Source organism: Saimiri boliviensis, chromosome 9, assembly GCF_048565385.1.
Source record: "Saimiri boliviensis isolate mSaiBol1 chromosome 9, mSaiBol1.pri, whole genome shotgun sequence".
In the NCBI taxonomy this organism is placed as follows: Eukaryota; Metazoa; Chordata; class Mammalia; order Primates; family Cebidae; genus Saimiri; species Saimiri boliviensis.
Window position 1 is genome coordinate 121,799,910 of NC_133457.1, and position 71,433 is coordinate 121,871,342.

The 71,433-nt window shown below is 48.5% G+C and overlaps 1 protein-coding gene across 1 annotated transcript; it reads right to left on the reverse strand.

Annotated features, from left to right (window-relative positions):
- Positions 1–1,123: 1,123 nt before the first annotated feature.
- APCDD1L (APC down-regulated 1 like) lies at positions 1,124–56,761 on the reverse strand. The gene is made up of 4 exons (XM_010343149.3): positions 56,406–56,761; positions 13,505–13,643; positions 9,877–10,429; positions 1,124–4,217 (listed from the first exon to the last, which is right to left on the reverse strand). Exons 1-4 carry the CDS (start codon positions 56,440–56,442, stop codon positions 3,471–3,473), a joined length of 1,476 nt encoding a protein of 491 aa, XP_010341451.2. The 5' UTR covers positions 56,443–56,761; the 3' UTR covers positions 1,124–3,470.
- Between the last annotated feature and the right edge of the window lie 14,672 nt (positions 56,762–71,433).

Sequence of the window (71,433 nt, forward strand, 5' to 3'; positions counted from 1 at the left end):
GCTGCCCGCTGCTGTTAAGTCCCCCCTGGAAGTGGGAACAGCTCCTCCCTGCTTGGCTTTGGTTTGCGACACCAATGGCTATGAATCAGCCCTGGCCGGCCCTGATGCAGAGCTGCATTCTGCGTCAGAAAGCTCCAGCCCCTTGTGCCTGAGTCACCTGTGCCCCAGGAGAGGACGCACAGACTAGGGCCAAGTGCTGGCAGGCCCGCGTCACCAAGCCACGTGCTGCTGCTCAGCCTGGTAGCACTGCTGGGAAATTAAAAACACACGCTTAGAGAAAGGCAAAGAAAGAAGTTCTGATAACCAGCATCTGTTAGTTAATGGACCTCTGAGGGCTGTATACAATTTCAACTTTTTATTTAGGGGAGAAAAAGCCTCATTTGCTCTCCTGGGAGTTTTGTTATGAAATTATCAACTGCACGGGCTTCCCACCCACCCCTCACTTTAAACGTGACTGAACATGCAATGGAGAACATGAATTTTATCTTGCACTAGGCCTCTGGGCTTCCCTCCCCTCTGTGGATGAGAGCGCCCTCACAATTTACATGAAGGGCGGAGACTTAAGGGGCAGGAGCAAAGGGCCGGAGGAAGGCTTGGTACCCGTGGCCTCCGGCCCTGTCCCCAGAGAGTCTCCTCAGCCCCTCAGCCTCTGAAATGACCCCTTCCTTTATCAGCCCAGAGTCTTGGAAGCCCTGAGCTTCTGCCCAGGAGAAAAGGGATGGTTGCCCTTCCCTCAGCCTTCAGAGCTCCTAGTAGCATCACCTGCCCCTAAACTAACAAGCCCCAGCGAGCAGACAGCAACTAAGTCCAATCGAGGGGATTCAGGAAGCGGCTGTCCTGCCCAATACACTCCTCAGTAGGGAGGCTCATGCCACGTCCCTGCAGGCAACGCTAAATTGCCTTCCGCAACTAAAACAAGGAATTCCATTCCCTCCAGGAGTCAGGAGGACACCCCAAGCCCGCAAGCTGTGAAATAGAGGCCCAGATCTCAGGCTCTGGAGCCTACCTCTTCTCCTCTTTGTGCCTTAGTGTCCTCGAGCGTAAGATGCAGAGACTCACACCCCTCTCGCTGACCTGGTGGATGGAGGTGGCCCATTCACGGGTTTCCGTGTGAGGCTTAACAGGGATCACCAGCATTTGCGGAGTCAGCCATATTTATTGAAGGTCTTTCTACTAGGCACGCCGGACCCTTGACCGCAGTAAGTTAGAACCAAGTCGTTTTCCCTGGAGCTTACATTCTAGGCAAATAAGGTCACTTCCGACAATGATCTGTTTTCATGACAAAGACTGTACAACTGTGATGCAGTGGAATGACAGAGGGACCAGGGAAAAGGGGCTGCTCTTTGGGATGGTAATGGTGACATTTTCAGGAGGTGACATCTGGTCTGAGACTTGATTGAAAAGAAAGAGGTAAGCTTCTGAAGGTCTGGGGAAGAGATGTTAAGCAAAAGGCAGAGCTTATACAAAGGCCCTGAGGCACCAACAGCTCCTGTGATCAAGAAACAGAAAAGACCCAGTGCTGCCAGGTGTGGGGAGGCGTGGGGGGTGTGGCTGAATCTTGCCGGCAACAGGAGCAGGAAGTTGGGCTTTATTCTGAGTGCAGTGGAAGCCCCTGGGGGGGTTTCAGAGGGGCAGGCAGTGGCAAACGAACAGACCGGAGAGAGCTGGGTTTACCTCCATTGGTTTTATTCTCTTTCACACATTCTCTGGAAGACACTCCACTTCCTTTCTTTAGAACCATAATCCCCTTGGTTGACTTTAATAACCAGCAAGAATATTTTTCAGGCTGTTTAATTTTATTAAAAGATTCAAATTTGATGATAAATGGTGGCATGGTTGCTTCAAGCCTTGGATACAAGACCTGCTCAGCCGTGGACACATCATCTACACCCACTGCTGTCTCCCCCAGAAGCTCCCCCACCCTGATGTAGTCTAAGACCGTAAATAATGTAATTATTTCTTGTACCTTGGTAAATATGCCAGCAAGACTCGTAGCTGGCTGAGACCTACAGAGAATATTAACTTGGTAGGCTTTTTTTTTTTTTTTTTTTTTTTTTTTTTTTTTTTTTTAAAAGAAGAATGGGTAATAAGTGGGAGCAGTTTCAGCGGACTGATTGAACCCCATACAGTCTCAGGGAAGACAAGGGCTTCCCTCTGAAAGCATCATTAACCTCACAGACAATTGTTCAAAATCAGTGATAACAGCTAGAGATAGGGATCAGGAGGAGGAAGGAGGGGTGAGTCATCAACCCCAGTCCTGAAAACTCTTGGGCCCACTCGGATGCCAGTTAATTTCACAGTGTACAGATGAGGCCCTGGGAACATGGGCAGAGTCCCTGGAGGGGCACAGCCTGTCCCCACTATGATGACAGTCCCCTCTGTGCAGGACACCAATATATTAGGACCATGGCAAGGAGGCTGGGCAAGGTGGAGCTGCCCAGATGTTGCCATGTGGCCTGACGAGCCCGACCTCTCCCCTTGGGTGGCCCTAAAGATACACATCCCCTGGTTCTCTTCCTTTGTCAGGCAAGCACAGGAAGTCTTGGCAACCGAGGACAGCTGGGCAGGGCGAAATGCAGAGCCTGTTAGTGTTACTGCTGTGATTACTATTCATTACTCTCAGAAGGCTGGAAACGCCCCTTCCCTTCAAAGACCTGCCCCCAGCAGCCAGCCTGGCGCATGCTGGTGTTCTCATGGGCCAGGGAGGCTCAGAAGCCGCAGCCTGCTCTGGGGAGACCACACTTCCCAGCTCAGATGGGAGTCCTCTTCACTCTCGTGCTGGCCCGGGAGAACTGGATTTATCCACACGCAGTGCTGGCAGCTTGAGGTCTAACTCGCAGAAGCACAGGCAGATGTAGGCGAATGCCAGCAGTGAGGACTGAGGAAAGCTGAGCTGCCCCCAAAGACACGAGCCCTTCGCTAGGAAGCTGAGAAGCACTGAGAGCCCGAAGTGGCATCTTTAATTCATGGCACGACTTAGAGATTGTACTGCTAAATTGAAATTAATCATCTTTCAACAACAGCCTACAAACTTGGCGGCACAGTCGGCCCCATCGCCAGGCAGAACCTCAGGTCTCCCCTTGCTCCCGTCTTCGAATCCCAAGGGTCAGGTCCGGACGGGAAGAACCGTGGGGAGCGTGGGATGGGGGCGTTCTGTGTGGCCCCCTACCTGCACCTGTCGGCACCTGCCAAGGATGAGGAGGGTAGAAAATTGGGAGTGATCTTTAGAAACTCACGTAGCAATGAAGCTCCCTGCTGCGTCCAAGCACGAGGCTGGGGACCCGGGCCGCGGGATGTGATATAGCCTTTGCAGGTGTGGAGCTCATGGCCTGAACCACGTGGGGCGCGGGGGTGCTGGGCATTGTCCATGACGGAGCAGAGGAGAATGGGTCCTTCCCTACAGCTGCCAGGAGGGAGCCTGAAGGGTCAGACGGGTGTCCAGAGCCACCATCCTGATGTCAAGTCCACTGTCATGGCCAGTGGAGGCAGGCCAGCCCCAGAACTAGGGGCAGAAGCGGGAGGGGGGCTACACGAAGGCCCCCTGTGCTGGAGTGCTTTTGCAGCAATGGGCTGTGGCGCGGGGACTCCCCACCGCAGAGCACCAGGGGTGCTTGGTAGGAGGTGGGGCGTTTCTCTGGGGTATCGGGACTTGACCCATCGGTGGGCCTTTGTCCAATGAAGAGCAGGCTTCGCCCAAGGGGGTCTTGCTCCATCTTGAAGAGCTCATACTCCACGTGTGGGAGCCGGATGCCCAGTGGCAGGCACCCGTTGGTGGCTGTGACATCCCGCTCAGAGCCCACAGACCAGACCCCCGGGCCTCCACAGCTGCTTGGCTCTGAGAAGTTGAGCATGGCCGTGGTGACCTGGTCCATGGGGGTCACATGGGCCCGTGTGACCTCAAACACCAGCTCGGTGCCACCACGGACCCTGGTGGATGGCGTGCCCCTGGTGTAGCGGCCAGCGGCATACATGGTGAAGGTGGGCTGCCGGCAGGCAGGGTCTGAGTAGTGGTGGTAATACCCTTCCCAGGAGCGACTGCGCGCATGGAAAGCAAAGAGCCGGGTGAGGAACAGAACTGCTGGGTGCGCCTCACACCCCGAGCTGACCCATCGGCCACCCAGGCGCAGGGGCAGGGCCAGCAGGGGCGGCAGCACTGGCGGGTGGTGCACATCGGAGCGGGCAATGAGGCCACAGGCCGGGCACGGTTGCACGTGGTGCTGGCAAAAGACAAACAGAAAAACAGTGGTTGTCTCACATGGCGAAGTTGGGGTGCAGCCTGGAAAGGAACCCCAGCTCTGTAGGGGGTGTCAAGGCAGGCTGAGGCGCAGCCTAGACCTCCCTCCTTTCTCTCCCCATTCTCTGTCTTCAGCCAGGAGGGCTTCTTTGCTATCCCTTGATGGAAGTCAGCCTCGGCCTCTCCAGGCCGTGGCTCTCCTGCTGTCCCTTCCACCTGCCAGCTCCTTCTCAACCCTTAGGTCTCAGCCGGGCACCAGAGGGAGCTTTCCCAGATGCCCCCATGAAAGGTGGGCCTCAGGGCTGTCCCATCACCCTCATCTTCCTCATTCCACCCCCTGAGACTCTCTTCTTTCTACTCCTCACTCCTCATCAGACTGTAATGCATTATGCCTTACGGTTCTGAAAAGCCCTAGAAAGCCAGGACCGTCTCTCTGTGCTCCCCACCCCCACCGCACAGGGCTTGGCTCACAGCAAGCACGTATTGATTGTATGAATAAATGAAAAATGAAGGTGGGCCTTCATCTTGGACCTGAGAGAATTTGTCCTTGCTCGTGCCCGGTCTGTTTGGTCCTGAAATTTGACAGTTAAAGTTGATCTTTTTCCCATCTCACCCTTCTAGATGTTTCCGAAGTGCCGGAAGCCATGCTAAGCACTTTCTGGGCAACTGGTACATGTTATAGCTGAGGTAACTAAGACTCAGAGGGCCTGCTGGGCTGCCCGGGTTGTCCAGCCTGGAAGTGGCAGAGACCAGCTGAAATGCAGCCTGGCTTATGCCTGGCTGTCTGAGCCCCGACTCTTCTCTGCCAAAAGGCTCCTAGCAGGTTACATCTTCCCTATATTTTTGCTTTAGAAATCTCACAGTGGAAAGTGAGCATCATTTGCTCTACCTACCCCATGGAAAGTGAATATGGTAACAAGGATCAAAGCCATCAAAATATTTCTGGGCTGGGCGCGGTGGCGCACACCTGTAATCCCAGCACTTTGGGAGGCCAAAGTGGATGGATCACTTGAGGCCAGGACTTTAAGACCAGCCTGACCAATGTGGTGAAATCCCATCTCTACTAAAAATACAAAAAGTAGCCAGGTGTGATGGCGCACACCTGTAATCCCAGCTACTTGGGAGACAGGCAGAATTGCTTGAACCTGAGAGGTGGAGGTTGCAGTGAGCCGAGATTATACCCTTGCACTCCAGCCTGGGGGACAAAGCAAGACACCTTCTCAAAAACAAAAACGAAACAAAAAACCAATTATGTCTTTAGAAGCCCATTGCTTAAGCCTGTGGGAAGGAGATAGTTGAAAACTCGTAAAGAGCTGTGGCTCAAAGATGTTCATTCTCATGTTATTTGTTGTGGGGAAAACCAGCCGCACCCGCACTTGTCCCAGGCTGTGAGTTGGTTTTCCTCTATCTTTGCCCTTATTTACAGTTGTTTCTGCCTTACAAACGCTAATGAGCTGGGTTTACAGTAAAACACGTCAACAGGAAACAGATGCTAAACCAAATTGCGTGGGAGTAGTCTGCATTTTGGAGTGAAAAAGCTCAGTAGATGCCAAAAAGGAGCCAGATACAGACTTCTTCCTTCTTTTTCCTTCTCTTTCTTCTTCTCTTTCTCCTCCTCTTCATCGTCCTCCTCCTCCTCCTCCTCCTTCTTTCTCTTCTTCCCCTTCTTCTTCTTCTTACTTTATTTCTAAAAAGAAGCTGCTGCCCAGACTTTAGTCCAGAGTACCGTTCTGGAAGGTAAATGGCCTTGGAACTTGTCAAAGCTGATGTGGGGACAAGCAAACATCTCCTGCTGTTGCCGTTCCAGAAGGAAACTTGGAGTTGGGGTCTAGGCAGGACAGGCACAGGAAGGGGGCATTTTGAGAAATCAGCTCCAATAGATTTTTTTTTCTCGGAAAAAAACACAAAAGATTTCCACAGAGCACTGCTGAGGAAGTTTCATGCCAAACAAGTGGCCTTTAGAAGTTCTGGGTTAGAAAAAAAATACTGAATGACTGAGAACAGTTTTTTTTTTTTGGGGGGGGTGGTTTATCACATTTTATAAGCTCTTATTATTTCTATAATGAACCTGATGTTTCCTTGATTTATATAATATGGGAGAGCATATTGGCTTTGGTATAGGGATTTGGGCTCAGAGGGTTTGACAGTTCTCTGAAATGCTAGCAAATGGCTGCAAAAATGTCTGTGACAGGAGCAAGCAAGCTTGCTGGAGTTCGCTGGAGTATTGGTGGCTGGGATGCTGCCTGACAAGAGTCTGATTTTGGCATTTTAACCCACATTCCCACTGCTGTCACACTCATGTATATTGAGCGGACATAATGCATTACAGCAAAATAATCCCAGAGCTATCCTTCCTCACCACAAAAGACAAACAAACAAAAAGATATTCTCTGCAGATAGGACATTAGGGGATGCTAGTTGTAACTTGTGGCAAGTGGTTTTCTGCAGAGCAGAAACAAATTGAGAACCAGCAAACTTTTAAGGTGAAAGAGGGGTGAGAAAAAGCATTTCCTTCTCTGGTGCTTTTGAAGGTGAGGAAACGTTGGCATCTCCATCGGAAATCTTCTGGGCGTCTTTCTGCAGAGGTCTGGAGTCTCACATGTTAATGAACAAGGGCCCCAGCTGGCAGAATTCACGCTTGTGCAGAAACCAAACTCTTACTGGTTTAAGCCTGTTATATAAAGTTATTTCTCAAACAGCACATAACAGTTTCTAATTAACCCCCAGAGGTGACACCAGGCTCAGATGATTTTGGTCGAGTGGTGGCTGATTGATTGGGATTCTATATCCAGGCAATGAATTTGGGGATCAAATTGGTTTTAAATTAGCTTCTAAAAATCTTCATGTTTACTGTCTAGTTGGGCCGTGGGCAAGGCGTGGGCCCAGAGAGCTTAAGGCAACAACTGATTCGTGACTTGGGCTTTACTCTGCAGCAGTTCCTTCTTTGAAATTATCTGTCTTTTCTTTCTTTGTCTTTTTTTTTCCAAGGAGAGGGGCCATTGGTGAGTGGACCTTTAATTTAATGTCTGTACATCTGGCACTATGCATCTCTGCATTATTTCTGTGTGTTTTACTTCTCAATCACATTTCAGGCTGGACTGGCCACCGAGCTTGGCCAGGCAGCAGGGAGGGCAGGAACAGTCATGACCCCAGAGTCCAGCCTGGGGATGAATGAAATTGTCAGCCCCTGCAGCCCCTGGGCTCTGTCCTCTCCACATTCAGAGCAGCTTTCCCTCCTAATGAGGTAGTAGGGGGTTGCTAATCGACTCACCACTAGCACCTTCTCTGAACTAAGTAGGATTAACGCCAGACCAGCCTAGAACACTGGTTGCCAAAAAGGGAATAATTTGAGGGCATAAAAAGAATTCTGAGGCTGATTTTCTGATTATGAGAACTTCGAGTCATGCTCTTCCTCTGCTGCCCAGATCCTGTGTTTGGAGGAGGGGGTGGGGGAAGGGGAGGAAGGCAGACAGGCTTCGGGTCTGTCTGATCCATAGTGCTCCTGCGTTGGGACAGTGACAAGTGGCTGCTCCCAGGGGAGAGAAGTTGCCTCATCTGGTTTAGTTCCTTGAGTGTGTTTAGTACACAGTAGGCAACAAATACATGCTGAATAACATGAAGATGGCCTGAGACCTCCAAGAGGACTGCCTGGGGATGCTGAACTCATCCATCCATCCATCCATCCCCATTCATCCATCCTCCCTCCCATCTGCTCAAGAAGTATGCATTAGGGGCCTTGTACAGAAGGTTTTTTTTTTTTTTTTTTTTTTTTTTGAGACAGTTTTGCTCTGTCACCCAGGCTGAAGTGCAGTGGTGTGGTCTTGGCTCACTGCCTCCTGAGTTCAGGTGATTCTCCTGCCTCAGCCTTATGAGTAGCTGGGACTGCAGATGCTCCCCACCATGCCCAGCTAATTTTTGTATTTTTAGTAGAGACAGGGTTTCACCAGGTTGGCCAGGATGGTCTCCATCTCTTGACTTCACGACCCGCCCATGTTGGCCTCCCAAAGTGCTGGGATTACAGGTGTGAGCCACGGTGCCTGGCCCCGAAGTTTTTAATTTGGAATGTAAACCTCAACTTCATGTTCACCATCCTTTAACGAATAAAAGTTCGCATTTCTTCTCATTGTAAATATAGGCAGCGAGCCCCAGTAGCATCAGCAGAACCCTTGACTTTGTCACTAGTATCTCGCCAACAGCATTGTGGGCACTGGGATGCTAGCTGTGACTTGCGGCAAATGGTTTTCTGCAGAGCAGAAACAAATCGAGAACCAGCAAACTTTTAAGGTGACAGAGGGGTGAGAAAAGACATTTCTTCTCTGGTGCTTTTGAAGGTGACGAAACAAGGTTTAAAACATGGTTTGCTGTCATCCCTGCTTTGGAATGAGGGCAAATAAAGAATTCATAGTTGTCATTTTTCTATATCACAAATTAATGTTTTAAGACTTGGGCAGCTATTTTAATAGAACTGGTTTTCATTTCAATCCCATGTATTTTCCCCTTTGCTTTTAAAAACAGATTTTCTGAGGAGGGGTCCCAGCCACTGGAGGGGTCTTGGACACTGGGAAGGTCCTAAGTCCCCACCCTTTAAAGCCAGGCTCTAAGCTATGTGCCAGAGCCATTACACAGATAAAGTCACGTTTCTGTTTCCTCATCAGGAGGAAAAATAAATAAATAAATAAATAATAAATAAATAAAGTGTGTGTGTGCAGAGGGTGGGGAGGCTACTAGATTCTCCCCAAATTAGGATGGTATGTGTGCAGTGGCTTCATCTAAAATCTAGGTTAATCAGCTTAAATGAAATTCATGTCGGAGTCTCGGGGGACATGTCAAAGAGAGGTGGTTCCCTTTAGAGTGCAGCCTCCCCATACCCTGGCCAGCTGCTGGTAATGCAGAACCCTGGGCTCCACTCAGGCCTGCTAGGTCCCTCTCGGCCCTCTCACAAGAAACCCAGGCCGTGACCTCACCATCTAGTATGGGAGTGGGCAGGGGACGGTGCTCCAGTGGCTCTGCTGCTAGGTCAGCGTGAGGCTCACACGGAGATTTTGAGGGGGTGGCATCTGGGCTGGTGTGCGCGGCCCCAGCAGAGCCCTGGAGGAAAGCTGCCCTCTCCCTAATTCACCCACTACATTTGTTGGTCCTGATCGTAGGCCTGACGAGTGCTCGGTGCCCCCTGTGGCCTGCCCCTTGTGAAGGACCTAGCTAGCGCCAAAGGCAGAAGCAATAAACAAGTCACCAACAGAGCCTCAGAGCAGGCAGAGAGCTGGCAAGGTCACTCGTGGGAAACAGGGAACGGCAGAATGGGGACTGGAACGGAAATTTCAGCTGAGAACCAAGGGAGGGACACCTGCCCGAGCCTCTACGCCCAGCAGGGGCAGAAATGAGATCCTGCAGTGCCCATGAGGCCAGGGGCTGGGAGGACTAGCGTGGGAAGGCCTACCAGAGGCCCGCCGGCCTTGTCCAGGCTGAGACAAGATGTCTCCAGCAGCGTGAACAGGGTGCGCCAGTGTCCTGAGGCACGCGGACCAGAGTGGGAAGGGGCGGTGATGAGAGCGGGGCAGCCGGAGCCCTGGCCGGGCCCAGATCGTGCAGAGCTGCGGGGCTGGGCTCCGAGCTCGCCCCCGCCCCCGAGGCCCCCCACTCACCAGTGCGCTCTGCAGCGGGTGCTGGTAGCCGGTGGGCCGGTAGTGCCGCCTCTGGGCCGGGTCGGTGTGGATGTCCCCCAGGTACAGCTCCTCCACCAGCCGGGGTGCCGCCCGGGGCTGCGGCTGCCGACGGCGCTGCACGCGGACCAGGCTGAGCTCGTGCATGGTGAGGCCCAGCGCCTCCAGGCAGTCCCCCGGGGCCCGGGCGCTCCGCAGCCCGTACAGCGCCCCCAGATGCCAGGCCCGGGCCGGGGGCAGCCGCCGCACGCAGTCCCGGCCGGCGCGGGTCTGATTGAGACGCCCGGTGACGTCGAGCAGGGCCCGGCGGCTGTGGAAGACGATGCCCACCTTGTGCAGGTGGTAGTCGGCCTCGGTGGCGCCCCGGGTGACCCAGGAGGCCCGGCGCAGGCGGACTTTGCCCTTGACGAGCAGCGAGTGGGCAGGCTCCCGGCAGAAGGGGTCCTCGTAGTAGAACTGGTGGGCTCGGAAGAGCCGGCTGGGGTAGAAGGTGTAGGCGCGGGTCAGGAACTCTGGGCCTGGGCGCACCTCGCAGCTGCAGGGGTGGGAGGAGACGCGCTGAGTGCGGAGGGAACAGCGCGCGAGCCCCTCTCCGCTCTGGGTGGCTCTCTGTCCCCCCTCCCCATACCCAGCCTCCCCCAACTTAGGCCCGGGACCCTCCAGCCTCAGTGCCCCTCACTGCCCTGAGTCAGCCACCCGTGGGGCTGGGGGCCTTGCACTGGATGCCTCGTGGCCTGAACACAAGCCTTCTGGTTCGTTCTTTCATTCAATCCGAATCGCCCTGCTGGAGGCCCTTTTGCAGCCATCTGGAGACCCACTGGCCCGGCAGCTCCGGGAGGCCCTGCCTGCGTCCTCCCGCAGTGGACTCCGGGCACCTGGCCTGTCCTTGCTGAGTGAACGGAGGGAGGGGTGAGCGGTGCTGAGGAGTGACGGTGGCCCGTCCTGTCTCCGCTGTCCCCCGCTTCTCTAGGTTCACTCCTCTGACCTGGTCTCATCCTTGCCTGTGACAGGGCTTGTAGATATAAACCAGGAGTTGGCAAACTTTTTCTGTAAAGGGCCAGATAATAAATATTTCTGTTTCTGTGGACTGGATGGTTTCTGCTGCAACCACTCAAAGTTGCCATCATAGAGCTAATGCAGCTATAGATGATATGTACATGAAAGGGCATGGTTGTGTGCCAATAAAGCTTTATTTACAAAATGGGAAGTGGGCTGGACTTGGGCCAGACTCTATTTGCTGGTGATGCAGACTGATCCAGGGGAAGAGGTTGGAGGGAGAAGAAAGCGAAATGACTCCTAGACCCACTGTCAGCTCTGGGATGGGGCAGAGGGGGCCTCTGGGACTTCCCACTGAGGGTGCAGGTGGGGTGAGTGGTGGGTGAATTCAGGGGAGGCACCCTCCTCATGATTTTACTCTAAACAGGTACTCCCTTGTACTGCTATTTTCCCTTCCTCTCTCCCTCGCTCCTTTCTCTCTCTCTCTCTTTCTTTTCTTTCTTTCTCTTTCTTTCTCTCTTTCTTTTTCTTTCTTTCTCTTTCTTTCTCTCTCTTTCTTTCCTTCTTTCTTTTCTCTCTCTCTTTCTTCTTTCTTTCTCTTTCTTTTTCTTTTTCTTGACAGACTCTCACTTTGTCACCCAGGCTGGAGTGCAGTGGTGTAATCTTGGCTCACTGCAACTTCTGCTTCTTGGATTCAAGTGATTCTCCTGCCTCAGTCTCCTGAGTAGCTGGGATTACAGGCGTGCACCACCATGCCCAGCTAATTTTTTTGTATTTTTAGTAGAGATGGGGTTTTGCCATGTTGGCCAGGCTGGTCTCAATCTCTTGACCTCAAGCAATCTGCCTGCCTCAGCCTCCTATAGTGCTGGAATTACGGGTGTGAGCCACCGCACCTGGCCTATTTTCTTGATATTTTTTGTACCAGCGCCGTTGGAGCAGAGGAAATGTGTTACCACCCCGAAAGGAAATAATTCCCTTTTCTTTTCTTCCATCTTTGTGATAACGTTAAGGGGAAATTTTCTGGTCAGAGCTACTGTGTCTTCAATGCCAACCTCCCTTTTCTCCCAGAGAGAGTGGCTCAGAGCCTCGGGTCGGTGACAGATCTAGAGAGGATTTATATTGTTTTGTTTTTAATTTTACAGTTACCTTTAATTTATGACAAGTGGCTCTGGTCCCCATATCTGGGATAATATTACATTTTCTTTAAAAATAATCACATTACACTGTCAATGTATGCCAATTATACCTCAATAAAGCTGTAAAAATAAATGAATACATTTTAGTAAATAAAAGCAAGTTGGTTTACAGAGAATAAGTAAATACTAGTATACGTACTTAAAAATGGGGAGGGCTGAGCCACAGCCTTGAGGGTCTCAGACAAGGCCTCTTGCCTAAGGGGACAATGCAGGTCACACTGACCTCTCTGTGGATCCCAGGCTCTGGGCCCTTTCCCACTCCCAGGAAGCAGCAAGGTCAGTCTGGAGAGCATGACAGGGAACTTTCTAGGAGGAAAGTTCTAGAAGAAATTTCTTAGAACTGTTGCAGAATGTCAAAATCTTGGGGTAAGAGCAGCCTGCAACCAACGTCTCCCCTTCTTGCACCCCAGTTGTGACTCAGGGTGACCCTGGTCAGTGGGTTCCTGGATCCCCCCTGGACTGCGCCATGGGCGAGGGGGCTGCGTGCAGCCTGGCCAAGCCTGGAAACGTGTTCAAAGTGGCCTTGCAGAACTCACGTCCCCTTCCTCCACCCAAAGCTCTGGCAGATGTTTGGCAGTCGAGTTTCTGCCTGACCTCAGGAGGTACAGGAAGGACACAGAGACGCCAGTCCTTGACCCCAGAGTGGGACTGGCCTGGAGGGGACGATGAGGGAGGGAGGAATGTGCCAGGAGTGGAGCGGTCATAGCCTCCCTTTTCTGGATCCCTGCCCCAGGAGTGGGGACCCGGCTGGCTGCTATAAAGTTTGTGCACCACAGAGTGTGGAGAATGCAAAGTCCATTGGCCGCAAAGCAGCGACTGGGCCTCTGAAATGTCGAGTGAGCCTGTCAGGTTAGACAGAATGAGATGGGCGCAGCCAGGCTCTCCCGGGCCTGCCGCTTCCTGCCCCAGGGCCTTTGTACCAGCTGCCCCCTGCCTGGCTCTTTCCTGGCTCTCTAGATGGCTGATTCCTCTCCTTTTAGCTCTCAGCTGATGTCACCACCTCCAAGAAGCCTCCCCGATCACTCTCTAAAGAACTCTGCGGGTCTTGCGGTCACATCCTTGGTTTCATTTCATTCACTGCAGAGCTTAGTGTGAGCTCAAGCTGATATTATTCCTTCGTGTGTTCACATGTTCAGTGCACGTCCCAATGCAGACCCTGGGTGCTCAGCTCATTGTAGGTTTGAATAACAGGAGCTCAAGGTATTGAATGGATTTTGTCCGTGGACGTGATGCCCAACACAGACCCTGCCTCTGTTGCACTCTGGGAGGAGAGGCAAGAGTCGCCACTAGCCTGGCAGGCAGCAGGCCTCTGAATAACCAACTGAATTATGCCCATTTCAAAGATTGGTCACTGAGTCTCAGAGAGGTAGAAGTCTCCCAGCCCAGGGGCCCATGGTTAGGATGACCTGAGGTCTTACCCTGTGGAGATCCAGATCCCACTGAGGCGTGGGGGCAAGATCGCAGTGCTGGCTGCTCTATCTGGCAAGGCCGGCTGGCAGCGGGGTTCCCAGTGCAGGCGGCCGTCCCCAGCTTCCCCAGCTGCCTGTATGACGTGAGCTGCAAAGCAGACAGACCTGGGTAAGACCCCAGCATGCCCCAGGAACACCCCAACCCCACTGTGGCCACAGAGAGCCAGGCAGGGAGTCCCCAGTTCTGGAGACAGTGATGGGCTCCCCATATTGAGACTCCTAGAGTCAGCCTCCCCAACGCATCTCTTCCTGGGTTCTCAGATGTGATCACCCTGGAATCCAAGCCTCCTAGGTGGAGACCATCCTGGATTCTGGGGCTGGGAGGCTCTGAGAATTCCACTGCGTGGAGCAGACTCCTGGAAGCCCAGACCTTCCATGGGCTCGACAGCCGTGGATGGGTCCCACAGGCTGGTGGCTGAAGGACCCACACTCCAGGACAAAGGACACTCTGGACTCATGACCCAGGGTGCTGGGGACAGTGGGACCCCAGCCCATCCCCAGAGCAGACCACTCCCCTCCACCAAGGAGCTCCAGGACTGCTGGCTTCTCCCAGCACAGACTAGGCCCCTTGAGGTCACTCGCTTCAGGCCTCACTGGTGCTGGGCACCTGCTATCTACTTGGTGCTCAGTGGGCGTGTGGCAAGTGAAAGATTACGTGGCCGCTGCAGGCCTGGGTCGAGGCCTGGGGCCAAATAATGCAGGCCCTGCCCTTCTCCAGGGCCTGTCCCTAAGCCAGGACCCCAGGGAAGGAATTAGCCTTAGGGCAGAAGGTGCCCGGAAGATGGACACGGGAAGATGGACAGGGGAAGATGGGCAGGGGAAGATGGACAGGGGAAGATGGACACAGGAAGATGGGCAGGGGAAGATGGGCAGGGGAAGATGGGCACAGGAAGATGGACAGGGGAAGCAGGTACCACAGCGCAGGCCCCAGGTCCTCTGGAGTGACCCCCAGATGTGCTTGGCTGGTTCTGGAGACAAGTCAAGCCCCAGTGTGGGGCTGCTCACGATCTCTTCTAGGGCTGATTAGAGGTGAGGGTGCCAAGACCTTCAGCTGCTAGAGAGTAGCAGCTCTCCCAGAAACCGTCACCGCTACTCAGGGCTGTCGGGCTTGAGACGGCCCAGATGGTGGTGAGCTGTGTCCAAATACCACAGCCACGGGCTGTGCTTGTGCTTGGGGGGCACCGGCCCGACCTGGGAGGTCCAGCTCCTGCAGAGAGGCTTCCAAGCACGGCTCCTCCCACTGAGCCTGTGGCTGGAGTGGGTCAGCAGAGGCTGAGTCTTAGGACTCCAGGCCAGGGGATGGGGGGCCCTGGCAGAAACTTCAGGAGGCCCTGGGAGGAGTTGGGAGCCGAATTTCGAAGGGATCAGATGGCATGATCTGCCCTTTCCCGGCCTCGCAGGCAGACCTTCCAGCAGGGGTTCAGGGAAGCTGAGGGCTCCCCACTGTCTCCTTGGAGCTGCCTGGCCCCAAACTCTCTGTGCCCCAGGGGTACTTAGGAAAAGGAGGCAGAGCAGATTCCTCAGTTCCCTTGAGGTTGGGGGTTGCATCTGGAGACTTTGGGGTCCCCAGTGATCAGCTGAGAAGGCAGGAGTGATGCTGATGATGACGAGGGGATGACAGCAGCAGGTCCTGGGAACTGGGTGTGCAACCCTTGCACTTTTATACATTGTTCCCGTCTGACCTTTGCAATAACCCTGGAGATGGTGTTAGCGTTATCTTCCTCTCATGGGCAGAGAAACCGGCTCAGCTCAGAGATGGGCTCAGCTTCCACGGGGCGCGTGCCACCCAGATGTGGCAAAGCCAGGATGTGAGCCCAGATTGTTGGACAGCCTCACAGGTGCTTGTCCTGCATCCCCGGCGAGCACATAAGGGGCTGACTGGGAGATGGGCTAAAACCCAGGGCAGCCACGAAACGCTCGCCGACCGAATAGACGAAGGCGTGAGAACAAATGCTGGTGTAGCCCTAGGTCCCTGTTGTAATCGGGGTTCATCCTGCTTTAATCAGCCAAATAGGAGAAATGAAAACAAATAGCCAGCCAGCCCAGGCCAAGGTGTCCCCGCGCTACCCACTGGCCCTCGGGGCCGCTATGCGGAGTCAGTGAAGTGCCAGTGAGGCCTTGAAAGAGAGGCTGTGGTGGTTCTGTGTTCACCTGGCACGTCTAATTGGCAGGAACTTGTGGCAGGATGTGGTAGTGCGTGGATAGGCACCAACGTTGGGCCAGGTGCCCATACAACCCGCCAGGATCCCTAGCTCGTGGGCGCATGTCAGAGTCGACACCTCGTGCATTTGGGGGCTTCTGCAATTCCCTTCTTAGAAAGACATTGGGTTCGCTGGATTCAATTCTGCAGGTTAATTTGAACATCTCCAGTGTCAGTGAAACCTGTCCAAAAGTGTTGATTTGGGGGAATGGATGAAAGCAGAGCGGGGAAAAGGATCAAAAGACATCAGCAGTATTTGCCTGGTAGGAAAATCAAGCTCACGTTTCAGAGTAAAGTAGAGAATGGGCCCTGCAAATGATCTTGTCACTGTTTCCACAAAACTCAGGCTCTTGAGGAAATGCTTTTCTGTTCAGAAGAAAACAAGGCTTTGCTTTTCTTTTCCTCCCCCTGCACGCTCCTTGAAGGCACCGAGACTAGATGGCCCTTGACGTGGTGTTTTGTCATGAATCCTCAGATCCTGTGTTTCTGCTGAGTGCATTTTAGTTGATCTTGTTTTTCTGTGAGGAATTGGGATTTAATTATGTCAGGAGACTGAGATACAACGAAGTGTTGCTGCATTCGGAACACATACACACAAACACGAAGGAACGCCGGGCACCTCTCGAGGAACACCCCGGAGCAGAGCGTCATGTCCCCTCTTGGCCATGCGTGAAGCCTCAACTTCAAGGTTGCAAAAACAAAATGAACCAACTGGAAATGATTCCATGACATTTTCTCCAGCCAGCTCTTGGAGTAGATGTTGGATTTTCTTTGCTTCCTCCTCCTCTTTCTCTTCCTCTAAAAAAGTCCTAACTAAGAAATAATAGCTGAAAGCAGATGGTGTGGTGGGTTGGGTTACACGACTTTTCGCGGGGACCTGATAGACGGGGTTAAATGCATGGACCAAATGGGTTTTTATCAACCATGGATTTTTAATTAACAGTGGTGTCCACTTACTGTCATTCATTATTTGCTGTTTACCCACTAATTAAAAATTATGCTGCTTTTGCACTCGTAAGAGCAGGGACATTTGAAATTAGATAGCAGAATTAAATGTAGAGTTCCCAATTGCTCAGACCAGCTTACGAGAGCTTAAAGTCTGACATGCTTGAGACTGATGTGTTATCCTGAATGAGAATACCAGGAACAGGCCTCGTGAACAAAAGCCATATGGACCTGTCTGGGGCCTTCCAAGGAAAGGACACTCGCTGAGCACCCCCATAAGTGTGGGCACTTGGCTAAGATTGTCTTGAGATCATCAAATGGTGCCCAGCATCTCCTGAGTGCACATTCTGGGAGGCCCAAGGTCAGGTGCTTCATCTGCACGAGACCTTCAGACCTCCCAGTGGCAGCGCGTCAGTACCTTGGCAGAGCCCCAAGGATTGGCAGGTATAATGGGCACAACCACCCACGACATGGGTTCCGTCAAAGCACCCATTTTGCTGATGAGGATACTGAGGATTCAGAGGGACAGAGGGACTTGGCCATTATCACTCCTCCACAGACAGATGCTTCTTAGCCAAATAAAACAACAATACCCTAGTAAAATACACCTAACATAAAAGGGATCATTTTGGTTGGGCACAGTGGCTCACGCCTGTAATCCCAGAGCTTTGGGAGGCTGAGGCAGATGGATCACCTGAGGTCAGGAGACTGTGACCAACCTGGCCAACATGGTAAAACCCTGTTTCTACTAAAAGCACAAAAATTAGCCGGGCGTGGTGGTGTGCACCTGTAATCCCAGTTACTCGGGAGGCTGAGGCAGGAGAATTGCTTGAACCCAGGAGGCGGAGGTTGCAGTGCGCTGAGATCACACCATTGCACTCCAGCCTGGGCAACAAGAGTGAGGCTCCATCTCAAAAAAAGAAAAAGAAAAAAGAAAAGAAAAGGCACCATTTTAACCATTTTAAAGTGAACAGTTCGGTGGTATTCGTACATTGACAATATTGGGCAACCGCCATCACGATCTCATTCCAGAACGTTGTCCTCAACTCGGAGGGAGACCCTGTGCTCATCGGCAGTCACTCTCGCTCCCCTCTCCTCCTAGATCTCGGCAACAGTGACTCCGCTTTCTGCCTCTGTGGATTTGCCTCTTCTGGATCTCTCATAAAGATGGAATCCCTCACCCTGTGCCCTTCTCTCACCTCCCTTCCCCAGCAATTCTCCCAGGTGGATGTGGTTATTCCATTTTGCAGACGAACAGTGGAGGCTTAGAGGGGTTTCACTTCTGGGGCCTCAATGCATGTTTTCTTCAAAGATCACGAAAAGTGCAGATGTGGATCAAAGAGAGAAGAGGGTAGAGAAAAGATGTGGGCTTTGTGGCCAGAGCAGATGGAGAAATATCAGCTTTTCAGGTACTTTTCTTTTGGGAGTAAAAAGCAAAAAAAAAGTACGTTTTCCTCTTGTAATCTACTTGTTCTGAGGTTCTTGAAGCAAGGCACGAACGAATGCAGGGTGGAGTGTGAGGTGATTTTAGGTGCGACACAAGCCCTCCATTTTCCAACAGTCATGCGTTGATGTTCGAGGGTGTTAAAAGCGTCAGTAGTTATCATAGCAAACTTGTACTCGCACAGCCCGTTTTGCTGAGGACTGAGTTTTAAAAGGGGGTTGACCTGAACTCGATTTTAAAATATGAGGTATTTTATTTTAATTATTTTATTTTAATATTGTAATGAAATTGTATTTATTAAGAAGATGTACAAGGGTCTCTGGACATGGTAAATAGCCTGAGGGTGGTGCACAGAAGATGGAGGGAGGAGCAGCTCAAGGTGAACTCATCACCTCACCCAAGGCAGACAAAGGGAGAGCACCTGGGCATCCCAGGGTTGCCACGACAAAGACCACACATTGCGTGGCTGAAGCAACAGGAGTTGATCCTCTCCCAATCTGGAGTCTGCAAGTCTGAAGTTCGAAGCAAGGTGTGGGGAGGGCCTCTCCCAGCACCTGGTGACTCAAGGTGTCCCTTGGCTTGTGGCTGCGTCATGCCAGTCTCTGCCCCCATCTTTCCGTAGCCTTCTTCCCTATTTGTGTGTTTCCTCCATCTACACCTGTGTCCAAATCTCCCTCTCCTTTCTTTTATAAAGGCATCAATTCCTGGATTCAGGGCCACCCTAATCCTAATCCAGTATGACCTCATCCTAACTTGATTACATCTGCAAAGACCCGAGATCCAAATAAGACCCTATTCCCAGGTACTGGAGGTTACGACTCAAACACATCTTTTTGTGAGGGTTACATTTAACCCACAGCAGATAACAAGGGCCATCCAAAACTGAGGTCCCCAGGCGACCCAACCATCATTCATTCATTTATTCTTCCCCACACAAACACCTCCTGAATGCCTGTTGTATGCCTGGAGCTGAGATGGGCTCTGAGTCTATATGGCTGCACATGATGGTCAGAATTCCTCTTTCTCCTGGAGAGACTGGCATTAATCAAATAGACTCACATTGGAGTATAACTTCAAACCATCCCAAGTGTCTTGATGGAAATTTATATGTGGCCGGAAACTTGAATGAGTGCACTTGGTTCAACATCCAAGCTTTCTGATGTAGCCTCTGAGGCCCTTTAAAAACAGCTGATTTTTACCACTAGAGCATCTGCCACATTCTACCATGCTTTCCCACTGTGAGTCCCTCATGCTGAAAGGACAAATCTTTGGGTGCCTTAAAGCTATTGCCTATGCTGTTCCTTCCTCTGCTTTGTGCCAGGCTCTCTGTCTTCACTGAGGTCTCAGCATAAATGGCATTTCTTGGCAGCACATCCTTTCCAGGCACTCCTCTTCTGTTCCCTTCATTCTCTTCTCTCTTGTGCAGCACTCATCACATCAGGCCTTTATTATCTGCTTTCTCGCTTTGGTTTACTTTTATTTTTTGACTTTTCATTCCAAAATAATTTCAGACTTAGAGAAATGTTGCAAAAGTGGTAGAAAGAGTTCTAGTGTACCCTTTGTTCAGTTTCTCTGTAGGTTAACATCTTATGCAGATATTTTGCAATGATCAGAATCAGGACATTAACACTGATACAGTGTTCTTAATGAGTCTACAGACTTACTCAAGTTTCACCCATTGTCCCATTAATGTCTCCTTGCTGGTCCAGTGTCCAATGCAGAATCCAACATTGTATTGAGCTGTCATGTCTCTTCAATCTGAGACATTTCTTTTCTTTTTGTCTTCTATGACTTTAACATGTTTGAAGAGTAGTGGCCATTATTTCGTAGTGTCCTTAGTGTGGGAGGGTCTTAGGTTTCCTCATGAATAAATTCTGTTCACATATTTCTGGTAAGAACATGTGGAAGTGATAGTGTATCCTTCCCAGTGCATTGTCTTAGGAGGCACATGATGGCAATCATCCCATTCCTGGTGATCTTGACTGTGATCACTTGCTTAAGGAGGCATCTACCATGTTTCTCCAGTATTAAATTATTACTTTTCTCTCTGTCATTAATAATTACCTTATGCCGATATACTCAGAGATAATGAAAACATCCTGCCTGTACTTGATTATACATCCCCCCACTAATTTTAGCATCTATTGATAATTGTCAATGATTCTTGCCTACAATTATTATTGGTGTTATTTTCCAAATGGTCATTCTCTAGTTCCGTGACTCTTTCTGAGTTTATCTTTATTTTTATTTTTAGAGACATGGCCTCACTATGTTGCCCAGGCTGGTCTCCAGCTCCTGAGCCCAAGAGATCTGCCTGTCTCAGCCTCCCAAAGTGCTGAAATTCCAGGCATGAGCCACTATGCCTGGCTCTTTCTGAGCTTATTAACTGGAATTGTGCTGTAAGGATGTACTGTCCCTTCTCTCTCATTTATCGTTTTATTCAATTATTTATATTACTATGAACTCATGAATATTTATTTTACTTTATTGGTTATAACACATTACTGTCATTATTTATTTTGTTGCTCAAATTGTCCCTGACATGGCCATTGGGATCTCCTCCAGTTAATCTCCTGTGTCCTTTCTATATATCTTTGTAATTTTCAGGGGAGTACCTCCTCATTTCCTGGTGCCAGAGGATCTTCTAGGCTCATTTTATATTTTTTCAGTCTCACTCCTGAAACTGGTCATTTCTCCAAGGAGCTCTGGTTCCTTTTATTGGAAATGGTGTTTAGAAACCAAGATCTGGGTGCCAGGTGTGCTCAAAGCTAGTGGGCAGTCACTTTAGGCATTTTAACTTTTTCTTTTCTCTCTCCTTCCTTCCCTCCTTCCTTCCTTCCTCCCTCCCTCCCTCCTTCCCTCCTTCCTTCCCTTCCCTTCCCTTTCTTTTGTTTTTCTTTCCTTTCTTCCTTCCTTCCTCTCACTGTGCTTCCACGACTCTGCCAGCGCCATGAGGGCTGGGTCTTCATCTCTTTTGCTCGCTGCTGATTCTCTAGCACCTGGCATAGTGCCTGATAGATGCCCAACATATATAGCTAGTGCTCGACTTACGACTATGGTCAGGACCGCGGAACGGTCATAAAACGATTTGGTTGTAAGTTGAATAGGCTATATGTACAGTTGAAATGTTGCACGTGGAGATGGTAGTGCTGCCGGAAGCTGGTCCACACTATCGTACACCCAGCTGGGCAATGTTTGCGCTGCCAGACGCAGAGCAGTCGTGGCTAGCGATTGTGGTCATAAAGTCGAATGGTTGTAAGTTGCATAGGTCATAAGTCGATCAATACCTGTATTTGTTGTGTTAAGTCATGGAAAGTGTTTAGGACAATGCCTTCATATACTAAGTGCTTCATAAATGTTAGTTATAATGACCACTTTTCATTGAATGAAATAATGCCTTGTGCTCCATAGCAGCACATGTGTGAGTTCCTTGTTGACCTTTCTCCTACCCTCAGGATGTGGCCATTAGGGTCAGCTTGAAACACAGGGAGCAGGGGGAGCGGGGAAGAAAGAGAAGGTTTACAGCTGTTGGGATTGCTAAGAATCTGGCTGAGGGTGAAAGCGCGATCAGGGAGTTCCCAGCAGGCTGGGGGACCAGGCTGATCCAAGAGAGGAAAGAGAAGTAGGTGAAGGGAGATTGGTGTGTGAGCATCAGATCATGTCACAGGCTTAAATGGGCTGGATTTAACCTAAGACCCTAAAGCCAGGTGCTTTGCTTTAAAGCCTCTTTTCACCCTTGGAACCTGCCCTAGCTAAACCAGGATCCTGACATGGTCCTGCAACCCCCCAGGAAGGCTTCATTAGCTCCACAGGTACCTAATGCAAGCCATTCATGTCAGCCATGCACGTGATTTTACCGCTGTGGGTTTTCTAGCAGTCATGTTAAAAAAGCTAAAAAGAGCCAGGCATGGTGGCTCAAGCCTGTAATCCCAGCACTTTGGGAGGCCGAGGTGGGTGGTCAAGAGATCGACACCATCCTGGTCAACATGGTGAAACCCCGTCTCTACTAAAAATACAAAATATTAGCTGGGCATGGTGGCGCGTGCCTGGAATCCCAGCTACTCAGGAGGCTGAGGCAGGAGAATTGCCTGAACCCAGGAGGCGGATTGCGGTGAGCTGAGATCGTGCCATTGCACTCCAGCCTGGGTAACAAGAGTGAAACTCCGTCTCAAAAAAAAAAAAAAAAAAGGTAAAAAGAGACAGGTAAAATAAATTTGAGTGATATATTTCATTCAAGTATTCAAGCATTATATTTCAACATATAACAAATACAATGATTAATGAGATACTTTATGTGCGTTTTTTCCCCATACCAAGTTCTCAAAACTTGGTGTATATTTCACACATACAGCACAGCTCAATTCAGACAGGCCACATTTCATGTTCCCCATGGCCACATGTGGCTGGCAGCTGCCAGATTAGACAGCAGAGCTCTAGCCCAAGAATGGAGCATGCATGCCGCATTTTGCTGTGTCCGAGGTTTTCAAGTTGGCTTCTGAAAATCCCTGGGGTTATTTTTGAAACAGGCAGGGCAACCCAGTGAGTAGGATGTAGTCTTCTACCTAACTTTATCCCAAACAGTCCCTACCTGTTGCTCTGCTTTATGTACTGAGGTTTGGATTAAGATTTGCTTTTTTTTTTTTTTTTAAGTGCTTTCTTTTTTTTTTAAAAAAAAAAGTCTGAAACCCTCTAGTTTATTTCAAAATTACACCAAGGCTTGACGTAATTCACCTAGTATGTTTGGACTTGGAAGCTTACACATACTTTAAATAAAAATTTCAACAATGGCTCCCCACCCAAAAAAATAACCTCTCTTGATTAGAAGAGGCAGCCTTTTACAAATGGAGATATGCCGGCTGTGATGGTGGTCCTGGCTCGTGGCCAGTAAGCATCCGAGGCCGGCTGTGGAGATGAAGCCATCATGGCATTGTTGCAGCCAAGGATTTGCTTTCCAGTGAAGTCATGGCACAAAAGGCATGCGGGGCTTCCATCGGGACTCCCCTGAGAAGGCTGCAGATTGATGCTATGATTGGATGCTGCGTTCTACGGAGCCCACCCCAACCTCTGGAGTGAATGGCTGGTCCTCGGGTACCTCACAGGTCTCTCATTTGGCTATAATTGAATCTCCTCATCCACCTAATCCGAGAGTCTGTGTTCAGGGCTGGGAGGCAAGTTGGGGAGTGGGTTGGACATCGCTGTCTTGGGAAGCACAGAAATGGTACGCTCTAAAAAAAGCACGTTCCATTCCCCAGAGCCTTCAGCATCCCAGCCCTTTGGAATGTGCCCTTCTCTGCTCAGTGAACTCAGAGAGTTGAAGGCTGCCCTGAGAAAGTCAAGAGGAATGGCATACCTGGCAGAGCAGGCCTGAGGATGTGAGAAGGGCCTTTGGATTAACAAGCCACAGGTTGAAAGGCGATCAAAGGGACAGGATTTGGTTCGCTACTGGCCCCCCAGTTCTCCATGAAGAGCCTCAGGTCAGGCTGGACCACAGGATAGAGAACAAAGGTGGACCCTGCCTGGAGAAGGTCACTGCTTTATATTCGTGTGCAATGTGCTTAAGCCACAATGGGAAATGCTGCAGATGAGGAAGTGGCTGGCCACTGAGGATACCTCCCTGAGGCCTCTGCTTAGCCTCTCCTGCTGAGGGAAAGGAAGCACACAGTTCACAGAATGGGAAAGGAATAGGGGCCTGGGGAGATGAGTTCTGGCCCACCAAGCCTGGCTCATAAGCTAGGTTTTTCTGTTTGTTTAGGAATGTTCCAGAACGAAATCTGTGTACATGAAAACTCCCTCAGCCCCATGATAATGCTAATTACTTTCATTCTGGCTGGGGCTCCTACCCAGTTGGAAACTGGAACATTCCAGCCACAGACCAGCTGTTTTTAAAGAGCCAAGGCAGCAGGGTGATTGATGGAAGTGTTTCCCTTTCATCCAGATGTTCCAGCGTCTTGGATACAAGGACTCGTTAGCACAACGTTAGCACCTGTGCTCCCAGCTTGCACATTGGTCTATAGAGATTCATAATTTATAGCAAATTTGGCCAATGGTGTCCACTGAGGCCAACATCCCACCTGGTGCTTGGAGGAGCCAGCGAGGGGACGGCGATAGCTCATAGCATCACTGTGTAGCAGGTTCCGAATGTGCCCAGGTCTCACCAAATGTCCTGGTGCCTGCCTTAAGGCAGTGTAGTTAGGAGTCAGGGTTTGCCAAACAGAACGTGTATCTGGGAGTCTCCCATTGGCCTGAACTCTTATTAGCTCTCTTGGCAGAAGGCTGAAGCTTTCATTGTTCTATAGAACAGAACTTTGGCAAGATGATCACAGGGTTTTGACACATTCAATAAGAAAGAAGATGTTCGTATACATCATGGTGAAGACCCTTCAGAATCCAGAAAGGGTGCCTGAGAAGGACTCTTGGGATGCCAGCTTGAGGAGCTGAACTCTTCCTGGGGCCTTGAGAACTGGTTCTCCAACAGATCTTCCCCAGTGGGGCCAAGAACCTTGCAGGATGGCAGAAATATTTAGGTTTTGAGGAGAGAGGGATGGAGGATGGTGGTTTCTATTGAGTATCCTTGGATCTGAGACCCATCCAAAGATGTCGGGGGTGACGGGGAGGAACCCCAGTGTGGGGGGAAATGCACCACTCACCAAGCTGTTCTTGGGAGCTTCCACAAGGGGGCCCTCTTGAGCTTTGGTTGGGGCGATTGGGAGCCTGTGGCGAACCGTGACACCGCCGGCCCCAGCCTCTGTCTCCAGCCCAGGGCCACCCAGCCTCCCTCATTCCACCCAAAGCTTGAGGAAGAAGGAGCCCACCAAAGGCCGGCTCTGGAGCCCAGGCTCTCTTCCACGTGGGAGATATTCCTTTCCTTTCCGCACAGAGAACGTATTTAGAGCCTGACGGCAGGAGTGAAGGGTCACATACATAACCTTGCCTCTTTCGGAGAAGTTTGCCATAACAGAACAAAAGCTCCAGTTGGAACCACAAAAAAATGGCACGTGGGAAGCTTCATAAACAACGAAGCAAGACACATCTCGGCTCCTTGGGCCTCTCCCCAAAGACACATATTGGGGGGCCTTTGGGTCAGCTGGGACAGGGAGCACTGAGATTTTAAATGCAAGAAAATTATTGTAATTTAACATCAATTTTTCTTACATTGTGTTGAGATTAAGTTCGTGGTCTCTTTCATACATTCAAAATAAGAAATTTCCCTAGAGTGCAATTTTGTGGGAAAACGTACATCATGTTTCGAAAAACCCATTTTGTTAGGAGTTACCAGATTTTAAGATAAATGGTAATATTTAATTATTGCATTATTTTACCGTCTAGAAAATTAATGTGCTTTCGGAGTTTCAGGAGAAAGGCTGGCTGTAAGTCTGGACCCTATTTTTAAATTACCATACAAATAGAATCCCAAAGACGCAAATATTGGCTTAAGTGTTGTGGACAAGGTACAGGCTTCCTAAATGTTAAAGAAACAGGCTTGTAATTCTCACCTTCCATCATGACCCTGGCCCAGCTGTGCTCTTACCCTCAGAAGAGCAAGTGTAGCTGAAGAAGGATACAAAGCACTGCTAATTGGATGACCGCAGTGGGTGAGTCATCAGAGTATCATGGTTATCATCACAATAACCAGACGCACATTTCTGGTAAAGCTCTGGATTCTTTGAAGCCCACATTCATGGATCTGCTTGACCCTCGTCACAAACCTTCCAGATGGGGGTGGTGACTGCCCCCCATCTTACAGGCCCTAAAACGGAGGCTCAGAAGAGAAAACCTGACAATATCTTGCTTCTGTCACACAACCCTCAGGTGGAGAGGCCCACTTTCAACACCGGGTCCAGTAACTGTAAACCCCTAGCATCTTTCCACCTGCAATTACAGCCCCTGGTCTTGGCTCAACATTTATTGAGCATCTGCTGTGTGCTTGGCCACAGGGTTTCAGAGACGCATCTACCAGGGCTCAGGGGCTGACATTTCAAGCCACTTATTCTGGCCAATACTGGTCCAGTTTGCCGAAGGGAGCTCAAAGAGAAGAGGGGCCTCTGGAGGGGCCCCACTGCCTATGTGCACCTTGAGGTCTTATAAGACGAGAAGCTGCTTGACAGATGTAGCGAGCTGTAATGGGCACTCCGGGCAGGAGCTGTGAAGGTAGCAGGGAGGTGTGAACCAGCAGAGAGAGATGGAGGAGGATGTAATTAGTCCGTGTGATGGTGGCGCTGTGCGGAGGGTTGTCACGGGGAGAGCTGAAGAAGCACAGAGCTACAGGTGTGGAAGGGAGGCCTCGCCCCTTGCTTCATGGGGCTGGAGTGTTCTCCAGGAGGCGTGGAGGGGGGTTGTGGGTGAGATCAGGTGTGTGCTTTGAAAAGCAGTGTCTTCCACACTGGCTGCACCTCCTGAGTGGCACTGCCCACCATTCCAGGGGTCCATGGTGGACATTTTACGTTGGATTAATTTCATGTCCATTTTGACTCAATTCAATAACTGACATGTCAAGCCTGGGTTGCTGTTTGGTTGAGGCTAAGGCACACAGGGATAGTTGTTTTTTGTTTTGTTTTGTTTTGTTTTTTTTTTTTTTGAGGCAGAGTCTTGCTCTTTCACCAGGCTGGAGTGCGGTGGTGCAATCTCAGCTCACTGCAATCTCTGCCTCCTGGGTTCAAGCGATTCTTGTTAAGTGAGAGTGAGCTAGTTGATATGGAGAGAAATGTTGACTTAATTACAGAGTGGTAACAATCAGATGTGGCCAAATGGCAGGAATGGCACCTGGTGACAGGTGGTTGGAGGCCCAGGCTCTAAGACCCCTGCTGGCTTGTGTTAAGGATGATGTTGTGCATATCTGAGGGCTGGGGAGGGAGGGGCTTGAGAGAGCCTGTGGGTACCAATTCAATTCCTGGGTGAGGAGGTGAGGCTGGGGCCAAAGATGGGGAGGCCACCTTGTGAGGTGAACTGGGGTGCAGTTCCTTAGCCTGGGTCATGGGAAGAATGGGGTGCAGGTGTCTGAGACAGAGAACTGGGGAGGAGTGCCACATTTAGGGGGTAAATTTTGGGCATCCAGAGAGGGCACCCAGCTGGGCCCAGTCACCTGTCCATACAGCACTCAGGGACAATGGTGGGATGGAGAAGCTATCCTCTGAAGAAGCAGAGTCCCCAGGGAAGTGGCTCTAGGAAGAAGGCTGAGGCAGAGGCCAGGGGAGAGGAATGGCATGCAAGTTGTTTGATAAGTAGGTTTGCAGATAAAATACAGGCTGCCCAGCTAAATCTGACTTCCAGATACACAACAAAAAATATGTTAGCATCAGTGTGCCCCTAATATTACATGGATGAGTGTAGCAATTTGGCTGTGGACAGAGAAGAGAGTCAAAACCAGGGAGATGTGTGAGATAGATTGTGCTTTATGGTTTAATTATTATTTCTATGTAAGTTATTTTATGCCATACTCAGGGCAAAAAAATAAATCAAAAAATACAGAAAAGCACAAAGACGATTTAAAAGCATGTGCACAGTCACCTCACCCAGAATGAACTGCCATGAACCTGCTGGTATACATTACCCTCTAGCTTCTAGAGTCTGCGCATACTGACAGGCACAGCACAGGGACTGTGGTCCCCTCTGAACTTCCATCTCTACAACAATGCCTGGCCCATGGTAGGTGGGCAATCCATTTTTGTTGAATGAAGAAATAAATCTTTCTAGGGTTTTTCCCCTTCTTATACATACACACATACATACCTGCATTTATCCAATTATAATTTTTATAAAAATGGGGCCATCCTATACCTATTATTTGAAATCTATTGTTTTAACTTAATAATAGGTTTAGCAATTTTTGTGGAAGGTTTATTTATTTTTTTTATGACTGTAGGGACGAACACATATTCACAGTCTGCAGGGGAGGAATCAGAGCTGATGCAGGGGCAGAAGCAGGAGATGTAATAACTCAGGGAGGCCGGTGCCCTAATCTAGAAGAGTCCAATAAAAACAGACTAAACTCTTCAAACAAAAGCAATACATAGCTTGCAGTGGAATTCTCAAAATGTATAAAAGAAGGTGTAAAATGAAAAATGCAAGTCTCTTCCTACCCTGAAGCTCTGGTTGCTTCCTTCAAACAGAATCACTTTAACAATTCCTTGTGCATCCTCCCAGAAAATGGTTTCATGCCGATCTCTGCTATTAAGGTTTTTTTTTATGAATGCAATTTTTCTACACACATGGTTCTGCATTTTGCTTTTTACACTTAAATTATCAGAGATAGTTTTCTATCTCAGACTTATCTCTTTATGGAAAAGACAAAATAGTATTCCATCATTTAGATGAATTTTGATGTAGCTAAGCAATCCTCTGTTAATGGTCATTTAGGTTGTGGTAAAACACACACACACAGACACACACACACACACACACACACACACACACATGCAATTATCAAAACAATACATTGGACATCCTTTTAAAGTAACTTGGTATAAATTCTGTGGGTCTCCAATGGAGAAATTCTTAACAGAAAGATTGAATGTACATTAATATGTCAATAGAGTTTGCCAAATTTTCCTCCGAAAATGCTGTTTCAGTGTATCCTCCACCAGTGATACACAAGAGTGCCTGTGGCCTTAGATTTTGGGCCACACTGGATATTATCAAATATAGAAAGCAAAGTTTTCATTTTTTTACAAGTCTAACATAGGAACACTGGAAGAGACATGAAGCTAACGAAGGTTTGTGGTTAATCACACATTTTCATGCCGACAAATAAACAGGGGCACAAGTTAATCAGTAGATACTTCATTAACTTGGATTCATACCTTTCTGTTTATTTTCACTGCTATCACTCTGGCTCAAGTCACCATAATTTTTCCATATGAAAGGCTGACGGGGCTTCTCACTGTTTCCCTGGCACTCACTCTGGCCCCTATAATTCATTCTCCATGGAGCAGCAATCATGATCTTTAATAAATGCAAATCAGCATTCTGCTTCTGCAATATAGCTATCTGAATATTCTGAGGGACTTCCCCACTGTGCCTAACTAGATTTGGTATAAATTATGCTTTTTCATAAAGTATGGAAACCTCTGAGTTCCTTGGCTCCCAAAGTGAGCTTAAGAGGGGCCTGTGGAGCCCCTCCTAAGGACAAATGTCAATGTCTTCTTTGCCTGTGGCATGAGGTTGGGCAGACCAGGGGCTAGAGTGGTCCTAAGCTGCTGATGTCCCTGGCCCCTGGCAGAAGCAAATATAAATAATCGCTAGAAGAAAGCATTATTATTTTTAATTCTAAGATTTTTCTCAGATTAAGATCAAACCAATATGAGTTTTTGATTAGAGACCCCCCAATACACAAGTAAACAATCCATTATGGATTAACAGTTGGCAGAAGCAAAAAATGAACATCCCAAAACATCAGATATTGGAATTATCTATCACAGACTATAGAATAATATACATGAAATGTTTAATGAAATAAAACATGGAATTTTGAAAATGAACAAACAGCATTAGCCTGTAAAAATGACCAAGAAGTTCTGAAAAATGAGCAAATATAACTTTGAGAAATAAAAATAACATTGCCGAAATAAGAACTTAATGGCTGGTTCAGGGAGCAGATTAGACACTGTTGAGAAGGAGATTAGTGAATTGGAAAATAGATACAAAGAAATTACCCACAATTTAGGAACAAAAGAGAGGGGATGTAAACTAAGAAAAAGAGGTTAAGAGACAGGAGAGATGATGAGAAAGTCTAACTAATGTCTTCCATAAAGAAAAAAAAAAAAAAGAGTAGAGGAGAAGCAATCGATGAAGAAAAATGTCTAACAGTTTTCCAGAGTAATAAAAGACACCAAACTACTGAAAGAACAGTGAGTACCAAGTGTGATTAAGAAGAATCCAAAGAAATCAACATTTGATTCTGCAAAGGACCAAACAGAAAGTAAGCCACTGACCTAGATTTGTACCCATCAAAATACTCTTTCAAGAACAAGGGCAAAACAAAGACATTTTCAAATAAACAACACTTAGAGTGTTCATCAAATGAACTTCTAAACAAAGGAATTTAGGAAAAAGGAAAATTTACTGGAAGAAAGGGTTTTTTTTTTTGTTTTGTTTTTTGTTTTTGTTTTGGTTTGTTTTTTGAGATGGAGTCTTGCTCTGTCACCCAAGCTCTGGAGTGGAGTGGCATGACTTTGGCTCACTGCAGCCTCCACCTCCTGGGTTCAAGCAATTCTCCTGCCTCAGCCTCCCAAGTAGCTGGGATTTTAGGTGCATACCACCATGCCCAGCTAATTTTTGTATTTTTAGTAGAGACAAGGTTTCACCATGTTGGTCAGGCTGAGAAGGTCTTGTTTTTAGGAAGAAATAACAAGCAAATAATTGGAAAATGTAATTCTTAAAAAAAAAAGATACTGTCTAATTTTGTGGGGTCAAAAAAAAAAAAAAGAAAAGAAAAGGACAGAACAAAAATACTGAAAAACAGAAGCCTGTAATTTGGAAGATGAATGATTAGGTTAGTGTCATAAATTTCTTGCCTTAATCAGGAAAAGAGTTAAGATACTATAATTTCAAGAGTTAGCTGCTGAAATATAGAAGCATTGTTTAACTTTCAAACCAGAAGAAAGAAAAAGTAATAGGAATAAGTATAAATAAATTAATTCCTTAAATATTAAAAAAAAGACAAGAAAGGAGAAAAAGCATAAAAAGTTTAATTTGTGGAAAATAAAAGATGATTAAAATATAAAAAATGTAAATGGGTTTAATTACCAATTAACAGATTTTGAAACACATAGCTATGTGGTATTTACAACAGACATACTTGAAGTATAGGAGCACAGAAAGGATGAAAGTAAAACAATTCACAAAGCTTGCCAAATACTGAGTTAAAGGACCTGGGTGGCTGCATCAAAATCAGGTAGAGTAGGATATGAAATAAAAAGCATTATTAAGGATAAACGTGGTCATTCCACAAAAGGTCCCACCTGCCAGGAAGAGTTGGCCATATCAGAACATACAAAACAAACATTGCTATAGCTACAGGGAAATGTTGACAAATCCATCATTATCATGGCATATTTTTGCACAACTCTTCTGAATATTTATAGACCAAGTCGACAAAAGATAAGTAATGATGCAAAAGCCTTAAAAACGCAATGAATGAGTTTAATTCCTTTCATATATATGTGTGTGCCTGTGTGTTCATGTGTGTGTGTGTGTGTGTGTGTGTGTGTATGCATGTGTGTTGTGTAAGCACAGTGTATACAGTGATCCCCCATGTGCAATTTTGCTTTTCGTCGTTTCAGTCCTGCGGTCAACCATGATCTGGAAATATTAAATGGAAAATTCCAGAAATAAACAACTCATACATTTTAAATTGAGTCCTGTTCTGAGTAGCATGATAAAATCTTGCACCGTCCTGCTCCATCCCACCTGGGATGGGAACCCCAGTTTTGTCGAGTATATCTGTATATACTACCTGCCCTGTACAATGTGATAATAGGAAAAAACATAGTATATATAGGATTTGGTATTATCCACAGTCCGAGGCACCCACTGTGGGTCTTGGAATGCCTCCCCTGAGGTTAAGGGGGGACTAATGTACACACACGTGCCCTCTACACCCCTCTGGGTTTTGAAAAGGACTCTTGCAAGACAGAGACCCTAAATCCTTTTGAGGGCAGTGTGAGAAGGGAAAAATTAAGGACACCGTGAGACAGGAAAGTTACAGGCCAGTCACATATATGGACATGGTTGCAAAGTTGTAAATAAAATATGAATAAATGGAATGTAAAGATGATGCATTATGCCCATGTTGTGTCTATCCTAATAATGCAACTCACTAACATCAGAAAAATCTGTAAATATTCTTGCCACATCCACAGATTAAAAGATCTTTTCCAAGATGCAGAAAATGCATTTAATAAAATTCCAAACCCATTCATAATTTAAAAATAAGAAATAGTTTGATATATGTCTATGCTGATAAGGGCATTATGTACCAAAAAAGCCTACTCTAAATGATGTTTCTTAGTGATGAAATACTGAACTTCTGAGATCAGAAATAAATAAGACAAGGATGCCTCCATCACAATGAATGACAATTACTTTCAATGTTTTACTAACACTTCTTGCAGTAAAACAAGAAAAAGAAATAAAAGTTATAAGGATTATAAAAGAAAGAAAATGATCACTATTTGTAGATGATAGGATTGTCTATGTAAAAATCAAAATCTACAGACAATTTTTAGAAATAATGAGAATGTTTAGAAAGATGGCTGGATAAAAGAAATCAAAATACAAGAATCAATTACATTTTGTAGAAACACATAGTTGTGAGGAGGGGATATATCATTTCCAACAGTAGGAAAAATAGGAGACAACTAGAAATAAATTTTATAAAAATGTGCAAAATGTATTCAGAGAAAATTATTAAAATTTCTTGAAAGACATTAAAGATATAAATAAATGAAGTGAGATATTTTCAGGGATAGACAATATGAACAGATATTTACCTTCCACAAACTGGTTCATAGGTATAATAGATTCCAGTCAAAATCCCAACAGGTTATCTTATTTTTTTAGGGTCTTGAGAAGATGGTTATAAATTTATATGAAAGAGCAAAAGCGTCGGGAATTGAAAGACAATAAGATCTAGGGGCGTGTTGTATCAGAGCTCTTATAAGATTTACTGAAAACTAGAGTAACTGTAGCATTGTATATTCTGTGAAAAGATAAGCAAATGGACCAAAACAATAGAACAGGAAGTTCAGATGGTGACTCCTGAAATTTACAGAGGCTTGCTAGGTGGCAGGGTTGCTGACAAGTGAAGAAGAGAGGGCTGGTCAAGAAATAGACCGGGACAATTAGTTATCCCCGTGGAAAGGAAAAAGATGTCAGTTCATACCCCCGAATTGATTTCCAATGGGGAAAAAAAACCCAAAAAACCTTAAATGTACAACAAGGTAAAATGCTAAATCTTTTAGAAGAAAATGTAGAAGAATATCTTTATGACCTTGAGATAGCAAAGGATTTCTTTTTCTTTTTCTTTTTTTTTTTTTTGAGACGGAGTTTCACTCTTGTTAGCCAGGCTGGAGTGCAATGGCGTGATCTCGGCTCACCGCAACCTCCGCCTCCTGGGTTCAAGCAGTTCTCCTGCCTCAGCCTCCGAGTAGCTGGGATTACAGGCACGCGCCACCGTGCGCAGCTAATTTTTGTATTTTTAGTAGAGATGGGGTTTCACCTTGTTGACCAGGATGGTCTCGATCTCTTGACCTTGTGATTCACCCGCCTCGGCCTCCCAAAGTGCTGGGATTACAGGCGTGAGCCACCACGCCCGGCCTAGCAAAGGATTTCTTAAACAAAATGCGCAAGTGCAAAAAGCACAGAAAAACAAGCTGGTAGGTATGATCCTATTACAATTAGGAACTTCTGTTATTCAAAGATACCATAAAGAGAATAAAAGGTCACACACTGGGAGAAGGTATCTACAACACACAATACCAGCAAAGGATTAAGATACAGGATGTGTAAAGAGGACCTCTAAATCTTAAGGAGAAGATAAACCATACAAGAGAAAAGTAGATGTTAAGACAGAAACTGGTATTTCACAGGCGAGGAAACATGAATGGTAAATAAAGATATGTAGAGACTGTCAAATGCATTAATAGTCAGGGTCGTGCAAATTAAGACCCAATGAGGTAAATTCTGTACACACTGGATTAACAAAATTTATAAATTCCAAAAATAGCAAGTGTAGGTGAGGATCAATGAGGACCCTGCCTGTGGGAGCATAAATTGGGATAAGTACTTCGTAAAATAACTTTTGTAGGTTAACTTCATAGGCATTTACAGCATGAGATCAGTGGTTTACAAACATTTTCTGTGAATCACAATCAGAAATACATCTTACATCACCATCTGATATATAAACCTGTGCACACACATGTGCTGACACACACAATGCAAGCATGCATATACACATACACATGCACTCACACACAATGAAAGCATGTACACATGCACAAGGCACACACAGTGCAAGCATGCAAACACATACACATGCATTCACACAAATGCAAGCATGCACACACGTAGTCACATGCACTCACACAATGCAAGCATGTACACATGCACAATTCACACACAATGCAAGCATGCACACATGCATACACATGCACTCACACACAATGTGAACATACATGCACAAACACAATGCAAGCATGCACACATGCACATATGCACTCACAGTGCATGCACACACACAATGCCAGCATGCACACATGCATACACATGCACTCACAATACAAGCATGCACACACACAATGCACTCACACACAATGCAAGCATGCACATACACAATGCACTTACAATGCAAGATATGCACACATGCACAATGCACACACACAATGCAAGCATGCACACATGCATACACATGCACTCACACTGCAAACATGCACACATGCATACACATGCACTCACACACAATGCAAACATACATGCAAAAACACACAATGCAAGCATGCACACACAATGCAAGCATGCACACATGCACATGCACTCGCAGTGCATGCACACACACAATGCCAACATGCACACATGCATACACATATACTCACACACAATGCCAGCATGCACACATGCATACACATACACTCACACACAATGCCAGCATGCACACATGCATATACATGCACTCACACACAATACAAGCATGCACACAATGCACTCACACACCAAGCATGCATACACACAATGCACACACCCAATGCAAGCATGCACACATGCATATATGCACTCATAGAGCATGCACCCAGGCACATAAACATGCATATACTGGAAACAGAAGTTTTGGAAAACAACATTGGCTTTTACTATGAGACATCCGCTCTCAATTATTCTCTTCTCTTTCACTAACAAAGCACACTCGTTGGGTCCCACTAATGTGAGCCATGAGCCATTAAGAGATCATGACTATGATTTTGGTAACTCTGGCACATGTGCACCCAGCAACAAGTCCAGGAAGGCTCCTAAGAGCCTTATTTGTAAAAGCCAAAAGCTAGAGACGAATGAGATGATCGTAGATAGAAAAAGAGAAAAATAACTTGTAGCTTCCTCACACATTGGAATATTATCCAGAAGTGAAAATGGAGGAACTACAGCCACACCTGATAGTGTGCTCACACCTTAGAAACCTAATATCGAGTGACAAAGCAAACAGAAGAATACATACAGTGAGCTATGACTTTCATCAACCTCAGGAACAAGCCCAGCTAAAAAAATACCCTGTGTAGGGGGCACCTGTACCCTGAAAAAAAAAGGAGAGGAAAAACAACAAAGTTCAGAAAGGGAGAACAGCAGAGTGGACAAAGCCGTGGGCAATGTTGTGGTTCTCAGAATGAGAGCTGGGCTCACGGGTGTCCAGGCTACGCTCACAGTTGACCTTTGAACAACACAACACCAGAGTTAGGGGCACAATGCCCCACTCAGTTGAAAATCCACCAGTAACTTTCCACTCCCCCAAGACCTAACTACTAATAGTCTACTGTTAACCGGAAGCCTTACCGATAACACAGTTGGATCACACATATTTTATATAGGATATGTATTATATACTGTATCCTTACAATAAAGTGGGCTAGAGAAAAGAAAATGTTATTGACAGAATCATAAGGAAGAGAAAACATTCCGTATTCATTAGGTGGAAGTGGGTCATCATCAAGGTCTTCATCCTCATCCTCTTCACGTCGAGTAGGCTGAGGAGGAGGAGGAGGAGGAGGGGCTGGTCTTGCTGTCTCAGAGGCAGCAGAGGCAGAAGAAAATCTGTGAATAAGTGGACCCGGGCAGGTGAAACTCATGTGGTGTAAGGGTCAACTGTGTTTCTTTTTTCTTCTATTCTTTTCCTTTCTTCCTTTCTTTTCTATCCCTCCCTTTTCCTTTCCTTCTTTTCTTTTTTTTTTTTTTTTTTTTGAGTCAGAGTTTCATTCTGTCGCACAGGCTGGAGTGCAATGGTGATCAGCTCACTGGAGCCTCGAACTCCCGGGCTCAAGCAATCCTCTGGCCTCAGCCTCCTGAGTGGCTGGGACTACAGGTGTGCACCACGCCACACTCGGCTAATGTTTAAATTGTTTTTCGGTAGAGATGGGGTCTGGCTGTGTTGCCCAATCTGGTCTCAAACTCCTGAGCTCGGCGATTCTCCTGCCTTGGCCTCCCAGTGTTGGGATTATAGGTGGGAGCCATTGTACCTGGCTGTCGGCTGTGTTTCGAAGTATACGTACGCTTTGTAGTCTCAAATATCTAATAAAAATGCACATTTGATCAAGTCACTCCTGTTGAAAGCCCCTTCCATTCCAAAGTCCTACGAGACCCATTCTTTGCCTGATTCCTGTCTCCCCAACTTTTCCTGGCACTCTGCACCCCCTGAGCTCCTGACAGTTCCTTGGCCACACCCCTCTTGTACTCACCCTGGGGCCTGTGCACTTGTGGGTGGTCTGCCAGGAATGCTCTCTTTGGGCCTTCTGGCTCATTGTCCTCCTTCAACTCAAGTGTCTCCTCTTCAGTGAGAACACCCCCATGCCCCTGCCTCAAGGTGGGCTCCCTAATGTCCCCTGCACTCCTCCATAGACAACAGTGGAGTCCTTTCTGGCCACCGCCCGTTGGACTCCGGCCCCAGTTAGTGCAGATCGGACGCTCATTGCTCACGTGCTTCCTTCAGCTGACTGGGAGCTTGGGAGGGCTGAGGACGCCTCTGTCTCCCTTGACTTGTCCTCTGCCAAGCCCATTGCTGCACCTGCCAGAGTCACACAACACATACGGACCACCAGGACCAGTGGCATCGTTTGAGGGCCCAGTGCAAATTGAAAAGGTACGGCCCCTTCTTCAAAAAGTTTTAAGAATTTCAAGATGATGATGGCAGAGCATTAAGGCCAGTGTGGGGCCCTTCTGAGTGTGGGGCCGTGTGCCTGACTGCCCAGGTGGTGTGCTCAGGAAGCCGGCCTTTGGGGCCAGAGAGAAGCCTTATCGAATGCTGCAGGACTAGGGGCCACCGTGGCGTGGGCATACTCTGAATGGGCCTGATCTTCTAGACCTTCTGGGCTGAGCTGCCTCCTTGATCCTCAGTACACACTTGCTCTTCAACCACCCCTATGCCCTGAGGGCAGGGACCCCGGCTGCAGCCTCCAGCGGTGGGAGCCCAGGCTGGACCCAACCATCTAGGCTGCAACCCAGGCCCTGACTCTCCTGAGTGAGGTGGGTTTGGGTAAGAAACCTCAGTGTCCTCATCCGTGGCAGGGTCAGAGACATGGTGGGGGTAAAGGGGCAAGGTGGGTTGAGAGCCTCACCTGGGGTCCCACCCATAGGAAGGTGTGACCCATGCCAACACCACCTCCTACAGTGACACAGAACAGAAACCTACGCCTGCCACACTGCACCATGGCCCAGCACCTGGCGGGACAGGGATCCCCACATGCCCTTGTCTCCCCAGCCACTGCCAGGGCCATCAGCAGAGGGGGACCCGGCCTCCCCATCCTTCAGCCTTGAGGGACCCGGAGCCCTCTCTCCAGGATGGGCCCCTGTACCAACATCCCCCATCCCTGGCTCGAGTGACAGAGGGGGCGGCAGCCACGCAGGAGACCCTACCTTATCAAGGGCCAGTGACACCCTTTTCAGGATAATTTCTATGAGCGGACGAGAGCAGGGGCGTTTCTATTCAGTCCACTTTTCCCGGGGTTAATGAGCTCAGGTTGTTTTTCTGAATCATGAAAAGGCCTTTTTTTGTGCGCACAGCAACTGCTTTATTCAGCTGTAACCTGTGCCCAGCCCGGGTCAGCTGTGGGAGTGGGAGAGGCTGGCAAAGGGCTGTGACAGTGGGGTCAGAGGGGCTCACCGTGGGAGGGGAGCCAGGCCCTGGGCAAACAATCCTGTGGGTGCCAGGGGGCACCGGGGGCAGCCCCTCACAGGCAGGTGTCAGGCTGGGGCCAGGGCTGGGGCCCAGGGCCAGGCAGGGAGACAGACAGCCTTCAAACCATCTCCCAGATGAAAACAGAATGACAAATACTGATTCAGTGCCTTCCAGGAAGCCCAGCACCGGGGCTACCTGAGCCTGGGAGCTCAGAAAGCACACCTGGGAAGCGGCAGGGAGAGAAAGCGGGGGTTGCCCGGGTGGGCCCTGCAGGCCTGAGCTATGGCAGGTGCAAGGGTCTGGAGGTGACTGGGCTCCACGTGGCTGAGGAAGACACAGAGCTAACATTGGGGGTGCAGTGTGGGGCAGACAGGCCGGGACGGTGCAGGGGCCAGAGCGGGCCCTGAGGCTCAGGCGAGTGGGCAGTTTGGACTTTATCCCGAGACACCAGAAGCCCTTGGGGTGTTACAGGCAGACGCTGTGAGGAAGAGCAGAGCTGATCGTGGGAGAGAGGAGGAGGGCCAGGGAGACCCTGGGGACTGCCCTGAGGGGCCCAGGCCAGGGTGGGTGAGGCCTGAGCCTGGCATGGAAAAAAGGAACCCCCTACAGGCGGCGCTGAGGAAGAGTGGTCAGTTAGACTCTGGCCAGCGTTCTGTGAAATAAAAAACAAGTTAACTCAAATTTTGTAAAAAAGAAAAATCACGATGCAAATTTGCATATGTATATTAAAGCGTCTGAACTTACTGACACCAGCCAGTGACAAGGGCCCTCTGAGGAATGAGCCCATGCAGGGGTCAGCAGTCTGGACACCAGAGGTCACAGGACGGGGGATGAGGAGGGGGATTGGGGACCCACAGGGGGATGGTGAATGAGACCCCCTGGGGGTGAGGGTGCAGGCAGCGGGTGGAGGCTGAGGGGCAGATACGGGTTTCAGGAAAGGAGGCTGGAGCGGGACTGAAGCCTGAGGCCTGGCCAGAGCTGCCCTGGAAAGTGGGTTCTCTCTGGGGTAGTCTCCCCGCTGTGGGGAGAGGGTCCACGAGGAGGCCCAGGGAACAGCTGTCCACAGATGGGGGCACTAAAACAAGAGGAACTGACGTTCTCATCCTGCTGGAGCCCATGAGTCTGGGCTCAGGGTGCAGGCTGGGTTGGTTCTTTCTGAGGCTGGGCCGGGATTGTTCCAGGCCTTTCTTGTGGCTTGCAGACGGCCACCTTCTCTCTGTGTCTCTTCACAGCATCTTCCTGCCATGCAGGTCTGTGTCCAAATGTCCCTTTTCTATGAGGGCACCAGTGGCACTGGATGAGGGCCCACCTGAATGGCTTCATTTTAACTTGATGACCTCTGCAAAGACCCTGTCTCCAGATGAGGTCACACACGCGGAGGCTCTGGGGGTCAGGACTTCAACCTGTGGATTTTGGTGGGGGATGCAATTCAGCCGGCAGCACTTAGTCAAGACCACGTGCTGGTGGGAGAAGGGACCCGTGCGGCCTCTACTAATAGATTCTCATATTAAAACAGCCCCATGCAGAGAAGCAGAATTCCCTGTACACACACCTCCATCATTTCTCTCCCTCCTCGGCAGCAACCACTGTTACCGGTATACGTCTCTCTCCAGATCTTTTTCTATGGAGGCATCTGCATAAATATATGCGCTGAGGAGGGAGCAGTGGCAGCCTGTTTTTAAAATTTAAATCTCTGTTATGGTGAAAAACCTGGCTAATGAAAATTATGTTTCAAAACAGACTGAGGCGTTCTTTGTGCTAACTACAGTGTTCTTTGTCTCATTTGCAATGGAAAAGTCCCTTGTTTCAAAAAAATACATTATTAAGAGACCTTACAATACAAACCACATTTTCCAATTCAATAGCAATACAAGGTCAGCCAAGCACAGACAATGTAAACTAGCTTCAAAAGCGTCTTGCTCAAGAGTGAAATTTGTTCAGAGGGGCAGCATTCTAATCCGAGCCGGGGGGTAGGCTGGCTGTGTCGATGCTGAAATTTCAGCCTCCAAAATGATCCCCTTCGGTAATTGAGAACCTATTAAAGGAGCTTAAATGCAGTTTCAGATATTGCATTTCTGATTAACAAGGATATAATTTCTTGAAGAAAGAAAGAAAAAAAGGATTCCGTTAATATCCTTGGTTTTCCTGAACTGGCCCTAGTACAAGAAGAAAGGCCGGGGGCTGCTGGCCTGGCGGGAAGCAGACAGGAACAACTTGGCTGGGAAGAGGGTGCGGAGGGCCCGGGGAGGGCAGAGGGAGGAGGACTGGGAGAGTCCGTCTGGCCTGGCCACCTGGGTTCTGTTTGGACCTAGAGGCCAGCAGAAGCCACACCGCCGGCCTGATAACTTTGGTCTCCAGCTGCAGTCAGCCTCCCTGGTGGCAGGTGCTGAGCTAGAGCCGCCTCTAGAACATGCGTCCTCCTCCTCTGTGCAACAGCGCCTCTGTCGTTGGAGATGCTCCCCCACACTTGCCCTCCTGGCAGGCAACATCTCTTGGCACCCTGAAGCCATGGTACCTGTCTCACATCTCTTCCTCCCTTCTCGGAGTCTCATCTCCGTCACACATCTGTGGGTGGCTGGTCACCACCTTGGCTGCAGAGTCCTTTAACGTCTCATTTCATTCCAGTAATGAGGAAACAATTTTGGCTGCTCTGATGGAGACCCACAGTAACAGTCACCGCAATCAGGTGGAAGCTGACTTTTCTTCTGTGGGAGGGAGAGTTGGGGCCAGTGTGATGGCTCTGCCCAGGCTCCTTCTGGCGTGTGGCTCTGCCCCATCCCTTGGTGTGATCTTCATCTGAAGGGGCAAACTGAGCTCGCAGAGGGTCTGTATTTCTACCAGGCGAAGGAAGGCAGGGGCTGTGTGTGTGTCCTTCTGGTGGCCACACCGCTGGCTACACCTAGCTGCAAGGGAGGCAGGGAAACCTACCACCTCTGTACGGCCACATGCCCAGCTAAAGACAGGGCATCCACCGCAGTGACAGAGGAGGGGAATGGAACCTGGGGCAGCCTGCAGCACCTCCAGGCCTCCCCTCAACTGACCACACCTGCGGTGACACCCGTCCAGGAGGAATTTTCTCCTGCAGTAACCCTCAGCCTCCAGTTTCTTAGTCTCTTCTCATGTCGGCCTTACCTCTGCAAATTGGTCTCAGAAAGATCAGTCACCCATCCCACTTCCTTGCCCCCAGGAGCTGTTGGAGTGGGCACCAGAACTGCCCTGACACAAGCTATGGCTCCTTCCTCCCTCTGTCCACCTCAGTGCTCTTCCCAAGTACGCTCATGGGAAGGGGCTCCGGCCCCTACCCACCCCTGCTCTGTGGGCAGTGCCCCCTTGCACCCTGCTTCTGCCCCCAGGACAATGGAACTGCACATCAGTGGGAGGGCACCCTGAACTCCTCACCCCGTCCTGTCTCCCCTCTCTCCAGCTTTCCTCCCTGGCCGCATCTCCCTCTCTGTCTCCCTTGAGTCTTCAACCTCTTTTTTTTCTCTCATAAATATGCAAGCCTGCCACGCTGCCTCTCACCCTCCCTGGCCTCCATTAGTTCATTTACTTTCTCAGCAGATATTTTGTGTGTGCGCCTGCTACAGACCAGGCACTTCCATCTCACACCAACATTTGATTTTTTAAATACACATGAATATTTTAGTTTTTAAATAATGCTGGAACTGGGAAAAACAAAAACAAATTCCAAAGCGCTCTACACTGAATGGCATAAGGTGAAGCTTCCATCGCCTTCTCCAGGGTCTCTCCCTCCCAAAGCAAGAATCATTATTAGATTCTTCAGCACTGTTTTGGGGGGGAAATTGCAAATGTGAATTTAAAGCACTTTGTTTTGATTTTTCACTTAATTTGTAGAGACAGTTTCCCATGGACACAAAGCAATCTTTCTACTATGTTCTTTTCCTGGCTGTAAGATGTTGCCATCTGTGGACGCATCAAAGGAATTCTGCCAGCATCTAATGAGGTGTAATTTGCAACCCGCCCACCCCCAGCACGACCAGGGGGACCCCAGAGGTCACATCTGGCCTGCTCTGGGCCAAGGGCATGCTGATGGCTCTGTTTGTGTTCATCTCTCCATCCCCAGTCCCAGTCCTGCACCGCACGCATAGCAGATCCTCAGAAATGCTTGAGAATGAAACTTGATGAGCCACTTGCTATATTCTTTCTTTCAATCATTTTGGCAGCATTCTGAGCTAGGGAAGTGTCATGTCCTTGCTTTACAGGAGGGGAAACCAAGACCTCTTGTCTCTCCCTGTCTGCCCAGTGGCTTTCCTTTCGGCTCACGCCCTCACCATGCCACCCCTACCCTGAGGACATCCCATCCTTCCTCCAGGCCACACCTCTGACTGCCCCTGGACCTTCATCCTGGCCGAGGAAGCCACTGTCCACCAGGCAAACCTTCGCTGCCCCCGCCAGCTTCTGGGTTCAGGTAGCTCTGCCTCTCATGGGCTCTTCAAGCTGTCCGCTTCCCCCAGCCCTCCCACTCCTCCAGAAGGATCCCAGCTTTCGTGAAGCCCTCAATCTTGGCCACCGCTATCTGGCTTCCCTGAAGGTTAGCACTCTGCCAGGTACCCCATGGTGTGATATGTGACACACCCACTTTGAGGATGAACCCCTGGGAACCCACCCTTGAGGCTAAGATCTGGAACACTCCCAGTCTTATCGAAACCTCCTGTCCCACGCCCAGGGTAACTTCAGTCCCGCATTTCAACAAGTTCTTCCCTTGAATGATTATGATGGACTAGACAATCTACAGTGTCTAAACATATTTCTTTGCTTGTTTGTAAGAGCCTCTGTTGGTGGCTGAACTGTATCCTCCACAAATTCCTGTGTTAAGGTCCCAACGCTGCGCCTCAGGGCATAGCTGTATTTGGAGACAGGGCTTTTAAGGAGGTGATTAAGTCAAAATGAAGCCATTAGAATGGGCCCTAAGACAGTCTGACTGGTGTCCCTGTAAGAAGAGGAAATTTGGACACACAGGGAGACACCACTGATGTGTGTCCACAGAGGAATGGCTGTAGAGGATACAGCAAGAAGACAGCCACTGACAAGCCAGGGAGGGCGGGCTTGGCAGAAGCCAACCCTGCGGACACCTTGATCTCTGACTTCCAGCCTCCAGAGCTGGGTGAGAAAGAATTTCCAGTGTGTGTGAAGCCAGCCAGTTCTTCATTATGGCAGCCACAGAAAGCAAACAGAGGTCCCCCATCCAGTGCATCTCCAAGTCCTGACAGTTCCACCTCCACATGCACAGGGGAAGGGTCCCACCTCTCCCCAACCCTACAGATGTAACCAACCCGCCATCACCACCTCCCTCGGACGCATCTCCACTCAGCAACCAGAGAGCCTTTTTGAATCTGAAAACTTGCATCTGGCTTTCCAAAGCCCTTAAACTTGGCTGCAGCCTCCTCTGTGGCCTGCGCATCCCGTCCCCTTGTCCCACCCCTCTCTAGCAGCCATCCAGACTTTCCTTCAGTTGGTCCCTCTCAACCCAGGTCTCCCAGTGCTGGCTCCTTTTCATCTCTTAGGACTGGGCTTCATGGCGCCTTCTTGGAGACCCTTCCAGATACATCTATGAGCCCACCTCCCTCGTCACTCTCCCTACTCCCTTTCGCTTCTCTTCTCACAGAGCTTATCACCACCTGCCATTGTCTTGTGGTTTTTGTTTTTATTTTGTTTTGTTTTGTGACAGAGTCTCACTCTGTTGCCCAGGCTGTAGTGCAGTGGTACAAGCTTGGCTCACTGCAACCTCTGCCTCCCAGGTTCAAGTGATTCTCCTGCCTCAGCCTTCCAAGTAGCTAGGATTACAGGTGCACACCACCATGCCAGGCTAATTTTTGTATTTTTAGTAGAGACAGGGTTTCACCATGTTGGCCAGGCTGGTCTCAAACTCCTGACCTCAAGTGATCCACCCGCCTTGGCTTCCCAAAGTGCTGGGATTACACGCATGAGCCACCATGCCTGACCTCTAGTGTGTTTGTTTTCTAATCTGTATGTCCTACCTCTTCCCTACCCCACCAAATAGATTGCAAGTCCCACTAGGTCTACACCAGGCTCATTTTGTTTCCTGTTAAGTCCCTGGGGTGTAGAACAGAGTCAGGCATGTAGTAGGCACCCACTGAATGCTTGTTGAAGAACAGAATACTTGAATGAAGAGATATTCTCACCACTGAGTTGAAGTTATAGGACATTATCTAAAAATATAGTAAAAACATGCTCACTCATTTAAGCTCTCCTAAATTAGAATTTGAAGTAGTGAAAGAAGTTTGTCTTTGTACTTAAGCAGGGTTAAAAAAAAAACAAACTTTCTAAGCAAATTATCTGTGTAAACAGGGAATATGTTTCACCCACTTAATAATGAAGTCCAGCAGCTCTGGTCTCAAATACTCTTAGAAGCTCTTCAGCAATAAATATGCAAATTCCAAGTTATTCCATGTTCTTGTTGAAGTTCTTATAGGACTCTAGAGACTCAGGGGCCCAACCTCTCTTCCCTAGGTCCCTGTCAGCAGCAATAATGAATGTCCTGGGTAGCAGTGGATGTGACTCTTTACCTGGGACCAGAATTCCGACTTTTTCAGAAGTCCGGCTGCCCCTAACCACCATCAGAGGCAGAAATGCACAGATATCTGAATTTCCCTAAGCCAGCATTTACAGTCCCTGAAAGCTTGGTGGGGTTGCCTAGCAAAATGCAGCTAGCCACTCAATCCTGTAGATTATGACCTTCTCAGAGATTTTGATGGTTACCTTGAAGTGACTTCCTGAGAGAGGCAGACAGAAATGCAAAAGTATTACAAGACTGTGAGAGAAACAACAAACCTAAACGCTGATCATCTAAAAGCCCAGGCACTTTCACTCACTGGCAAGTTGGTCTTAATTTCAGTCTGTGGGTTGCTGTTAAGTAAATTGGAGCCCATCAGAATTTGGTTAAAGCTGACGGGCCAAAGAGTAGACTTAAGTTGCAAACTATCTAGAAACTACACCCAACCACCAAAAACACATGCCAAAGCAACTCTAATAGTACATTTCAAAGAACAAGTAATTTCGTGGTCACTGGTAACGCCAGGCTAAATGCAGCCACATCATGCTCTCCTGTATCTACACATACTTTTGGAATACACTACTGCTTTTCCTCCCTCTTTCTGTATGATTTAATATTGAGGCTTGGAGAAGGCAGCCCAGATTCTTTTTTGAGCTCCAGGGGTAGCGAACAACAACAGGGGTGTACAGCACATATACTATTTAGCTAACTGTTCAGAGAGCATGGTCTCAAAATAAACTTTGTAGGCATATTGGTTAGCTGCTTTGGTTGTAAGCAACAGAAGCCACATCTGACTCATGTAAGCTAAAAAGGGATTTCTTGGAAGGGCATGGAGCCAAGGGATGCTCTGGGAATGCAGTTGGTGGGAACCACTCTGCAGTTTCTCCAGGACACTCCCGTGGGCAGAATGTGCTTTGCGTCTGGTCACTGCACTTAAGGTTCAAAGTCCTGGAGCAAACGTCCCATGGGCCTATCTGGAGACTCACAGCTCAGATGGAGATAAAGCACCTGGACTGACAAGTCCTCTAGGACTGGAGTCAATGAAATTCTGCTGTAGCAAAAGAAGGAGGAATGGAGTCCAGGTAGGCAAAACTGGTACCTGTGCACTGCAGTTTTGTTTCTAGCAGAGAAGGACTTGAGATGGGGGAGAGGAGCAACAGCAGGTTGCTCAGGGCAAGGGCTCCATGGCTAATGGTACCAACAAGTAGCCCAGTGCATCTTCCTGGCTTTGGTAAAGGATCCCACCTTTCCTGGCTCTTCTCTGTGCTGAGCAAGAGGTCTTCTTGCCTCGGAGACAACCATGTGAACGGCCTGTTAGTACCTCAGGGCCCCCAGGGAGCAGTGAGTTCTGGGCTTACTGGGTCTGGCCTCTCACATACTCTGGATGGTTCCTGACCAGCCAGGAGCCCACCAAGTGGCAGTCTTCCCAGGCTTCTGCTTCTTCAGAAGCACCCTAGCCCAGAGGCATCCATTTCTTCAGGTGTTGAGTGATAAATAGCAGTACCCACACCACAAGACAGTTGTGAAGAAATAATATAATGCTCCTACAGTGTTTCATAAGAGCAAGTGCCCAATGGATGTTAGATATTGCTGACATTGATCCACCCATAGCTACAGTGTAGCCTCAGTCACCCTTCTAGGGTTCCAGTTCCCCATTCTGAAGCCCCGTCAACAAGACTGAAGGCACCTTTGGCAAGCATCTATCTTCACAGCAGGGAGGGCACAGGGTCTTATCTAAACATCTGGGTGTTTGGGGCCCTGATGTTCCCCAAATTCACCCCCAGGAACATCAGTCTGCCTAAGAGCATCCTGATTACTCAGGACCTCGAGTTCTGTGGGTGATCCCACTTCTGACACCAGGACTGAGCCCTGCAGCCAGGTCAGGTTTCATTTTTCCAACCCCAACCTCTGTTACATCTCTAACCAGACTCTCTTGCTGAAGTCCTAGCAAATTCAGGAGTTTACAAAACTGTGAAACTGCAAACCCAGTTCCTTTCCTTGGAACTTCCAGCCTCAGATGGAACTGATACTATAGAAAATACAGAGAAAAACATAAAGACAAAGAAATAATTTGCCCATAATTCCACCTCCCAGAGATAACTGCTCATTTCATATTTTTTTAAAAAAGCATGTCCCCTCTGTTAAAACAGAATTAGATTAAAATATACTATGTTGTGTTTCTTTTTACAATTTAAAAAATTACTGTTAGTTTTTGTAGAGACAGGGTTTCCTTATGTTGCCCAGGCTGGTCTTGAACTCCTGAGCTCAAGCGATCCTCCCACTACAGCCTCCCAAAGTGCTGGGATTATAGGCATGGGCCACTGTGCCTGGCTCATTGTGTTTCTCGTTCTAACACTATGTTATAAATATCCTCCCATGTCAGTCAAATTTTTTTTGGATATATAATTTCTTATGTATGCATAATTCCCTCAAGATGTATTTAAGTTATTGCCTACATTGTTGGGTATTTACATTTGGACCTCCTGGCCTCCCTTCCCACTCTGGATCCCTGGATATGGTTTGGCCCTGGGCCACTCACCTTTCAACTGTTGGATGATCACATTACTTCTCAAATTCCCATTTTCCAGAAACACCTGGTGCCATCCCATCCACCAGAGTGGGCCCTTTGGATACAACACTAGGCATAATGGGCGGATTTGCAGCCCTGCAAAATATATGTTGAAGTCCTAACTCAAGTACCTTGGATTGTGACCTTATTTGGAAATAAGGATATTGCAGGTGTGACTAATTAAAATGAGGTCATACTGGGGCAGTGTGAGCCCTAAATCCAAGATGACTGGTGTGCTTATTAGAAAAGGAGAGGAAACAGCATGACAAGGACACACAGGAAGAAGAGGTCCATATGGCAATAGAGGTAGGAACTGGGTGGATGGGTTCAAAGCCAGGGAATGCCAAGGACTGCCAGCAAACACCAGAAGCTGGAAGAGGCAAAGAAGATTCCTTCCCACAGGCTTCCAAGGGAGCATGGCCCCATCGATACCTTGATTTTAGACATCTGGCCCCCAGGTCTCTAAGACGATAAAGTTCTGTGGTTCTAAGCCCTCCAGTTTATGACGCTTTGTTATGATAGCCAAAGAGAACAAACACAAACTCCCCAAATCCCCACTTCCCCAAAACACCTAGTACCATCCCAGCCACCAGAGTGGGCTGTTTGGATACATCCCCAGGCAAAATCAGCCTGAGTCCCCTTGTGCCTCTGGAAGCAGAAATTTGGGCTTCTCACCTCCTTACCTTTCTCTATACCCCCATCTTCCTCTGACCCATCTGGATACCATTTCTGTCTCTTCCTCCCCAGTCAAGCTCTTGATATTCCAGAAGGAGAAGATTGTCTTGTAGCCACCCAGAAGAAGCATGTAGTAGGTCCCAAGGTTGGAATCTGTAGGGCAGTGTCCTGTCGCCTTCATAAATGGTATGCATGACATCTACTGAGCACTTGCTCTGTGTCTGCTCTGCAGTGAGCTTCCCACATGGACAGTCTTACTTACACAAGCAGCCCCATGAGTTAAACATCATTTTGCAAAGGAGGAAACTGACGCTTGGAGGTAGTAAGTGGTTAGCAAGTCAATAGAACAGCTGGAATGTGAATCTGGACATGAATTCTGGAGCCCAGCTCATTCTGCAGTGTTTGCAGATGGACAATTAGGATCCTTCTCTCTTCAACAACTCTCAGATTAACATTTAATTGGGGATTTAAAAAAACTGTTCTTGTTAGCATGTCTGTGGTCTTCCTACTGCAATCTTCCCCATTAAGCCATGTTATATAAACAGTCAGCCCAGATGCCTCACAGTGTGTGTGTCTCCTGATGCCCAGATTTTGCTTTAAATCATGGTTCTTTCAAAGGTATCAGGGCAGGGAGGTATTTACATGAACTTGGAGCTAAACTTTCACTGGAGGGTGGCAGTTGAGGCATGAAGCTTGGTGCCTCACAAATCTGAGCCATCTGGGGCTTGCTGGCTGGATAACTTGAGTGCCTGGTGCCTCATATGGTTTGACTTGTGTCCCCACTCAAATCTCATCTTGAATTGTAACTCCCACAATTCCCAGGTATTATGGAACCCAGTGGGAGGTAACTGAATCATGGGGGCAAGTCTTTCCTGTGCTGTTCTTGTGATAGTGAATAAGTCTCATGAGATCTGATGGTTTTAAAAACAGGAGTTTCCCTGCACAAGTTCTTACTCTTTGCCTGTTGCCTTCCATGTAAGACGTGACTTGCTCCTCCTTGCTTTCTGCCATGATTGTGAGGCCTCCCCAGCCCTGTGGAACTTAAGTCTCTTAAACCTCTTTCTTTTGTAAATTTCCTCATCTTGGGTATGTCTTTATCAGCAGTGTAAAAATGGGCTAATACAGTCCGTGGCATACAGAGGTTGTGAGGATCAAATGAAGTAATGTGCTAACACAGTGCCCTAGCTGCCTTTTTTCTTTGAGGAAAGGTGGTCCCTCTCCCTCTCTCTCTATCTTTCCCTTCCTCTCCTTCTCCCTTTCCCTCTCCCCCTGCCACACCCACACCCACACCCACACACATGCCCACACACCCACACACACCCCCCCACACATGCCCACACACCCACACACCCACACACACACCCACACACACCCCCCTCACACACCCACATACCCACACACCCCCCACACCACACACCCACACACACACACCCCACACACATGCCCACACACCCACACACACACCCACACACATGCCCACACCCACACCCACACCCACACCCACACACCCCTCACACACCCACACACCACACACACACACCCACACACACTCCCCTCACACACTCACACACATGCCCACACACACACACACACACACCCACACACACACACCCCTCACACACCCACATACCCACACATCCCCTCACACCACACACACACACACACACACACACACACACACAGGTCATTTATGGTAGGAATATCTGACCATCTGTTCTCTCCTCTGGGGAATATACAGCAACTTCTCTTTCAGAAAGCTTGGGTGGACAAACAGCAAGCTGAAAAAAAAAATTGCAACATATACAAGAGACAGCTACTTTTCTGTATATAAAGAGCACTTATAAATCAACAAGAACAATGGTGTTGAAAGTCCAATATAATGACAGGAGAAAGATGTGACCAGGCAGTTCACCGGAAAAGCAATACAAGAGGTGTATAAAACACATGCTTGTCATTGCTCATAATGATAGGACTCCAAATCAAAACCACCAAGCATTGCCATTGGCAGGATTTTTAAGAAGTAGCATTAGCAAGGGTTGTGAAAATGTAAGAAACAAGTGCTCTCCTAGGCCACGCATGGGGGTAGTGCTGGTACAACTCACTTGGAGAAAAGGCTGGTGGGAGAATTTAGCACACACATTTTGCCATGGCAATTCCACTGTTAGGCATTTTCATTAAATCTGTAGGCAAAGGGGAGGCTGGCAGCAGGGAACAGAGTTCTAGGCAGAAGGAACAGCATATTCGTGCATACAGAGGTTGTGGCTGATGAACAGACTGGTGGACTCAGTGTCTGCTTCATGGCAGTGCTTCCAGCCCAGCAGCCACCATCCTCTCTAAGAAGAAAGAGAGCTTATCTGTGCAGTGTGTGGAGACAAGTGTCACATGGGGATTGAGGAGCACGGGGTGGGGAGAGAGCAGAAAAGGTGAACATGGCTGGGACTGTGTTCATGAATCAGGAGAGACTCCAGCTGACGGACTTTACATCTTGTCAGCATGCAAGCGTTTTACATTTCAAACTGCCCCATGAAGTGGCTGACATCCTCGAGTAGATGCTGGCCTTGGTGGTGGGGAGAGAGAGATGAGGACAATGGAGCCGAGGACGGGCGGAGGGGAGGTGGCTGGGGAGGCCCTGGGGGAGCTAAGAAGGGCCTCGGGGGCAGGGCCCTGCTGCGCTGACCGTCCGCCACTGCCTGCACTATGTTGGATACAGGAGCAATTACTGAGTACCTACTATAAAAAAAAAAAACAGGCCAGGCCGTCCTGTGCAGCCGACTTTGTAGTAAGGAACAGATGGTAAACAGGGAAGCAGGTGACCATAGGCCATGTGTATGGAGAGTGAGGGGTGCTGTGCAGACATGCGGAGCAGGGTCTGAGAAAGACTGTGTGCACATGCAGAGTATGCGTGTGTCTGTGTGTGCACGTATGTGTGTGTGTGCATGTGCATGCGTGTGTGTGTGTGGGGGGGGGGTGTTGATGAGTCTATTTTGGCCTTCTGGGAAGACCTCTTAGAGGAAGTAACATCTGAGTAGATACCTGAGTGGAAGAAGGGGCCAGAAGCGTGTTCCAGGCAGAAGAAAGAGACAATGCGAAGGCTCTGAGGAAGTGGTGCTGCCCATGTGGAGGCCAGGCAAGGAGCTGGCCAGGTATCTGACACTGAGAGAGCATGCAGGCAGGATCGGGGGCAGGGCACTGTGGGCCATATCAGGGCCTTTGGATTTTACTCAGTGGGTACTAAAATTCTTCTCGTTTCTCTGATGATGAAACTGAGGCCAACGCTATGGAATCAATGGGCATGGATGGTATCTCTAGCTTTGCCTGTCCATGTTTCTGGTTTGCAGGTGAGTCTCAGCCACACCACGGCCAGGCTCTTCTTGGGCAAGTCACCTACTTCTCTGGGCCTCAGTTTCTTCATCTGTCAAATGGGAGTGGAAATTTCTCCCTTCCAGGAGTGTCGTAAGATGGGGATAACAGAATCCACCTCAAATGCTGCTGTAAGTCAGGAGCTGAGCCTGGGCCCTGGTGGTCACAGAGAAGGCTCAGTAAGCATAGCCCATCACTGTCACTGTCATTATTACCAGGCACATGTGCCATCTTACAGTTAGACTTCAGGGCTGGAAGCCAATCCAGGCCAGTCCTAGCCAGTGCTGCTCAGATTATCCAGCCAGTTCTTGGATGCCTCCCTCCAGTAATGGGGAATTCGCCACTTCTAGAAGCATCTCATTTTTACCCTACTTTAAATCCTTCAGTGCACTCCATTGCTCTTGATATAAAGTCCAACGCTTTTCTGAGGCCCCACAACCCTCCAGGAACCAGCCCCTGCTAACCTCTGACCTCGTCCACTGTCCACCCCTTGGTCCCTCACTCTCTCCTTGCCATCTCTGCTTCTTGAAGACATCACTGTTTTCTGTTGCATGCAAGCTTTGTGCATACCAGTCCTTCGGCCAGGACTTCTGTCTGTTCCGCCCCCTCCTCATCCAGTGAGCCCCTCCCGATGTTTCAAGTTCCAGGTTACATATCACCTTTCTAGGGATGCCTTCTTGAACCTCCCAGCCTGGGCTAGAGACCCCTAAAACTGCTTGGTAAAGTGCTCATCAGTCTTGTAATTAGTTGCTCATTTAGGATTTAGTCACCCTATTTTTCAGGAAGGTGGGGAGCTGTCTGATTGGTGCTTCTGTCTTCCACACCTCACACCAGTGAGCGGCACATACGTGGGAGGGCATCCAATACATGTCCACTGAATCGAAACTCTGTCGGTGCCTCTCTGCTAGACAATTCTTCCTTTTTTTTTTTTTTTTTTTTTTTTGGGGAGATAGAGTCTTGCTCTGTTGCCCAGGCTGGAGGGCAGTGGCACAAATCTCAGCTCACTGCAACCTCCGCCTCCTGGGTTCAAGCGATTTCTCCTGCTTCAGCTTCCCGAGTAGCTGGGATTATAGTGAGTGCCACCACACCCAATTTTGTATTTTTAGTAGAGACGGGGTTTCACCGTGTTGGTCAGGCTGGTCTCAAACTCTCGACCTCAGGAGATCTGCCCGCCTCACCCTCCCATAATGCTGGGATTACAGGCGTGAGCCACCACGCCTGGCCCACTTCTTCCTTTTACCAAGCTCACCCTACTCCAGCAGTGAGCACTGTCCTCAGCCCCATTCTGCAGCTAAGGAAACTGATGATGGCAGCTCTGGCTACAGGGCCGGGCGGAGTGATGGGAGACAGCAGCAAGAAGCGTGGAGCCTGGCCCTGCGCGGTGCAGGGGTTAAGTCCCAACAATGATTAATTTTGTTGCCGCTGTGGGTATCATTATAATAGTCAAGGTATTTCATGGGGAAGAAAATAAAGCACCTGCCAAAAGGAGACGGTGACCAGGTGATACGTGCAAGCTCAAGCTGAAACGTCAGCTTCCTGAGAGCAGGGGCCCTGGTTCTTTTTCCCCAGGTCTGGGGACTGTAGAGCAGCGTCTGACTCCTGCAGGGATGGCACAGAGGGCTCACCAGGTTCTCAGTGCTAAGTTCCAGCCATGTACCATCTCATTGAACACTGCTAGCGCTCCCTGAGGTCACAGCGCTCACTATTCCCAACTCACTGACTGGGCCACATGCCCAGGGAGGCTGCCTGGGTTCAGGTAACAGAACAGGCAGGTAAGCAAGCCAGGGTGGGACCCAGGTCTGTCTAATTCCAAAACCACCCTCTGTGGCACCTTCAGAATTCACTTCCTTCTGAAGAGTCCCTAAACTCAGCTTAGCTGCCCTCAAGTTCAAACCAAATTTCATGGTTTCTCCTTCCCTTTGCATTGGGCTATTGATCTTCATTTTCCAGGCTGGTTTTGGCAGTGAACCACGTATCTTGGAAATTTTATCAGGGGCTCCTTCTGGCTTTAAGTTTTCATTACCATAGTTAACTTCCAATACATTGCAAAAATATTTCTTCACGTGTAGCTTCTAACTGGTTTGCCCTCCAGATGGTTTTGAAATCAAGGAAGCTGCTATATTTGCCTTGAGCTGGTTATTTTAAATTTCAAGATGACAGCCTCCGTCAGATAAGTGACATGGCGGTCACGACGATTCGTCTTTGAAGAGCATGTTGCAAAGCAGCGAGAGGAAGTTTCTCTTGATCATTTTTTCGTTTTAAATAACAAATACAATTACAGGTCTCTATTCACACTAGATTTTTGGATAAGTGTATTTAATTTTCTTCTCAGCTTTTATTCTTGGTTTCAAGATACAGCTTCACATCAACAACTAATTTATTACAGAATAGCCTGTGATTTTGACCTAGTTAATCTGACTCTAAATGGTAACTTGCCATCACAAAGTATGTGGTGGGAGATAAAAGCAGAACTGAAATTAGAAAGAAAAAAAAAAGTGCAAAAGGAAAAAAAAAGCAAAAAAAAAAAAAAAAAAAAAAAAAAGGCAGCAGTTATGGTTTCTCATTTCCCTCTCCAGCACAAATTGTTGAGCAATGAGATTTTTAAAAGCCAGAAATTACTGTGGAGCGAAGCAACACTGGCAGCTGGAGGACTGGCACCAGCCACACCTGGCCTGCCAGGGTTTGGAGGAAGGCTCGCTGAGTGGGTGACTCCTTGTACCACAGCCTGGCTCCTGTGGGCCACCATGGGGACATGTTTAAATACAAGAGGGAGGGAGAAGAAATGGGAAAAAAATCAACATCCAAGTTAGAAACTACCTAAGCTATGCTGTTTTTCTTGGGGCCCCGCTGTGCCTTTGATTTACTGATCATTCAGAGCAATAATAACAAAATCCATCCAACCCAGTGATTTTTCACAGATTCATCTGAAAAGCTACCAGTTGGGTTTGATCTGTTCATACCAGTGATTCTCAGCTGGGGGCCCCTTTATCCCCAGGAGACACGTGTCATTTCTAGAGACATTTTCAGTTACCATAACTAGGAGGAGGAGCTACTGGCATCTGTAGGCAGAGGGCAGGGATGCCGCTAAGCAGCCCAGAATGCACAGGATGGGCCCTTATCCCCAACAAAGAATCATATGGTGCCAATGTCAATAGTGGCAAGATTGAGAACCCCTAACCTGTGTGTACCCAATCTGAATTCCCTTGGTGGGGTGGCTGGTGTGCCATTATGTATAAAGTTTTTGGAACCTGGAGACATGAAATTCAGGCATGCCTGGCTCAGGTACCTAAATTATGTAAGTAGCTGAAGGATTAACTGGGTTCTGTCTTCTTTTGCTAAAGCAAAAGGATCTCATCATCTTGTGATGCAGCCAGTGATGAAACGAACTTTGGAAAGAAGCGTTTGGTGGAAAATAGTGCCCAGGGTAGAGCTGGGAGCTGCAGCGGCAGGCTGAATGGCATCCTCGCCCTCTCTAGCAGTTGTGTCTGAGTTGAGGGCAGGTGGACCCCAGAGCAGGCTGCCCCCTTCTCGTCAGCCCCACTGGGCACTCTTGGCTCCTCTGCTATTGAATGTGTCTGACTTACTGTGGTGAATGGTCACTGAGGAGCTGGGCAGCAAGACTCCTCAAGAGCCAGCCAGGGCTCTACACTCAGTGATTTTATTGGCATGACGGGAAGCTTGGGCCTGCCAAAGACAACAGCCCTGTGCTGTGACTGAGACTGCAGGTTCCTGGGGCATGTGACCTACTGCTCTTGACTGTCCCATTCCCACTGGGTGCAACGGCCTGGAGGAGGTGGATGAGAGCAGTCAGGTGCCTGCATTCCCGTCCCGTGTTCCCTAGGTCAGCACCCAGCAGAGGTGCGTTTCCACAGCTGTCCCCCTTGTCACCCTTTCCAGTTCCCATTTTCCTGCCCTTTCCAAAGAACCAGCATGGCTGCCATGGTCTATTTTCATGCTGATGATCAACTCTGTGGCCAAGGACAGCTGTGTGACCTCTTGCTTTCAGACAGGCAGGGAAAGCAGCTCCTGGATGAATGTCCCTTTCGACGGCTGCATCTGCAACTCTTTAAACTGTAGAGGCAGCCTCCCTTGACCCTCCTTCAAACCCCTGCCAGCTCTTCTCAAAACAGTTTGCTTAGAAATTTGGGGGCTGGCAAGAAAAGACTGTGATTCAAGAGCTCCTTGAGGTGACTTGGACTTTGCCTCTCACCTACAAATGGAGCAGAGCATGCTCTGTGGGGCTGAGCAGGCCCTCATTGCCCCAGGGTTCTCAGCTGTCACTCCCTGAATAGGAGCTCAGTGCCAGGCAGCAAGCAGAGTGCTCCTGCTGCACGTGCTCTTGTAATCTTCACAATCATCCCAGATGGAGGAGGGGATTCTGCGAGCCCATTTCACAGGAGGGAAAGTCAAGGCTGAGCGAGCAGATGGCCGTGCTTACCCAAGGCCAGGCAGGTTGATACATTGATCTGGGCTTCCCAGTCAGGTGTTCTAACTCCAGGGCCGGAATTCTTATCCCTTCATAATGTGAGGGTGCTTGGGGGTGAGCCCCCAGCCGGACACACTTCAACTGTGGTTACTGTCATTTTCCATGGTGCCTGGGCCCTGTGATGGCACACTCTAGTCAGCTGGCATTTGTACAGTTTTGTCTACCCTCCTCCCCACCCCCACGAAGAGCCACTAGGGAGTACCTTAGTCCTGGAGAAGGCACTGCCTCCTCTACCAGGGGTTCCCGAAGCCCCTTGGCCCCCTTTGTTAGGCCTGCTGGGCACAACCTGAGCCAGGGGTCACTGCGGCTCCCTAACTTCTCCCCCAGTCCTGCTAGGACATCGCCCCGACCCCGCACAGGTCAGCCCCGACCACGCACAGGTCAGGATTCCGTGGACAAGACCAACCCCAGCAACCTTGGTCTGAGTGGTCTGGGCTTGTCCCGCACCACGGGGGTCTCAGTGGGCCTGGGATCCTCCTGCATCTTCTTGGAGGCCCCGGACCCACTGGGGCCCGCACAAGGGACCACTCTGGGTACCTACGGGCCGGGCCCCGACAGGTGCCGTGCACAATGTGCGGTGACGAGACTCCCTCCCGCGGGGCTCAGGAAGCTCCTGGAGGCGCGCAGGTGCCAGCCAGGTGAGGGTGCAGAAGGGCTTGCAGGGCGCAGGGCCGCAGTCTCCAAGGGTCCTTGAGGGACATCAGACGGCGAGCTCCCTCCCTTCCGACCTCAGCCAGTTTGCCGGGTGGGGGAGGGTGGCACCTACCTCCCAAAAGCACCAGGACGCAGGCGTAGGGGAGCATGGCTGTGGGTATCCCGTCGGGGCTGGCAGGACCGCCCGCCAGGCGCCGTCACGGTGCGAAAGGTGAGGCGCTGGCGAGGGGCTCGGACCGCAGCGGGCGCCGGCGGCCAGGCTGGGGTCCTGCGAAGAAGTTGCAAGGGTCCTGCGCCCCCCTCGGCGCTCACACACCCTCAGCCTCCCGGGCTGTTGATAGTTGTAAGCGGAGCTGCGCACTCATAGGTCCAACTCGCCAGAAGAGGTGGAGACAGCCCCCGGCGAGGCGTGCACACTCGCGCAGCGCGCACAGCCCCCTGGCGCAGCTTCTCCTGCCATTCAGACCCCCAGCAATCCCCCAGATGTCTGTTCTCTGGCTGCCGCCTTCTCCAAAGTCTTTGCAGTGGGCAAGGAGGCCTCCCGCAAACTCTGGTCCCAGCTAACCCAGAGCGATGCGCTCCTTGCGCTAAAGCGCACCCCTAGCCAGGCCGTTCCCTAGAAGGGCAAGGCGGGTGGGGAGTTCCTCTAAGCCCCACGAGTCCTGGGACCCTTGAAGTTTCTATTCAGATCTTCCAGATACTCCTGGAAAAGTCGCGTCAACTTGGATCCCAGCAAGCGCAGAAACGCAGTGGAAGTGGCTAACCCAGTCGCCTAAAGCCAGCGCCGGCTGCTGTGTGTAAATGAGGTCGTCGCCAGCTCCCCACCAAACCAAAACGCATCCAGGCAAAGTGTGGAGCCGACCAGGCGTGTTTTCCTCCTCCTCCCAACTCCTCCTCCTGCCCCCCTCCTCCCCAAATCTCATCTGAGTGAGTCAGCTGAGGGTGGCAGCTCAGAGGCGAGGCAGCCGTGAGGCGGAGGACAGGCTGGGGTACCCCAATGGATCCGTTCCTTCCCCCGCCCCAGGCACTGGGCCTCTTTGGTGGCACCCTGGGTGGCAGACAAGCCTGGAAATCAAGTGCACCGGGCCTGGAAAGGAGGACCGGGAGAGTTATGGGACTTATGAAGGAAGAAGAGAAAGAGAATCACTTGGATGGGAAAAGTTAACTGGATTGTTCCCACCTGCATGGATCATCCGGGTAACTTCAGTGGGACCAAGGGGGTGAGGCTGCGCGCTACGGGTGTGCGGGTTTCCTTGAATTGCCAAGAACAGAGAGAGGGAGAGGAAGAAGCTGGAAAGCAAGAGGAGAAAAGGGAAAGGAAAGAAAGTAAGAGGGGAGAGAAGGGAAAAGAGAGGAGAAAGAACAGAGAACCAAAAGACGGAGAAAAAGAAATGAAAGGGAGAAAAGGGTACACAGGCAGAGAAAGGAAGAAAGGTAAGGGAAGAGAGAGAGAAGGAAGGAGTGAAATCAACAGAAAAGAGAACCAGGAAGGGGGAGGGAGAGACAGACAGAGAAAGAGACAGAGGGAGAAAGAGAGAGAGAGAGAGAGAGAGAGAGAGAGAGAGAGAGAGAGAGAGAGAGAGAGAGAGAGAGAGAGGTGTGGTCTCTCCTTGGGGAAAGGTTTGAGGAAGAACCGGGCCAGGCCCGTTTCAGGGGCTGATGAGCGAGCACTCCACCTGCCCCTCTGAAGCGTTTTGTAGACTCATCTGTCCCAGTTTTATGGTCTGATCATCCCACAGGGGACCAGGGGACACCACCTCACCTTTTGATGTCTTACCAGAAACTTGGGTGAGGCTCCCAGGAGCCACAAGACCCTTCAATCCAGCCAGGGACTCCTGACACAGGCTCCGCGGCCGTCCGTCCTTAGCTTTCCTCCTCACCAAAGGCCTCAGGGAATAGGGAAAAGTCCGGAGCAAGGCCACAGCATGATCTCATGCAAATTGAAATGTGAGGAAAACGATCAATTGTCTTCCTGAAAATGACATTTTTTTTTTTTTTTCTGGTTTCTATGAGACTCGAGGTTGCCTTGCTGAAACTGAAATCGGTACAAGCTTTCCTGGGCAGACAATGGCTACAAGCCACATACTAAGTTCTCACGAAAGGGATAGCTTTTGTGTGCAAGAGGAGCGTCGTGCAGGGTGATTATTTATAATTGCATAATTGTGATTATTTGTGGCAATTATGTGTCTTTCAATATACAAAATTTACAATTATGGGTAGTTTAAAAACTGCATGCTAAGGCCAGGCACCGTGGCACACACCTGTAATCCCAACACATTGGGAGGCTGAGGCAGGCAGATCATCTGAGGTCAGGAGTTCAAGAGCAGCCTGGCCAACATGATGAAACCCTGTTTCTACTAAAAATACAAAAATTAGTGGGGTGTGATGGTGGGTGTCTGTAATCCCAGCTACTCTGGAGGCTGAGGCAGGAGAATCGGTTGAACCTAGGAGATGGAGGTTGCAGTGAGCCGAGATCACGCCATTGCACTTCAGCCTGGGCAACAAGAGCGAAACTCTGTCTCAAAAAAAAAAAAAAAAAAAAAAAAATTAAAACTACATGCTATTCTGGCCATGACCATTTGAGACTTCAGTCTCTGGGCTTTCTGAATGTGGGTATTTCAAAGTCTTAGGTGGCTGATGGGGGTTCAAGCATTAGTGGCTTCTCATGGGGAGGATGGGTATTACATGGATGTCTTAGGTAGGGTCATAGTTCAGTATTTTCAGAACATATTGCTATTAGAGGTAGGAACTTTTCCACAGAGCATGGTGCTCGTGTATTAACAGCTGTTTTGGCTTATTTATAAATGAGAGGATTTGCTGATAGTTATTGAGACTGCGGCATGGGTCAGGCCCTTGGTGGGCTGAATACTTTATATGCATGTACTTTATATCTGAACAAACTGACAAGAAGTAGGAATTTTACAAACTGGGGAAACTGAGTTCAGAGAGTTTGGGCCACTGTCCTGAGGCCAGTCAGCTGGAAGGTGGCAGGACTCCCGGATCCTGCCTCTGACCACTGTGCTGTGTCTCCAGGGCATGTCCTATCTCACTGGGCTGTTTGTGCCGTTCAAGGCCTGTTTTCTAGTAATAGCCCCTCTTCAAAGAGGCATGTGAATAATGGGGGAAACAGGACTCCAAAGTACTTTTTCTATCCAGTCTGGGCGACATGGCAAAACCCCATCTCTACAAACAATACAAAAATTCACCAGGTGTAGTGGCACATTCCTGTCATCTCAGTTTCTAGGGAGGCTGAGGTGGGAGGATCTCTTGAGCCTGGGAGGTCAAGGCTGCAATGAGCTGTGATTGTGCCACTGAACTCCAGCCTGGTTGACAGAGTAAGAATTTTTTCCAAAAAAAAAAAAAAAAAAAAAGTGCTTTTTCTAGATCCTAGCTAAACCCCAAGTGTTGAGGCTGAGAGTTACAGGTGGGCCCCGTGCAGGCTGCGTCCTCACTCTCGCTATGCGGTAACATTTGGGAGGACACGGGCGGCTGGAAAGGGCACTGGAGGCTGCCAGGTCCAGCACTCCTCACTTTCCAGGTGAGGAAACAAGCGCAGTGCAGGTGAGCTGACCCTGTCGAGGTAACAGAGATTTTACCCCACAAATAGACAAAAAGCAAAGAAAATGGACAAATAGTGTTTGAACAAGGCTCTCCTAACTCACAAGGAGATCAGACAAGAGCCGAAGGAACCAAAGCTAAAACTCATTTATTGTCTTCAAACATATATTTATTTTTAATCAAAAAAGAAAACAGTTACGTTGTCCAGATCTTGCATTTTGTTCAAGGAAGGGTGATACACACTTGGTTCCTGGCCTCTCTCTTACAAAATAATGGCTTGAGAACTTCCGAAACGGTAGCAGTCCTAAGGCCGTTTCGGGAGTTGCCCCAGCTCTGTGTTGGCCGTAAGTCGCGTCTGTGGGCATTATCACATCTTGGCCTCCGTAGCTGGGCTTTTCTGGGCTGTTCACTGCAGGGGTCCTCCCTAGGTGGTCAGAGCTGTGGGGGGTGAAGTTCTGGGAGGATTCAGGGGGTCTTGCTGGGTGTGAGGGAAGCAGCCTTGAATCAGATGTTCATGAGTGGGAGTCAGGCTTCTCGCTCCATGTTTATCTCCCACACCACCCCTTCCCCCAAAATCAAAGTCCAGGGGAATGAGGAGTAAAGCATTCCAGAGCAGTGCCTCTCTTCCTTCCCCCTCCCCCCCAAATGCCTACCTCTTCATCCTTGTCCCTGTTAAAAACACCACGGGATGATAAGATCGCCCCACACAATCTTGCTATAAAACGGTCTGTTTCCTCTGCTTGTTATCGGGGTATCAGATCAAAGAAACAGTGCCCAGACCTGGTTATCTAATAACCAAATAAACATCCAGGCAGCCTCCTGGGCCAAGAAAGGGATTGGGGGCGGGGGGCAGCTCTGAATGAGGCAGTGGACAGGCCCAGGTGTGCTGGGCCCCTCTTGGTGACCATTTCTGCCTCCAGAGTGAGCATGCTGGCTCAGCCCAGAGTAGACCAGATCCTCACAACAACCTGCATGTTACAGATGGAGAAACTGAGGCAGGGAAACCAAGTCCCTGACCTTTGGAAGTGCCTGGTGCACCCCTGAGCCTGGCACATGCATCACTACACATCTGCTGAATGAATGAATGAGAGAACAAATGAACTATCACAGAATAAGCACTGGGTTTATCAGAAGACCTGACTTCAAATCTTAATGCTACCACATAGCCACTCATCACAGCCGGCGCCAGGGAGGCGAACTGGTGCCCAGGGCTCACCTTGTAACGGCACGCACTCTTGAGCAGACACAGGTGCCGATAGCCCCTCCAGGTGAATGTCTTCTCAGTTTGAGGCCTGGGTGTCTCCTCCAGTCCCAGCCCTGCAATTCCCTCTGCATCTGTTTCTTCTTCTGTGAAATAGGATGAAGCTGTGCCACCCGGTAGGAATTAGAAGATGAGGTCCCAGAAGTGAGCATTGGGTGCAGGATCCAGTTTTCTCAGGCACTGAGATCCATGGAGAGAAGTTGAAGCTCACACCGCTGGTATGTGCTGGACCCAGAATGGAAACCTGGTCTGGGCTCAAAAGTCTGCCTCCTCAGCCTGAACCTAAACTACTTAGGTCCTCCAGGGAAGGCAGGTTGTGGAAACATCTTGGGCTGTCTGGGAACTCCCCAACCAGCCCTCAAATCTGTATAGGTCTTCTTGCTCTATCTGGCTAGTGTGTGTGTGATGGGGGCTGGGGGACGATGGCACTGGAGGGCTAAACCTAGCACCTGGCACATAAGCGTTCAGTGAATGTGTTTTGAATGAATGTATGAACTGGGTAGATGAATGGACGGGTGAGTGGGTGAGTGAGTGGGTGGATGGATGGATGGGTGGTGGGTAAGTGGGTAGATGTGTGAGTGGGTGAGTGGATGGGTGGATGGGCTAATGGGGTGGATGGGTGGGTGGGGTGGATTGATGAATGAATGGGTGAATAGCTGGATAGGTGAATGGAGGATGAGATGGATGAATGAATAGGTGGATGGGTAGATAGTTGGGTGGATGGATGCATGGATGGTTGGGTGAATGAGTGGATGGGTAGATGAATGAGTGGGTGGATGATAGAGGGATGGGTGGGTAAATGGGTGAATGGGTGGGTGGATGGATAGATAGATGAATGAGTAAATGGGTGAATGGAAGGGTAGGATGGAGGGTGAGATGGATAGGTGGATAGATGGATGGATGGATGGATGAGTGGATGGGTAGATGAATGAGTAGATGGGTCAGAGGGTGAATGGGTTGGTAGGTTAATGGGTGGATGAGTGGGTGGGTAGGTAGGCGAGTTGATGGGTGGATGGGTGAGTGGGTGGATGGGTGGATGAGTGATTGGGTGGGTGGGTTAAGGAGTGAGTGAATGGATAGGTGGATGAGGGAGTTAGTGGGTGGGTGGATGAATAGATGAATGGATGAGTGGATGAACAGGTGATGGCTGGGTAAGTGGGGGCTAATGAGTGGATGGGTGAGTGAGTGGTTGGGTGGATGGTTGGGTTGGTGGATGGATAGGTGAGTGGGTGAGTGGATAGAGAGGTGACGGATGGGTAGGTGGGTGGACTAATGGGTGGGTGGGTGTTTGAGTGGGTGAGTGTATGGGTGGGTGTGTGGATGATGAGCACTGCAGTTGCCACAATTGTTGCGCACACTGAATGGTTTGTGAATTTACTAGTAACAATTCTTTAATGTGTTAACCAAGCTGTGGAGATACATGTTAATCCCTGCTCTTAAGGGGTGCACTTCCACAAAGATGAGGCCTCATGTTCTTGTGAACCGCCTCAGCACCAGTGTGAAAAGCAAGTGCTGCTGAGTGAAGAACAAATGCTTGCTCTTATGTTGCCAGCCTTGTTTGCCTGGGAGGTTTGGGAATTTGTTTTTGTTAAATCTCTGGGTCCCCAGCCCCGCTCAATCCTCTCCCTGATGCCAGGGCCACTCATGGCAGGCTGGGGAATGGTGGCCGAGCAGCTGGGTCTGGCACTAATAGCCTCTCAACACAGCACCCAGGGAGTCAGGTCCCTCTGGTGGTGGAAGTGACCATTTGAAACTATGTAGACCCACCGGGCTTGCAGACAGTCTGTAGAAAGGGTGGGCTGGCTTGGTTTATTTTACTTGCGAAGCAAGAAAATTCAGCCCAAGCGAGGGCTTCTGTTGATGGAGGATGGAGGAGAGGCTGCCCACTCATGGTAGAAGGAAGCCTTCAGGTGTCTAATGGGGCTCAGGTCTAGGTGCCACCACTCATGAGGTACATGACTTTGGGCCTTTGGGCGCAGCCTTCTGAGCCTTGAGTTGCTTATCTGCAAAGAGAGAATCCGCAGGTTTTGGGAGAATGTAACGAGGTGACACAAGTAAAGCCCTCAGTGTGGGGCCTGGTGGGCTGCAGGTCCTTGGTAAGAGGGCAAATGTCACCATTATTTCAGAGGGGACTGGTTAGGTTTGTGGATGAGTGGCTCACATCACCCAAGACCCCATGTTGGGCTCAGCACTGCAGGGTGCTGGAGCTGGGAGGCCTCTGCAGGCCAGGTCCATTCGTTTTCAAATGGCTTCTTGGGAGCCACCTAGAGAGGAGAGGACAGGGAAGGGAGGCAGAGAGGCCAGTCTCTGAGCCTCCTCCTCCCCAGGGTCATCTCAGGGTCATCATAGTGAGTGTTCTTCATGGGGTGGGAAGTGGTGGCCCCTGAGTGTCTATCAAATGTGAAGACTGCAAAGAGGAATCCATGGCGGTCAAAGCCATGGGATACGCGATGATATAGAGAAAGCTAGAAAGCACACTGTCTCCTGAGCAGAAGCATGCGTTCATGTATACCCAGAACACAAATCTGCATGCAAGTGTTGCATGCTTTTCACACGTGTGTGTATCTAAGGCAGTCCATCACACATACTCCAGGGGCTATCTTTTAGGAGGAGGAAGGAAGGAAATGAGTGTGGAGATGGGAGGGGGCAAAGGGAAAAATTTATACAACAAGAAAATAAGACAACTGAGGGTCCCAACATAGACCAAGGTTGTTGGCATGCCATGAACTCAGTAATGTCAAATGCAGATTTCTGTGTCTGGAGTCTAAAAAGTATGATAAGCAAAAGAGACTATGGAGAGACTGAGGCACAGGAAGGGGCAGAGGGATGGCCAAATGGTGGCTGAGTATCACCCAGACACTCAGGTCTCTCTGGTCATGGAACTGACAGTCTGGAGTCACGTAGTCCCACCACTGTGGAAGAGCATGGTTCGGGCTCCATTCTCTGATGTCTGCTCATGTGTGCAGAAGAACTGCTTGGAGCAGGGTCTCACCTTTCCATACCCATTGCCCACCCCCACCCACCACTCATCCACCAGCTGGGTTGCAAGAAAAGGCAGAGCTATTGTGATAGAGTCCTTGTTTTGAGAGGCTTTTGCCAAAGGGGGAGAAAGAAAAGTTCGGGGACATGTGTGGCTTCAAATCATGTCGGTTATAAAGTTTCTTATTAGCCCCCATTATAAAAATCAATATACACCATGGAATACTATGCAGCCATAAAAAAGGATGAGTTTATGTCCTTTGCAGGGACGTGGATAAAGCTAGAAACCATCATTCTCAGCAAACTAATACAAAAACAGACAACCAAACAACTGTATGTTCTCACTCATAAATGGGTCTTGAACAATGAGAACACATGGACACAGGGAGGGGAACATCACACACCAGGGCCTGTTGGGGGGTGGGGATCTGGGGGAGGGATAGCATTAGGAGAAATATCTAATGTAGATGATGGGGTGATGGATGCAGCAAGCCACCATGGCACGTGTATATCTATGTAGCAGACCTGCACGTTCTGCACATGTACCCCAGAACAAAGTAATCAAAAACGAATCAATGTATGCTTTTCACATAGGGTTTTAAAAGCACGAAATTTATTATTTCTCTCCTATTGTAAAATTAAGTGTTCCTAATATACTGCTTGGAAAAAACAAGGTGGAAAGAAGAAAAATGAAAGCCATGCATAGTCCTTCAACCCAGGGACAACCCCTGCTAACGCTTGGATGGATGAATTTTACACCTCCGTGTAAATATTCTGATCTACGGTCAAGTTAATTAATGTAAATGCCTTAAGAAACCATTAACTCCTTAATTTCATCTTTTACGTCAATTTCCTAGTCTTTAAGGAACTGTTAGATGCAAGGCTATGGATGGTGGGGGAGGGACATGAAAAAAGAGACTTGAATTTTTGGCCAAAATCTCCTGCATGTTGGATTTGCCTTTGTTTTGTTTCGCTTTGAGCCTTCTGCCTTGTTAGGCAGCTGTTTGTAAACTTTCTGCTGTTCTGGATTTCAGTCTGGAAGCAGCACGTTGATTTTAAACAGCAATACCTTAAAGGAGGTGGTGTTTGGGAGGCTTACAATCCCCCACCATCAGCTTGCAAGTGGTTCTGTTCTGGCTGGCACGTGACGTCAATAAGAGGCTTGGTCCGTCTCCCAGGGAGCAGGTTAGCTAAATTCGAGGTGAACAGACGGCGCTTTCTGTTTCTCTTCTGGCGGTCTTCCGAGTTTGGGGGTCTTGGGGAATCGGAAAAGCAAAATTTAGGGGCAGGGATCTTACAAGTGCTCACAGCACAACCCGAGCCTGAGACCTTACTTCTTTTTCCCTTCTTTGCCTCTTCTGTTTTTTCAGTTTACAATTAACACTCATGGTTTAGTCTCCACCCCTCCTTCTTGAAATGGAATTTTTATCTCTTGATTCATGCTACAAGATAAAATCCCTGTTTATCCAGTTGCATGAATAATTGATAAGCTCTTTCCAACTTGCCAGAAGCAACTTAGCCGTCTCGCCTTGCGGCCTGGAACCCCTGGCAATTTCCGGAGCATTGGCAAGAGACCTTTGCACAGTTTCTGCATGGAGTCCACTGACTCTGTCTCAGAGGTGGGGGTTTATCTATTGATTCTGATTCGTGAGTTACAGATTAGGCACTGAAGGTTCCAGCACTAGGGATGCGTGGGGCTGGGGGTGGGAGGGGCATGTCAGCATCCTCTAAATTTTCTGAACTCCTGTCTGTCACAGGTGCGGACCTGGACTCCACTGGGAGCACCCCCCCCCCCCCCCCCCGCCCACCATCCGTCCGGGCTTTAGAGTTCAGAGCATTAATTAACTCTAATCTGTTCCCTGATAGTTTAAAGCAGGCCCAGGATGTGAAGGCATTTTCTTTCCTGCATAGTTAATGGACTTAATGAGATAACAATGAGAATCTGTGTTTAGGCTCTGTAGCGCTTTTGGCTCTCTGGCCATGTTTATATGATAAAAGGCAGTGGGCTGTTATTTATGCACTTAGCTGGGGTTTATTCTTTTTAAACAGGCCTAGACAGCTACTTGTTGTATTTGGCTCATGCTAGCTTAAAAGGGGAATTTATAGACCTTACTGCAGAATGTCCCAGTTCTTCAAGGCCAAGGTAAATGCGAGTTGGGGTGGTAGCAAAGTTGCAAACTGCCCCTAAGAAAAAAGGTTAATAAGATAGTGTTCCTTCCACCCCAGCAGCCCTCCTACAGGGCTTCAGGGTGACAAACGCTTGGATTTGATGAAGCTGAGATTTTCTTGTGCCTTTGCTGACAGCGGGGCAGTTTTATTGAAACTTGCTGAAAGAAGCTAGCTTCGAAGCTTCCTCCAAGACTCTACACCCCAGCGGAAGCAGGGCTTTGATTTAAGATACTCACGTCTATCAACCACAGGTGTTCATTCACTTTTCTCTTTCATTTGGGGAAGGTAGGGAGAAAATGAATCAGAGGCTGATTTTTTTTTTTTTTTTTTGGTGGGGGGTTCTGTTTTCCCGAAGCTCCAGGAAATTAAGAAACAGGCCATTAGTTTTAGCAAACAATTTAAACAAAGTAAAACCGGATCTCCCACCAAAGGCCAAGGACCATGAGGGGTCTGAGTGCCCCTGGCCCTGTTTGTGGACTCTGGGTGGTGGAGGAGCCATAGAGAGCTGTGGGTGATACGGGGTGATGCGTGTGACAGTCCTCTCTGTGTCTTTTTTGCTACCGTATTTATCATAGCTTAGATGTGTGTGGCCTGGTGGCTCCAGAGAAGGGTGAACAGCAAGAGTTTTCGGGGTGCCGTGGCCCAGGCCTTAGCCTGAGCATTGTGGGAAGCCAGTGGGTATCTGCATGCATTGGCGAGGACCAGTGGGCATTTCCTTGGAAGCCAGTCCCTGAGATGGCTCCGGGCGGCCACTCCTCCATCTTACCTAAAGCCACAGGGCTCAGCTGTATCTCCATGGCTTATTGAAAAGGAGAGTGTATGGCGGATTTCAATATTCATATTCTACAAAGACTTTATAAGGGGTGGGGGACAGGAACGGAGAAACCGGTGCTGGTGATCCTGCCCCCCAGTAATGTCTGCTCCAGTCCGGATCTGGGACAGGGGTCAGGCCCTGTTACTCCCTGGGGGAATGCAGGTCCAAGGACCTCGGCTGTATGGGTGGCTCGCCGCCATGCGTGTGATTTTGATGCCTGTATGTTTGTTGTACCACATGAACCAGTGACAGAGCAAGACCTTGTCTCTAAAAAATATAATAACAAAATATATTCTTCTATTCTAACTTTATTCTTTTTCACAATAGCTTTGGTTATTTTTTCTTTGTCTTTTCATAAAAATTTTATAATCTGCTTGTTGATTTCTACAAAAAATTCTGAGTAAACGGGATGATGTGGGTAAAGCCCCAAGACCAGAGCTTGGCACAGGGCCATGCTGGATAATGCTGACTCGGGGTGATGAGGGGAAGGAGGAGGCAGGATCTCATGAGTCAGGAGTCCAGGCTCCAGTGCAGCTGAACCACTGTCCACCACTGTGATCTCAGCAAGGCTCTCTCCATCTGGACACAGATGGTTCATCCATTAAACATCCCAGGTGCATTGAAGGGAGGTGAACTGTGTCCAGCATGGTCTTCACCTGTGGGAAGCTGATACCCTACAACTTTCCATCTCCTGGGGTTTTTACTTATTACAAGGTAAAATACAGTCTTATTACAGAAAACTAGAAACCAGAAAAGCCCATCACACAGTCACTCATTCAACAAATGCCTATTGGGAGGGGTGGGAGATGAGCCCGTGGTGAGAACAGGGTGAAGCCGTGGACTTTCTCTGGGTGTGGGGAGAGCTGCTGGAGGGCTTTGAGGATCCCCAAAATTCAAAACTCAGTTGTGGGCAGCTATACCAGGAGAGGCAGAACCTCTGAAGGTTTCTGACTCCAAAAGCCAGCAAAAATGCAGATTTCATGAGGAGTGAAGCTTAGGGCCCTGCCAGGCAGTGATGCTTTCTCGACTTTGGGGGCAGTAAAATGCACAGACCCCAGGGAAGGAGACCAGGAAGGAGGTTGCAAAGTGTGCATGCTCTGGGAAGGGGGCAGGGAAACCCAGCGAAAAGGCTGCCTCCCTTGGAGGTCCAGCTTGAGGGTTGGTGTTTCCCACCAGAGATGGCAGAGATGGTGATTTCAGGTGCTGTGTAGATAAGGAATGAACTATCATTGAATCTTTTCTTGGTTGCACTGTTACAGAAAGTCTCTGTTGGGTGCTGGTGTACTTCAACACCACTTAACCCTTGTCAAGCTCTCCTTCACTAAGGTAAAGCAGTTCTGACTCCGAGCTTTTGATCAGGGAGCAAGCAGTATCTAACCAAAATTTTATTTTGATGCTTTGTTTTCATTGCCTTTAAAACAAAAGATGGTTATCTTCCATTTGCCGTGAAAGATACTGCTGCTTCCCATTTCTGTCTTATACCCACTTTTCATTAAGGTATAATTTGCATGCAGTAAAGTCTAGTCTTTTTAGTGAACAGTTCTGTGAATTTCGATAAATGTATCTGGTGTGTAACCATGACGTCAAGACATGGAAGGGTTCCTTCACCCCTAATTCCTTCTTTGGGGATGACAACCTGTCTTCACCCTCAGTCCTTTGCAACTAATAATCTGTTTTTTGTTTTTATTTTTGTTTTTACTATAGTTTTGTCTTTTTCAGCATGTCCCATAAACAGAATCTTATAGCACATAGCCTTTTGAGTCTGGCTTCTTTCACTTTGCAGAATGCATCTGATATCCATTTGCACTGTACCTGTATCAGCAGTTCATTCATTTTTAATAATGAGTGGTGTTCAGTTGTAGGGCTACACTACAATTTGTTGAGGGACATTAGGGTTGTTTCCAGATTTGGCAGTTACAAATAAAGCTTCTATAAACATTCATGTACAGGTTTTTCGTGAGCATGGGTTTTCATTTCTCTTAGGTAAGCACCGATAAGTAGAATTGCTGTGTTGTCTAATACATGCATGTTTAACTTTGTAAGAAACTGCCAAGTTGTTTATCAGAGTGGCCATGCTATTTTGCATTCCTACCAGCAATGTATGAGAGTTCCAGTTGCTCCATATCCTCATCAGCACTTGATATTGTCAGACTTTTTTGGTTTTTGTTTGTCTAATCTCTAATGAGTGAGTACTAGTATCTCATTGTGATTTTAATTTGTATTTTCCTGATGACTAATGATGTTTAACACCCTTTTATGAGTTTATTTGAACTTCCTATATTTTGTTTGATGAAGATTTCAAAGCTTTTGCCTATTTTAAAATTTAAATTGTTTGTGTTCTTATTATTAAACCTATTATTGAGTATTCTTTACATATTCTGGATACAAGTTCTTTACTATATATGTTACTAGCAAATTGTTCTTGTAGCTTTCTTACTAATTTTCTTAACGGTGTATTTTGGAGATTGTATTAATTAGTCCATTCTCATGCTGCTAGTAAAGACATACCTGAGACTGGGTAGTTTATAAAGGAAAGAGCTTTAATTGACTCACAGTTCAGCATGGCTGGGGAAGCCTCAGAAAATGGACAATCATGGAGGAAGGGGAAGCAAACATGTCTTTCTTCACATGGCAGCAGGAAGGAGAAGTGCTGAGCAAAAGGGGGAAAGCCCCTTAGAAAACCATCAGATCTTATGAAAACTCACTATCATAAGAACAGCAGCATGAGGGTAACTGCCCCTATGATTCAATTACCTCCCACCAAGTACCTCCATGACATGTGGGGATTTTGGGAACTATAATTTAAGATGAGACGTGGGTGGAAACACAGCAAACCATATCAGAAATCATAGGTTGTTAATTTTGATCAAGTATAATTTATCAATTTTTTCTTTTGTGGATTATATTTTGGGGCTATATCTAAGAAATATATGCTTAATCTAGGGGTCACAAAGATTTTCTTCAATGTTTTCTCCTGAAGGTTTCATAGTTTAAAGTTTTAGATTGAAGTCTCTGATCTATTTGGAGCTAATTTTTGGATATAGTATGAGATATGAATAGAGGTTCATTTAAAAAATAAATATCCAATTATTCCAACACCATTGGTTGAGAAGACTACTTTTGTTTCCTACTTAATTGCTTTTGCAACTGTGTCCTAAATCAACTGACCCTCTCTGTAGAGGCCTGTATCTGGACTTTACAGTCTGTTATATTGGTCTATATCTCTGCCCTTTCTCTAATTCCATATCCTCTTGAATACCTTACCTTTGTATTATATCAGGTAGGGTGACTCTGTTCTTTAAAATATATTCTTCTGGTCAGCTGTGGTGGCTTACATCTGTAATCCCAGCACTCTGGGAGGCCAAGATCGAAGTACTGGTTGAGACCAGGAGTTCATGACCAGCCTGGGCATCATAGAGACCCCCATCTCTACAAAAAAATAATAAAAAATAATTAACTGAGCATGGTGACATGGGCCTGTAGTCCCAGCTACTTAGAAGGCTGAGGCAGGAGGATTGTTTGAGCCCAGGAGTTTGGGGCTGCAGTGAGTTGTGTTGTGCTACTGCATTCCAGCGTGAGTGACAGAGCAAGACTTTGTCTCTAAAAAATATAATAAAAAATATATTCTTCTATTCTAACTTTATTCTTTTTCACAACAGCTTTGGTTATTTTTTCTTTGTCTTTTCATAAAAATTTTATAATCTGCTTGTTGATTTCTACAAAAAATTCTGCATTTTTTTTTTTTTTTGAGATGGAGTTTTGCTCTTGTTACCCAGGCTGGAGTGCAATGGCGCAATCTCGGCTCACCGCAACCTCTGCCTCCTGGGTTCAAGCAATTCTCCTGCCTCAGCCTCCTGAGTAGCTGGGATTACAGGCACGTGCCACCGTGCCCAGCTAATTTTTTGTATTTTTAGTAGAGACGGGGTTTCACCATGTTGACCAGGATGGTCTCGATCTTTTGACCTCGTGATCCACCCGCCTCGGCCTCCCAAAGTGCTGGGATTACAGGCTTGAGCCACCGCGCCCGGCAATTCTGCATTATTTTTAAGACAGGGTCTTGCTTTGTTGCCTAAGCTGGAGTGCAGTGGCATGATCATGGCTCACGACAGCTTTGACCTTCTGGGCTGAAGGAATCCTCCTGCCTCAGCCTCCCGAAGTGCTGGGATTCATGTGTGAGCCACCACATCCAGTCCTTCATGGGTTTTGATTATAATTATGCTGACTGTATAAATCAGTTTGGAAGAATTGATATCTTCACAATATTATCTTTATCAACATGGCATATCTTTCCATTTATTTAGGTTTTTGATTTCCTTTATCATTGTTTTTTGGTTTTCAGCATATAGAACTTGTATGTCT

What these genes read in the sequence shown, in the direction of transcription:
- APCDD1L (XM_010343149.3), bottom strand. Translation starts at nt 56,442, where the DNA reads ATGCTCCCCTACGCCTGCGTCCTGGTGCTTTTGGGAG. An exon ending in CGTCCTGGTGCTTTTGGGAG is followed by an intron (nt 13,644 to 56,405) that starts GTAGGTGCCACC and finishes TCTGCTTTGCAG; the next exon opens with CTCACGTCATACAGGCAGCT. An exon ending in GGGATCTGGATCTCCACAGG is followed by an intron (nt 10,430 to 13,504) that starts GTAAGACCTCAG and finishes CCACCCCTGCAG; the next exon opens with CTGCGAGGTGCGCCCAGGCC.